The following is a 60,948-nucleotide window of genomic DNA, read 5'->3' on the forward strand; positions in this document are numbered from 1 at the left end:
GGTGTGCAATCTGCGTGAAAATCAAAACCTCTCTGACACTTTGAGACTGTGTACACTTCTTATAGCAAGTATATTTATGGTTGCTAACTGTATTTAAAGTGAAAATTTAAGTCTGTGAGAGAATGTTGCTCATTTGGAACTGAAACAGTGATAAGTTAGAAATTAGAGTTGTTTCCTTTCATTTTTTAACTATTGTTCAGCTGTTAAGAATTAAATTCCTTCCTTTGTTAGAGTTATATTTAAACTGTTATGAAATAAAGTTTGTTTTGCTATTAAAAAATCCCAAAATTGTCAGTGGAATTACTCCAGGAGTGAAGCATCCTATCCTCACACTTATGCAAAAATAGAAAAATTGTTAGGGTCTAGTCTGGCTTCATGGTATACCTTGGGATTGGATCCAGGACCCTAACACTATGTCCTTTTGAAGCTCTATGCTATCCTCCTCACAGTTCACAATGCTTCCAAGTTTTGTATCATTTGCAAATTTTGAAATAGTGCCCTGTATGTAATGATCTAGGTCAGGGGTCTCCAAACTACGGCCCGCGGGCCACATCCGGCCCGCAGTTTGAAGACCGCTGAATTACGTCATTGCGTTTACCGTGTTCTGAATTCCAACCCACAATTATTGTTGGACGACATTTATCATAAAGATGCCGGGATTCTCACTGAGCAGGAATACTTTGTTGGGATACAGACAGCTAACCTAAATGACCAACACGGATAGAGACAAGTAACATTTCGCACTAACGATTACTGTTGTTTAACAAAAGACGTTGGAGCGGTCTCCAAACTGCGGGCCGGATCTGGCCCACTGCGGGCCGGATCTGGCCCGCGGGCCGTAGTTTGGAGACCCCTGGTCTAGGTCATTAGCATATATCAGGAAAAGCAAGGTTCCAAAAGCCAACAATTGAAGAACTCCACTACAAACCTTCGTCCAGAACAAAAAAATGTCCATTAACCAATATTCTCTGTTTTCTGTCATACAACCAATTTCATATCCATGCTGCTACTATCATTTTTATTCCATGAGCAACAAACAAAAGAGTTGTTCACTGAAAACAATACTGAAGAGACCTATTTGTGGTGTTGGTTTGCCCAACATACTAAAGAAAACTCCCCTCATCTTAAATACTGTCAGGTGATCTAAAAGAGAAGTTGGGACCTCAGTTTATTGTCTCATTTGAAAGATGGCACCTCTGGCATTTATAGAACTCCCTTAGCACTAGAACATCCGACACCAGGATCCCTCACGTAGCAATTGAAACAAATTATTGATTGATTATTCAATTAATAGTGAAGGAAGAGCATTTGGCACAATACTATGTAATTTACTACTCTTTAATTCTACCTGAGTAGAGATACACGGCCTAGTTTCATCCAAAAGACAGAAATTCTAGAGCTACAGTCCTCTCTCAATATTGCATTGATGTCAATTTAGATTATATGCTCTCGAGCTTGAATGGGGCTTGAACTACAACCAATTGTCTCTGAAGAGAGAGAGATGCAAACCAAACGAGGCTGATGGTTAAAATGATAGTAGGGGACAGTCAGCCGAGATTGCTGTTCATCTACTCTTTCCCTTATCCAAAATGCAGGTGAGATGGTGTTGTCATGGTAATGTTGCTATACTAGCAATCCAAAGATTCAGGCTTATGCTCTCTGGGCATAGATTCAAATCACAACTTGGCAGCTGGTGGAATTTGAATTCAGTTAATAAATTTGGAATATAAGGACAGTCTCAGTAATGTGACCATGAGGCTATTCATCAATTGTCGCAAAAAGTCAATTGGTTTTGGAAATTTGCTATCCTTACTGGGTCTAGTCTACATGTGACTCCAGCCCCACAGCAATATGGCTGTGGGTCTGGAGTCACATGTGTCCACTGAAATGTTTAGTTCAAGGGCAATTAGAGATGGGCAAAAAAATGGTGGCTTTGCCAGCAACACCCACATCCCATGAAATAGAAAATGCAGCCAGTATCTACCTGAACAGAGATGGAAGCATTTTCCCCTATTTCTAGGCTGAGATTGCTTGTTTGGGTAGATTACTCTGCCCTCAAAGAACAAAGAACAAAGAAAATTACAGCACAGGAACAGGCCCTTCGGCCCTCCAAGCCTGCACCGACCATGCTGCCTGACATAACTAAAACCCCCAACCCTTCTGGAGACCATATCCCTCTATTCCCATCTCATTCATGTACTTGTCAAGACGCCTTTTAAAAGTCACTACCGTATCCGCTTCCATTACCTCCCCCGGCAATGAGTTCCATTCAGCTCTCTGTGTAAAAAATCTGCCTTGTACATCTCTTTTAAAACTTGCCCCTCGCACCTTAAACCTATGCCCCCTAGTAGTTGACTCTTCCACTCTGGGAAAAAGCTTCTGACTATCCACTCTGTCCATGCCTCTCCATAATCTTGTAGACTTCTATCAGGTCTCCCCTCAACCTCCGTAGCTCCAGTGAGAACAAACCAAGTTTCTCCAACCTCTCCTCAAAGATAATGCCCTCGATACCAGGCAACATCTTGGTAAACCTTTTCTGTACCCTCTCCAAAGCCTCCACATCCTTCCGGTAGCGTGGCAACCAGAATTGAACACTATATTCCAAGTGCAGCTTCACTAAGGTTCTATAAAGCGTCAACATGACTCGCCAATTTTTAAACTCAATACCCCGGCCGATGAAGGCAAGCATGCCGTATGCTTTCTTGACTACCTACTCCACCTGCATTGCCACTTTCAGTGACCTGTGTACCTGTACACCCAGATCCCTTTGCCTATCAATACTCCTAAGGATTCTGCCATTTACTGTATATTTCCTATCTGTATTAGACCTTCCAAAATGCATTACTTCACATTTGTCCGGATTAAACTCCATCTGCCATCTCTCTGCCCAAGTCTCCAACTGATCTATATCCTGCTGTATCCTCTGATGGTCCCCATCGCTATCTGCAAATCCACCAACCTTTCTGTCGTCCGCAAACTTACTAATCAATCCAGTTACATTTTCCTCCAAATCATTTATGTATATTACAAACAGCAAAGGTCCCAGCACTGATCCCTGAGGAACACCACTTGTCCAACGCCAGCATCTCCGCATCATGAACACCACTTGTCACAGCCCTCCATTCAGAAACGCACCCTTCCACTGCTACCCTCTGTCTTCTTTGACCGAGCCAGTTTTGTATCCACCTTGCCAGCTCACCTCGGATCCCATGCGACTTCACCTTCTGCACCAGTCTGCCATGAGGGACCTTGTCGATACAACTCCTACTGTATATAACATTTGTTTTCCAAAATATCTCCTAATGACAAGTTTTGTGTGGCTGGACAGCTGCTTCGTTGAATGTGTCTCAACTGGCTTTGGAAATCTACGTAGTGAGAGATCTTGGAAAACCTGTTGTTCAATTCTGCATGTTGACGTTGTGCATTCCTACATCATGTTCAGACAAGACCTGAATTCTTGCTTACTAAAATTTGTCTTGAACTAGCAATAGATAGGGTATAAGGTCTTAGATTAGAATTGTTAATTTTACTGTTCATTATTAAAATCTATTTGGTCAGTGAGTACTTTCTTCATTATTTAAACAATTCCTGCCGCATTGAATTTCCTGATTTGGATTTTAATATATCAATGAGGAACTAAAGCACCAAGATAACTGACCATTAGAGAGTGAATCACATTTACATTAGTTAGCAAAGGTGCAGTTAACCGGTCTGTACGTCAATCCTAACAGCTTCCACTGAAAGATAAAGGTGTGCTAAAAGGAGAAGTTAGGCTGATGAGGGACCAAAAATGTGGTTTATGGAGGCAGGGAGTGTACCTGAGAAATTAAATGCATACTTTGCATTTCACTTGACCAAGGAAGAAGATACTGTGCAAGCCATGGTGAAAGAAGAGGCATTTCAGATGCTTTAAGGATTTAAATTGATGCAGAGGTATCGGATAAGCTGTCTGTACTTAAAGATGACAACAAACCAAGAATGCTGAGACACATCCAAAGACACCAAGGGAAGTGAGAGTGGAAATTGCAGTGGCACTGGCCATAATTTTCCAATCTTCCTTAGAGTCAGGTTATGACACAAGGGCTGGAGAATTGCAAACATTGCTACCTTGTTCAAAAAAGGCCAGTCAGTTTAACTTCGCAGATGGAAAGGCTTCTAGAAACAACACTTCAGCACAAAATTCATAGCCCATGGGAAAATGCAGGTTAATTAAGAAAAGCTAATATGGATTTGTTAAGGACAAACTTGTTGGAATGTTTTGATGAGGTAACAGAGAGGGCTGATGAGGGTAATACTGTTGATGTCATGTTCATGGGATTCCAAAAGGCATTTAATAAAGAGTTTCACAAGAGACTTGTGTGTTAAGTTAAAGCTCATGAAATAAAAGTGGCAACATGGGTATGAAATTGGTTGAGTGACAGGAAATAGAGAGTAGCAGTTAATGGATAGTTTTTGGAATGGAAGAAGGTTTGTAGTGGAGTTCCCCAGGGTTTGTATTTGGACCCCTGCTTTTCCTGATATATATGTAAAAACCTAGACCTTGGTGTATAGGGCACAATTTCAAAATTTGCACATGATATGAAATTTGTAAATACTGTGAACTGTGAGGAGGACAGTGTAGAGCTCGAAAAGGACATAAGGTTGGTTGGATGGATGGACAAGTGGTAGATGAAATTCAATGCAGAGAAATGTGAAGTGAATCATTATGGTCGGAAAAACACAGAGAAAATGTAAAATAATGGGTATAATTCTAAACAGGGTGCAGTAGGAACCTGGGGGTTGTGTGCATAAATCATTAAATCAGGACAGATTGAGAGCACGATTAATAAAACATTCAGCAACGTAGGCTTTATTAATGGAGACATTGAGTACAAAAGCAAGGAAGTTACATAAAACTTGTAAAGACCACTGGTCAGTCTCAGATGAAGTATTACATCCAGTTCTGGACACCACACTTTAGGAAAATGTGAAGGCATTGGAGAGAGTGAAGTAAAGATTCACGAGAGTGGTTCCAGGGATGAGGAACCTCAGTTACATAGATAGATTGGAGCTTTCATTGGAGAAAATAGAGAGATTTCAGAGAGTATTTAAAATCATGAGGGCTCTAGAATATACAGGGAAAAACTGTTCCATTGTTGGAAAGATTGAGAACAAGAAGACACAGATTTAAGGTAACAGGCAAAATAAACAATGGAGCCATGAAGGAGAAATGTTTTCCTGCAGCAAGAGTTAGGATCTTGAGACAGTGGGGAGGCAGATTCAAGAGGACATTGGAATATTATTATCTGAAAAGGAAGAATGTACAGGGCTACAGAGAGAAGGCATGAGTGGCATGAGGTGAATTGCTGCTTTGGTGAGCTGGTGCAGACATGATGAGCTGAATGGCTTCCTTCTGAATTGTAAGGATTCTATGGGGTAGATGACACAATTCTGATAAAACAACATCCATATAGATTAAATCTAGCAAAGTTATCATAAGCACAGTAGGAAATTGAATATATGCTCCAGAATAATATCATTGAATTAAAATCTAGTGATTGGAGCCTTCCTACTGTAATGGTACCAAAGTGAATGCAACACAAAGGGTGGAATTTTCTTATCCTGCCCACCACGGGAATTGTAGCAGGCAGGACATGGACCTTAACCTCGGACGGGATTTTCCAACCTTGGGGTGAGCGTGGCCAAAAAATCCCGCCCAAAGACTTTGTGTGGACTCCAGTAGAGTGAATGCTGTCAGCAAAAGGGATTTGTTTTCTATTCCATTTGGAAGATTGCATTGAAAGATTTAGACAGTCTAAATTCATCACGAAAATAGACTTTCTGAAAGGCTATCGGCAAGTACCTTTGACCAAGAGGGCAAAAGAGATCTCTGCATTCGTGACACCAAGTGGACTTTATCAATTCAAAGTTATGCCGTTTGGGATGAAGAACTCACCTATAACTTTTCAGAAACTCACAAATAAAGTTATTCAAGGACTGAGTCACGTTGTGGTATCCATTGATAATTTGGTGGTGTTCACCCAAAGCTGGGAAGAACATTGCTGCTTTGGAGAGCCAGTGCGGACCTAATGGGCTGAATGGCCTCCTTTGGTGCTATAGCAATTCTGTGACTCTGTGATCAACCTTGCTCACCTTGTGTTTGTCCATCTCTACATTCCTCATGCATCATTATGTTTGCTCATCCCTCTGTGTTCCCCATGTAGCTTGTGTTTGTCCATCCCTCTGTGTCCCTCCTAAATCATTGTGGTTGTCCACTGCTCTGTGTTCCCCACATATACCATGCAACATGAGACAACGAATATTTCACAGCTGAAAGTAAATGTGTCAACCTCCTTAACAAGGTCCCTCAAGGAGCAAATAAAATGAAAGACCAGTTAGCCTGTGTTTTTATTTATGTTGGGTAAGTGAGCATCATTGATTGGGACACCGGAAGAACTTTTACTTGTTCTTCTTCAAATCCACTAACGTCAAAGTAAATTTCCTTTTGTTGCCCCTAATCTACATCAACAATCATTTTATTATTAAAGATTTTTGATGTCCCTTTTATATTACTCACTAATCTTTTTTCACACCTTCTCTGTGTCCTTCTTGTACTCTTTTGAATTTCCTCCTGCACTCTTTGTATTCTACTTGGTTTTCCATTGTATTTTGTACCTGATATTTGTCATAAATGTACTTTTCTGTTTTACTTAATCTCTATTTCCTTTGTCATCCAGGGCATTTTAGTTCCATCCTTCATCCTTATGGGAATATGCTTAGTTTGTTGGCTTGTCATTGCTCATTTACTATTTTCCTACCCAATCTCCTTCTCGTCAGCTTGTGCTGGACCCCTCTACAAATCACTGAAATTTACTCTCTTCCAGTTGGCTAATTTCACTTTTGACTTTTCTTTGCCACTTTCTGTCACTATTTTAAACCTAATTATGTTATTATCACTATCATCCATATGCATCCCAGGTGGGGGTGGAGATAGTGGAAGAGGTTGCTATAAACTTCCCTCAATATGGGGAGGTGCTAGAGGAAAGGCAGGTGGAAAATGTGACATCCTTGTGAGGACATGCCTAGGCCAGTTGGTTTAACATTAGCGGTGGGTGACGTTTTGGACTAATCTAATTTTTTTTTGATGAAGTACCAGAGAGGCTTGATGAAGAGAATGCAATGGGTGTTATGCATATGGATTTTAAGAGTGTTTGACAAAGTACTACATAAAAAGACTGGTTAACAAAATTGAGACTGATGGAATAATATGGTCAACGTTAGCTTGGATGTATGCAAGATGCATTGCAGAAATTGACCAAGGCTCCTTCCACAGCAACTTCCAAACCCACAACGTCTACTACCTAGCAGCTCAAGGGTAACAAATGCATAGGAACACCACCACCTGCAAACCCCGCCTCCCCCAAGCCACACACTATCCTGGATTGGAACCAAATTATTGCTCTTTCGCTGTCATTAGATCATAAGCCTGGGATTCCCTTTTTAACAGCACTGTGGGTGTACCTTCACCACATGGACTGCAGCAGTTTAAGAAGGTGGCTTACCACCACCTACTCAAGAGCAATTAGGAATGGGCAATAAATGCTGATCTTGCTGGTGACATCCACATCCCATGAAAAAATAAAACAAACACAACCTCTTCCTCTATGCTCGGCATGACTCCAACCAGTGGAGAGTTCCCTCTGTAATTCCCATTGACTTCAATTTGACTAGGGTTCCTTGATGCCACACTTGGTCAAATGCTGCCTTGATGAAAAAGGCAACCACTCTCACCTCACCTCTGCAACTCAGTTATTTTGTCCTCTTTTGTTTGGACCAAGGCTGTAATGAGGTCTGGAGCTGAATGGCTCTGACTGAACCCAAACTGAGCATCAGTGGACAGGTTATTGATTTTATTCTCATTTCGCCCCTTCAAGTATAAACCTTGTTGGGGTTGCCCAGTTTTCTCTGGCAGCAGCACAGTCTAGATGTTGGGCAAGATCCCACCCCGGGCTATGGTGACCCTCCTAGAGCTCCTCGTCATTGTAGAAGGCATGCTTCAGGTGGTGGGGGATAATGCACGTCTTCTTGTTGCTCTGGGCCACGTTGCCGGTTGGATTAAGGGTCTTGGTGGTCAGATACTCAAGGACAGCGATCAGGTAGATGGGGGCTGTGGCCCTGACATGCTTGGCATAGTGACTCTTGCGCAGCAGCCGGTGGATGTGGCTAACAGGAACTGGAGACCTACTCTGGACTGTGGCGCACCCTTTTTCAGGGTTAACTCTCAAGTGCTCCTTGATAGCACTGTTGACGACACTTGGCATCAATCTCCTGATGATTAAGAGAATGCTGATGCAGTGGTAATTGACCAGATTGAATTTATCTTTCTTTATTCCTGACAGGACTGAGTTCGACAACTTTCCACATTATCTTATACCACAAGGGGAGTTTAATGTGTTCTTTTTAAAAATTAACTTTGAACAATTTGCATATATATGGTGTATAAATTTTTTGAATCTGTTGTACATTGTGATTATTTATTGTTTGTAGAAATACATTGACAAATTAAGGTCACTTGTCATAGTTGTAGTTGCATTGGGAAAAGTTCAAGGTCAAGGATTGAAGTTATAAATAGTTAAGCAAGACTGAAGAAGACTGCAGTCATTAGGTTGGTGACAAAAACTAATAATCAATTTCAAACAATCTTCTTCCTTGTCTCCCTGACCACTCTATTCCACACATTCGTCACCTCTTGCAGTATCTAAATCTAAAACGTCCGCCTTCTCTATTCTCAGCTCATGTGCCCCAATTCTATAGTTTGTGCCAACCTTAAATATATTATCAGTGGTCAACAGACCTTTCAGGCTATTGGTTATTTTTCAGAGATTGTGGTGGCTATGTGAGCCTTACCTACTAATAGACATATTGACTGGATACATTGGTTTTTAGCACCCTATATTTAGTGATCTCCATTCTTAGTCTGACAGCATGTTGGCTGGTAAGGGGATGGGCGGCACGGTAGCACGGTGGTTAGCACTGTTGCTTCACAGCTCCAGGGACCTGGGTTTGATTCCCTGCTTGGGTCACTGTCTGTGTGGAGTTTGCACATTCTCCTCATGTCTACATGGGTTTCCTCTGGGTGTTCCGGTTTCCTCCCACCGTCCAAAGATGTGCGGGTTAGGTTGATTGGCTATGCTAAAAATTGCCCCTTAAGAGTCCTGAGATGCGTAGGTTAGAGGGATTAGCGGGTAAATATGTAGGGATATGGGGGTAGGGCCTGGGTGGGATTGTGGTCAGTGCAGACTTGATGGGCCAAATTACCTCTTTCTGCACTATAGGGTTTTTATGATTCTATGATGATTCACTGAGATGGTGCTCAAGAACTGTAACATTAACCCCGTTTGTCTCTCCACAGATGCTGCTTGAACTGTTGAGTGCTTCCAGCAACTTGCGTTGGATTCATGAACTGAGAAAGCTCTGTTTATGGGGTCTTTGTAGCAGAAAATTATTTGACTTCAAAGCAAATTGATGGGTGATGCCTACCCGAACTTCTTTTATAGACTCATAAAATGGTTACAGTGAAGAAAGAGGCCATTCAGCCCATCATATGCATGCCGGCTCTGATAACCATTCTGGCAAATCTTTTCCGCACCCTCTCTGATAATTTCACGTCCTTCTTAAAGTGTTGTGCCTGGAACTGGCCGTTATGCTCTAAGGTGTTGTTTGAATTAGAAAATGACTACAGCACAGAAAGAGTCCATTCAGCCCATTCTTTCCATGCCAGCTCGGATGACCATTTTTGCAAATCTTTTCCACATGCTGTCCAAGGACTTTAGGTGTTTTCGAGAGCCAGCCAGTGAGGAGGCGCCAGTTTCCTTTTATTGTCAGACAGTCATAAATTACTTGTTGCTCTTTGGAAGAGATGCCCCCTCGTGTTATTGGGGTTGTTGCGTCTTAGGTCGGTCGTATGAGGAGAGAGACCAAGTCAATTAGGATTATGTTCACTGAAGCTTAGAAGAGTGAGAGGGGATCTCATAGAAACTTATAAAATTCTAATAGGATCGATTCAGAAAGAATGTTCCCGATGGTGGGGGAGTCCAGAACTAAGGGTCATAGTTTGAGGATAAAGGATAAACCTTTCAGGACTGAGATGAGGAGAAATTTCTTCATCCAGAGAGTGGTGAACGTGTGGAATTCACCACGATGTGGAGATGCCGGCGTTGGACTGGGGTAAACACAGTAAGAAGTTTAACAACACCAGGTTAAAGTCCAACAGGTTTATTTGGTAGCATGTTCACCACCCACAGCAAGTAGTTGAGGCCAAAACGTCTGATTTCAAGAAGAAATGAGATATAGTTCTCGGGGCTAAAGAGATCAAGGGATATGGAGGGAAGGGGGCATCAGGAAATTGAATTTGATGATCAGTCATGATCAAAATGAACGGCGGAGCAGGCTCTAAGGGCCGAATGGCCTCCTCCTGCTTCCATGTTTCCAGCGGCGGTCTGCAGTGAGCGGCTGAACCGCCCGCTCCGGTGACCATGGAAACCAGCCCGCGCCCTTCAACTGTCTCCGCCCCTTCCGCGAGCGCCCCGGAATCGGAAGTGCCGTTACGTCGGCCAGCCGTTGGGTGTCATGGCGACAGCCTGAGAGAGGAGGGGGTTGAGGTGTTGTAGCGTGAGGCCGGCATCATGAAGACAGTGCTAATGGTGGCCGAGAAACCGTCTCTGGCTCAGTCTATCGCCAAGATCCTGTCGCGGGGTAAGCAAGCCCAGCCCAGCGGTAACCGGGGCCGGGGTTCCCGTTGAGCGGCGGGCACGGTGGCAGCGGCTGCTGCTGGTGAGCGAGAAGGCGACGCTTTCCCATCGTTTATAAAGCGGCTCATTGCATCGTGCGGATAAGTCAAAGCGCGTTAGAGCCAACTTAGAGAGCTTTGTGAAGTTTGCCCCCTGTCGTGATTTTGGCTGATGTGGCTGTTTAGATTACAGGAACAGCGTTTGAGACGAGTAACCAGAAAATCTGCTTTTTGTTGGTTGAGGATAAATTTTAGTCTGGACGCTGATAATTCTCCTGAACTTCACTGAATAATGACATGGGAGTTTTTATGCCGGATTTGAGCAAGCAGATGGGCCTCGGTTTAGTGTCTCATCTTGAATATGGTGTTTCTCACAGTGCAGCACTCTCTCAGTTATTATGGTGAAGTGACAGGATTGGGGTTTGAATCCATGATGATCTAATTTGGGTGAAAGTCTTACCACTGGAACAAGCTATCACTTCCTTGCTTTTTTACTGTGTCCCTTTTTATAAAGCCCAGTGTCTCAAACTTTTTAAATCATTTTCTCAATCTGCCCTGTTACCATTAATGTTTTGCACACAGATGCTCCCATGTTTCTCTGTTTTAGAAATGTACTCTTAAGTTTATATTACCTTTCCTTATTATTCCTACCAAAATGTATCACTTCACACTTCTCTGCATTAAACTTTGTCTCCTATATATCCACCCAGCTGCCAACCTATCTGTCTTCAAGTCTATCACTATCCTCTGCATCAGTTTTCTGGTCAAATGAAATTTTGCCATGTACATCAAGTCTAGGTCATTTAATATAGATTTTTAAAAAACAGTGGTTTCAGTAAATATCTTTGGAACACCACTGTATATCTTAAGTCCAAAAAGCAATCGTTTACCACTATTCTCTACTTCCTGTCACTCAGCTAACTTTGTGTTCATACCACTTCTAAATGTTTTATTCCATGAGACCCAGCCTTGCTGACAAGTCTATTATGTAGAACTCTTGTCAAACACCTTTTGAAAGTCAATGTATGCCATATCAACCGTGACACCTTCATTAACTCAAAGAAATCAGTTTAGTTAAATACAATTTACTTTCATGGGCATTCCTTAATTAATGTTGTTCAAGTTATTGTTAGTCCTGGATTATTATTTAAAACCTTTCCCATCACTTATGTTAAACTGACTGCCTTAGTAAATACAGATGTAAAGTATACATTTAGTATTCCAGCTATGACCTCTGTCTCCATGCATAGATCCCTTTTTTGGTCTGCAATTGGCCTCACACCACCTCTTACTATTCTTATTATTTCTTTGCCGATTGAAAACTTTTGGATTTCCCTTTGTTAGTTACCAGTCACTTCCTATATTCTCTCCCTCCCTCTTTTATTTCCTTTATCACTGACCCTCTGAACTTTCATTGTTCAGCTTGGTTTTCATTTGTGTTATCAATCTGACATCTGTCTTTTTTTTGCTTCATCTTATTTTCTTGTCACCCATAAGGCTCTGACTTTGTTTGCCCTTCCTTACCCCTTCTGGCAATGCACCTTATCTATTCCCAAACCATCTCTTTAAAGGTAGCCCAATGTTCTGTTACAGCTTTGCCTGCCAATCTTTGCTTCCAGTTTATTTCGTACAGATCCATCCTCAACAAATTGAATAGTTGGCCATTTTCCAATTACTTATTTTTACTCTAGATTGCTCCTTGTCCTTTTTCATTGTTACTCTAATGTTATGGTATATGATCACTGTTCCCTAAATACCCCTCAAATGACACTTGACCCACCTCATTTATCATTCAAATTTCTGTGTCAAAAACGTACTGCTCAAGAAAATTCCTTTGGACACTTCAGAAACTTTCTTTGCCTCTCCCTATTCGCTATTGCTTTTTAAAGTTTATATTATGATAATTAACGTTGCCCACGATCACTATATAGTTCTTACACCTCCCTCTAATTTCCTTAGAAAATTGCTCCTCTGTATCTTTCCATTAGTGGGTAACCCATAAAGTACATCCAGTAGTGTAATGACACTCCTGTTGTTTCTTAACCCTAACCAGAGGATTTCTGTCCTTGATTCCTTCAGGACATCCTCTCTCCAACACTAACATTCATCTTGAATAGTACTGCCACCCTCTTCTTTCCTTCCCTATCTTTACTGAACATCTTCTATTCGGAGATGTTTAGTATGTAGTCCTGCCCTTTTTGAACCAGGCCTTTACAGCAACATATTTGCATGCGGCTACCTGTGCTTGCAGCTTACCAACCTTATTTGCTACACTGTGTATTTACATATAGTGACAGAGTTGATCATCAGTACCTGCACTAATGATGGGGTGATTAAAATTGGGGATGTTCAAGAGGCCAGAATTGAAGGAGCTCGCATATCTGGGAGGGTTGAAGGGCTAGAGAAGTAACAGATAGGGAGGGGGGAATGGGCTTGGAGAGATTTGAAAAGAAGGTTAAGAATTTTAAAACCAGGCTTTGCTTAACTGGGAACCAGTGTAGGTGAGTGAGCAATGTAGATGAATGACACTTGGTACAAGTTAGGATATAGATGGCAGAGTTTTGGATGAGTTTAGGTTTATGAGGCATGGGAGACAGGAGACTGGCAAGAAATACCTTGGAATTGTCAAAGAACAGTTAATAGTCATAGGGCTCTAAATTAACTTTCTCAAAACCCAGAGTTATAATTGGGCCCATACAATTGGAATAGAATAAGACCCTTTGACCCATCAAATCTACCCGAGTTATGATGAAAAGCAGTGCAGTTATCCTACTCCCCCTTTCCCTGAACGTTCATCATTCCTTTTGAAAGTTGCTATTAAATGTGTTTCTACCTACCAGCCAATCAGGGAGTGCATTCCAAATTTCAACCACTTGTGTAAAGAAAGTTTTTCCATGTTTGGCCTATGATTTTTTTGCCAGGTGCTGCTTAAGTTTGCATGCTCAAGTTATCAATTTGCAGATATTGGAAACTGACAAATAAAAATAAACTATATAAACCCTTCATGATATTAAACACTTCTGCTTTAAGGAGAACATTCCCTACCCCAGTTTCTTCAGCCTGTTCACATAATTGCAATCCCTCGTCTCTAGAACCATCCCAGTTAATGTCTTCAGTACCCTATCCACGGCTTTCAATGCTTTCCTAAAGCCACATTGGACAAAATATTCCAGCTGGAGTTGCAGTACTCTTTTGTATAGTTCAGCATAACTTCCTGGCATTTGAGCCCCCTAGTTCTATATACGAAGCCCAGGATCTTGTATGCTTTCATTGATTGCTTTGTTAATCCATCCTACCATCTTCAAAAATTTGTCCACAACGCACCCAGGTCTCCCTATTCTTACACACACTTTAAAATTGTATGATTTAGTTTGTACTGTTTCTCATTCTTCCTATCAAAATGTATCACCTCAATCTCTTCTGCGTTGCATTTCATCTGCCCATTCCACCGACCTGTGTTTTTGAAATCTATTACGCCTTTCTACACCACTTACTACATTTCGAATTTTAGCGTCATCTGCATCTGAAATCATGTCCTGCATCTCCATGTGTAAATAATTAACATCTATCAACCAAAGCGACGATCCTAATGCTGAACTTTGAGGAGTTCCACTCTATACCTCCCTACAGTTGGAAAAAATAGCCATTCAACACAACTGTTTTCTATTCCTCAGTCAGTTTTCAATCCGTGTAAAATGGGCTTCAATTTTGCTAACAAACCTATTTATGGTGCTTTATCAAATGCCTTTTGAAAGTCCATGTATACATCAACTGAACTGCTCTCATCCACCCTCTCTTGTCACCTTATCAAAAAACTTATCAAGTTAGTCAAACCAGGATCACTGCTTTTGAGAGAGGAATAACAAAAAAAACTGTTTAAGATAGGAAAGAAGAACAGCTTGAATGCCTGGTACCAGGTTACTAACATAAAAGGTGCTTTGTAGGTGGCTTCTGTAGCAACACCGGAGTAAATGCCTTTGAAATCTAACAACGGCATGATGGGCCAAATGGCCGCCTTCTGCACTCTAACATGTTATGAGGCGACAAAGGAACCACCCTCGGAACAGAAAACTGCATGCAACAGTGAAATTCTTACCTTAAGAAAATACATGGTTATCCTCACAGTACAGACTCTGTAGATTCCAGAGAAGTTGATGGATTTGGAAAACGTTCTGGTGAATTTGCTGTTATTCTTCGTATTTTTATATAAAGGAAAACCACTTGTGTATTAGATCAGTGATGGGCTAATTTTCCATTTGGGTACATTTTATTTTAGTTACTACGTACACTATTTAGGTAATGGATAGCTCCTGGATAATAATTGCAATTCATAATAGTTGATGGGTGCTGTTGAGATAACAGTGAGCTTTTGAGACCACTGCCAAGTTAGTCATGCTTCCTCAAGTGAAGAATAATTTACAAAATTTGAATTTGTTATGGTGATTTACCTGTCCAGTGAGACTACACAAGAAATAGTTGGTCCTATGAAACATATTAATTTTTCAAAAGGTAAGCAAGAGGAAAAAGAATGCTTTCCTACCTAGGAACCACAGGATGTTTTCTGATGCTGTTGTTGTTTAGGGAATATAGAATCCCTACAGTGCAGAAGGAGATTGTTCAGCCGATTGAGCTTTCACTAACAACAATCCCACCCAGGCCCTATCCCTGTAACCCATATATTTACCTCTGCTAATGCTTCTCACAATGGTCAATTTAGCATAGCCAATCAACCTAACCTGCACATCTTTGGAGTGTGGGAGGAAACCGAAGCATGCAGAGGAAGCCCATGCAGACACAAGGAGAATGTGCAAACCCCACACAGTCACCGAAGGCTAAAATTTCAACTTAGGTCCCTGGCACTGTGAGGCAGCAATGCTAGCCACCGTGCTACCTCATCATAAGGGGCATGAGATTTCAGTGCATTATCGATCTTCTCTCAAATATTGCGTTGTTTCTGCACTGTAGGGTTTCTATGATTCTGAATACTTCAATGCTCCTATCCCAGAAAATGAAGTATCATCCAGAAGTCCATCCCTATGCCCCTAATGAATCTTTGAGCCATCAAAACTACAAGATTCCAGGTTTGATTCCCATTCTGTGGTCAATTAGTGTATCCCAGTGAAGCAGTTGTGAAGCCACCACAATATACATTCTTGAGATAGATATATTTCTAATTAAAAAAATATGGGGAACAGGTGGGGAGGCAGATTTGAGACCAGGGAACGTTCAGCCATGATCTGAATGAATGGCCATGCAGGCTCGAGGGGCTGAATTTGCCTACTTCTGCTCCTAATTCCTATGTTCCTATATTAAATTGGGAGTGGAAAATTGCGGTTTGTATAAAAACTATAGTAATTATGTGAGACCTTGATTTCTCTTGTCTGTTCTGTGTGGCGTAATTTAATCTGCATTTTGATAGGTTCCAAAAGTCAATGAACAATTTCAAATTGGTTAAAAGAAGGACAGGACTGGCAGCTGAATATTCCGGGGTATAAGTGTTTTAGGCGAGACAGAGGAGGGGCTAAAAAAGGTGGGGGAGTAGCGATATTAGTTAAGGAGCATATTACCACGGTGCAGAGGGTAGACAACTTAGAGGGGTCATGTACTGAGTCGCTGTGGGTGGAACTCAGAAACAGGAAGGGTGCAGTCACTATGCTGGGGGTGTACTACAGACCACCCAACAGCCCACGGGATGTGGACGAAAGGATATGTCAGGAGATTCTGGATAGGTGCAGAAAAAATAGGGTTGTTGTAGTGGGGGACTTTAATTTCCCTGGCACAGACTGGAAAGTGCTTAGAGCTGGGGGTCCGGACGGGGAGGAATTTGTAAAATGCGTACTGGAAGGTTCTTTGGAACAGTATGTAGATAGCCCGACTAGAGAGGGGGCTATACTGGACCTAGTTCTGGGAAATGAGCCCGGTCAGGTCGTCAAAGTTTCGGTAGGGGAACATGTGGCAAATAGTGACCACAACTCTGTTAACTTTAGGATAGTAATGGACAAGGATGAGTGCTGTCCTACGGGCAGGGTGCTAAATTGGGGGAAGGCTGACTATAGCCGAATTAGGCAGGAATTGGTGGATGTTGATTGGGAGAGGATGTTCGAGGGTAAGTCCGCGTCTGGCATGTGGGAGTCTTTTAAGGAACTATTGATAAGGCTGCAGGATAGGCATGTGCCTGTAAAAAGGAAAGATAGGAAAGGTAGGATTCGAGAGCTGTGGATAACCAGGGAAATTGAGGATCTGATTAAAATGAAAAGGGAGGTGTACGTTAAGTCCAGGCAACTGAAAACAGATGGAGCTCTGGAGGAATACAGAGAGAGTAGGAAAGAACTCAAACGGGGAGTTAGAAGGGCAAAAAGAGGTCACGAGATGTTCTTGGCAGGCAGGATTAAGGAGAATCCTAAGGCATTCTATTCATACGTTAGGAACAAAAGAGTTGTCAGGGAGAAAATCGGACCTCTCAGGGACAAAGGAGGGGAATTATGCTTAGAACCCAAGGGAATAGGGGAGATCCTAAATGAATACTTTGCATCGGTATTCACGAAGGAGAGGGGCGTGTTAACCGGGAGTGTCTCGGAGGGAGGTGTTGACCCGTTAGAGAAAATCTCCATTACAAGAGAGGAAGTGTTAGGTTTTTTAGGGAACATTAAAACTGACAAAGCCCCAGGGCCTGATGGCATCTATCCTCGACTGCTCAGGGAGACGAGAGATGAAATTGCTGGGCCTCTGACGGAAATCTTTGTCGCTTCTTTGGACACGGGTGAGGTCCCTGAGGATTGGAGGATAGCGAATGTGGTCCCGTTGTTTAAGAAGGGTAGCAGGGATAACCCAGGAAATTATAGGCCAGTGAGCTTGACGTCCGTGGTAGGGAAGTTGTTGGAGAGGATTCTTAGAGACAGGATGTATGTGCATTTAGAACGGAACAATCTCATTAATGACAGACAGCATGGTTTTGTAAGAGGGAGGTCGTGCCTTACAAATTTGGTGGAGTTTTTTGAGGAAGTGACAAAAACGGTTGATGAAGGAAGGGCTGTGGATGTCGTCTATATGGATTTCAGTAAGGCATTTGACAAAGTCCCACATGGCAGCTTGGTTAAGAAGGTTAAGGCTCATGGGATACAAGGAGAAGCGGCTAGATGGGTGGAGAACTGGCTTGGCCATAGGAGACAGAGGGTAGTGGTCGAAGGGTCTTTTTCCGGCTGGAGGTCTGTGACCAGTGGTGTTCCGCAGGGCTCTGTACTGGGACCTCTGCTATTTGTGATATATATAAATGATTTGGAAGAAGGTGTAACTGGTGTAATCAGCAAGTTTGCGGATGACACGAAGATGGCTGGACTTGCGGATAGCGAAGAGCATTGTCGGGCAATACAGCAGGATATAGATAGGCTGGAAAATTGGGCGGAGAGGTGGCAGATGGAGTTTAATCCGGATAAATGCAAAGTGATGCATTTTGGAAGAAATAATGTAGGGAGGAGTTATACAATAAATGGCAGAGTCATCAGGAGTATAGAAACACAGAGGGACCTAGGTGTGCAAGTCCACAAATCCTTGAAGGTGGCAACACAGGTGGAGAAGGTGGTGAAGAAGGCATATGGTATGCTTGCCTTTATAGGACGGGGTATAGAGTATAAAAGCTGGAGTCTGATGATGCAGCTGTATAGAACGCTGGTTAGGCCACATTTGGAGTACTGCGTCCAGTTCTGGTCGCCGCACTACCAGAAGGACGTGGAGGCGTTAGAGAGAGTGCAGAGAAGGTTTTCCAGGATGTTGCCTGGTATGGAGGGTCTTAGCTATGAGGAGAGATTGGGTAGACTGGGGTTGTTCTCCTTGGAAAGACGGAGAATGAGGGGAGATCTAATAGAGGTATACAAAATTATGAAGGGTATAGATAGGGTGAACAGTGGGAAGCTTTTTCCCAGGTCGGAGGTGACGATCACGAGGGGTCACGGGCTCAAGCTGAGAGGGACGAAGTATAACTCAGACATCAGAGGGACGTTTTTTACACAGAGGGTGGTGGGGGCCTGGAATGCGCTGCCAAGTAGGGTGGTGGAGACAGGCACGCTGACATCGTTTAAGACTTACCTGGATAGTCACATGAGCAGCCTGGGAATGGAGGGATACAAACGATTGGTCTAGTTGGACCAAGGAGCGGCACAGGTTTGGAGGGCCGAAGGGCCTGTTTCCTGTGCTGTACTGTTCTTTGTTCTTTGTTTGAGTTTTAGTTTTGGACATCACTCAGTATTGTAACTGAACTGTTTTCAAAATAAAATGAAAGAGAGATGAATCTTTACATGTATACAGGGCCTTGAATCATCAAAAAGATTAGAAGCTCAGCAATGTGAATTACTCTTAGAGTGCCATAACTAGACAGATGTAGTGACCATTTTGTGCAAACAACAACCTGCAAACAAAATTGAGATGAATGGCTCTGTTGTATTTATTGAGCGAAAAGTGATGACCAGGACAACCAAAAGAACTATTTGCTTTTCTTCAAATTAGAGCCACACGATCTTTAATATACCAGACAGGTATTTTTATGTAGAATGCAGTTACTGGTCTGAGTCTGATGCAATTTGGGTATCAACTGGGTTGGACTTCGTATAAGCTATTTGGCTCATGCCTGGATATCCTCCTGCCCATGTGAGAACTTTGCACACGCACTCTTATACATCAGCCTTCAGACTGGGGTTTCAGATTGGAGCTGTCCTTAAAGAAAAGAGCGTTGAAAATGATTGAATTTGAATGTGGAGTTTGTAAAGGAACAATCAGCTTGTGAATTTGGTCTCAACAGTTCCTCTGAAATTCGCTGTGCACTAAGCTTGTTTTTCATTTGCCTTCGAATCAGGTAACTTCAACTCCCGGAAGGGATTAAATGGCGTATGCTCTGTACACGAGTACACTGGGACTTTCCTGGGTCAGAGTGTTCGGTTCAAGGTGACATCGGTCTGTGGTCATGTGATGACCTTGGATTTCATAGGTAATGTGGATCCTGGTGTGGTTTTCTTCTACTTGGGAAGGGTAAAAATTGTTGTCTGATGTTGAGGATAATGACTACAGCAGTGGCTGCTTGTAAGTGTATTCCTCAAATGGGTATTCCTCAGTCTGCTTGTTTTTAAAACTTAGATTTTGAGGATGTGCTTGTTATTATGTTTAATGAGACTTTGGTGGGGAAGGGACTGGTGCATTAACTGATCATAGATGTGCAGAAAAAAATTAAGTTTGTACTGTTGGTTTGCGTGACTCTATCAACACTAAGGTTATCAATTGCTTAGATGTGTTCCTGAAGGTTTCAGCACATGACCTCCAGTCGTCCCATTCCAACAACCCTTTTCCTCCCATCTCCAATATTTTTCAGACAAAAATGCTAAAGAAAATGAATTAGAAAAATGGTCGTTTTAATGCCCCTCTGATTTTTCTCCTGGGTTGCCTGCAGCTGCGACCAGGAGATGGGTCTTTAATTCCTGGAAAATCTAGGACTGTTCTGGAAGGTTTGCATCCCAAACTGCTTGCCCTCCTTTGCATGTTCACCTAAGAGTCTGAAGGTAAAGTTACAGAGCTGAAGTCTTTCAACCTGATTGTATTATTTTGTATGACACCTTTTTATATTAGTGACTGGCTCCAGTTTTTGATACCTGTATGCAATTTAGCAAGGAAACAAATTCCATTTTGCTGGTAAAAATGTACATTGGCACTATCACCAGGTTTTGAATCAAAAAATACAGTTCCAGTTCAATCTTCATATTACTAGATGTAAACTATTGCTTTCCATATCCTATTAAATCAGGTTTTCTGTTAGTGGAAAAGAGAATAGGGTGGCTGCGCTGGTATTTAGTTTATCACTGGGTCGTGGTGAACTCACAAAGGTCGTCGTCTTTGGTATTCACTTGCTTACGTGAATGATTGTCCACCTAAGAAACGCCATGTCATTGGTCATGGGTTCTGTGGGTCCTTGCTTGGCTGATGAGCCTGATCCAAGAACCACATCTATGACTGCACACTTGGCAAGTGTTTTTGGGAGGTGGGATTGGTCTTTGGACTTGAGATCACTGGTATTCATTTCTCAGGCTCCTTTTCTGGACTTGTGCCCCCTCCATCAGGAGGTTCCTTCAAGTGGGTCTCTTCTGAGCAAGGGCCTCCCGGGCGTTGAAGTCTGTGTTGCTTTCTAGAGGTTCATGGTGTCTTTGAAGCACATCCTTTATCCTCCTTTTGTTCAGGAGCAAATCTTCAAATCGCGATGCTCAGTTGCTGCATGAATGAAGTGTCCAGTGGCTTAGTGAAATATGTGAACTATTGTAATGTCTTTAAAATTATATTGCCTAGTCATTAATTATATACGCAGATAAATAGGATTAAGAATAGCAGATCTGTGATTGGATTTGAATTGTGGTAAAACGATACCTTTGTTCCAATGTGATTTATTCTGGACTGTTGACTGGCACTCGCAGCATGATCTGTCCATATTTTAATCACTCATTAGCATCAGCAAAAATGTTTGCACAGCTTCATCATTGGTCCAGTCCATATTGAACTTTTTATTAGCTTTTAAAGTGGGTAAGCTCTCAGATCAGGTTCTGAAACAGGATATGGATAACATGAATGGGCTTTCCTTGTTCTGTTGTTGTTCCTGCATTTAGTGCTACAATATAATGGGATTACTTGACATTGATCTTTATAGGTGAAGCAATCCTGGCCGTGTCTTTTTATTTTCAGGTAAATATAACAACTGGGATAAAGTTGATCCAGCAGAACTTTTCAGCAAAGCACCAACAGAAAAGAAAGAAGCCAACCCTAAACTCAACATGGTGAAGTTCTTACAGGTACAAAAAATAAGAGTCGTCAATTCAAAATGTTCTTATCAGTACTGTATATTCTGCTTCCAAACTCAACTTGGCCAAATATAGGTAAGTACCTTGGAGCATGCATTAATTTGGTCCATTTTCATTGGGTTCCAGTACTATGTAATTGAACACAGTTCTTTTTATTTTGTTGGATAAGGTTTTGCTCACTGAGTTACTACTTATTCAGGAACTATTTACTCATTACCAATTGGTTGAATCTTATAGCACTATGATCTTGGGTGAGAGTCAAGTCTTTGTCCAACAAAGTAAATCAAATACTGCTCAGTTAATTGTTTGAACACTTAATGACACTCATTCACTAGTTTGTCTGTTTTGAACAGGTAGAAGGGCGAGGCATTGATTACATTGTGCTATGGCTGGATTGTGACAAAGAAGGGGAAAACATCTGCTTTGAGGTAAGGTATTTTATTCTGGGACTCGATAATACATATTCATTTAACAGTCCCCGAAACAGAAACTTTCATTTTGGTTACAAAGGTGAGAACTGAGTAAGGATGGACAATTATGACAACTTCTCAACAGGGACAATCTTGTTCTTCAGTTGTCTATGCCCCGAGCTCTGGCGTTCCCTCCCTATGCCCTTCCACCTCTGCACCTCACTTTTCTTCTTTAAGTTCTTAAAACATACCTCTTCAACCAAACTTTTGATCATCTGACCTAATATTTCCGTATGTGGTTGTTTGTCATATTTTGTTTTAATGCTCTGAGAAGACACTTGGGATTTACATTATGCTAAAGGTGTTATATAAATGCAAGTTGTTAGCTGTGCTGTGTGATATTTCTTTACTATCGAAATCTGATGCCACCCTTTGCATGCATTGAGATAAGTGGCTAGAATGCTGTCCATACCAATGCACAATTTAGGGCAATTACTGCTCTCATTTGGATTTGTCAATTCTCATTAAAATTCTGAAAATCACCTTGATTTTAACCAAAATATGTAATTGTTGAGAAGCTATATAATTTTGGGCTTTATTTTCAAATTGTAATTCTTGGTGTAGGAGTGCAACTATGTTCATGATCCTGAGTGGCCGAGAGGCATTGACAATCTAGCTCAAAGGCTTGACAATTCCGATTTGTTCCCCAGGACATTTTTATGAGAAAAAAACAAATAGATAATACTCAGTAACTGGAGGGAAAAAAGAAAGAAAGCTTTTGCATTTTGGTTTTATGCCAACACCATCAGCCAATTATATGATCCCTGGACTGCCATGATGTATATTACCTGCTTTCAAACAAACTATAACTCCATAATTGGACCAGAATTGCTGGACGAATATCAACCAAAAGCTCCAGATGTTGTTCTTTCTATATGTTTGCTTACATTCACGACAGTTGCATAAAATGCTTGTCCTCAAAGCATGGCCCTACAACGTGCCACATTTACCTTGGATTCACAAATGTACCTGTAAAGTCTAGTTGTATCCCTTTGCTCACATTATTCACAGTGTAATGGTTGGGTGTGAAACCTGAAAGGTTCAATTGGCTTTTCAAGTGGGGGGTGATATCCAATCTAATCTTTTGAAGAAATGGTGGCACTTGCCAGCATCATTGCTGGTGTAGATTGACATTGAGGATTTATGAAATGGAAATCCTGTTTCTCAAACCTATTGGAGTTTGTTTTTTGAGGACGTAACTAGCAGAATAGATAAGGGAGAACCAGTGGGTGTGGTGCATTTGGATTTTCAGAAAGCTTTTGATACAGTCCCACATAAGATTTTTGTGGACAAAAATTAAAGCACATGGGATTGGGGTAATATATTGGCACAGATGGAGAATTGGTTAGCAGACAAGAAACCGAGAGTAGGAATTAATGGGTCTTTTTCAAAGTGGCAGGCATTTGGGAATAAGGAAGAATAATGTTGCAGAATGTACTGTCTGTCGGGTATGTGAAGAACTCAATTACAGACTTGATTAGGTTCACTTTCCTACAATAGGTAAACTTTGCATTCAGAATATTGTACTGTAGTGTGTTTCTGTTTATCCAGGTACTTGATGCTATTCGACCTGTTATGAACATTCCTCGTGGAAATGAGAGAGTGATTTATCGTGCAAAGTTCAGTGCTATAACAGATGCTGACATTAACAATGCTATGAACCAATTGGGAGAACCAAATCGAAATGAGGCACTATCAGTGGATGCACGTCAAGAGCTGGACCTGAGAGTGGGATGTGCTTTTACCAGGTACAGCAAAGTTTATATGTACAATCTCTAGATTTCATAGTTGAATCCACAAGGCTGGATGCCCTTCAAGCTCCTTCATTAATAGAACTTAATTACAAAGCACTTGTTTCTATTCAATTAATGATGTATATCTAATGTTCCAGTCTTCAAACAGAAAGGTTTAACATTATCACTAGCAAGTAAGGTTTAAGTTTTTAGTTTATTTATTAGTGTCACAAGTAGGCTTACATTAACACTGCAATGAAGTTATGAAAATCCCCTAGTTGCCACACTTCAGGTACACTGAGAGAGCATTTAGCAGGGCCAATCTTTTGGATTGTGGGAGGAAGCTGGAGTACCCAGAGGAAACCCATGCAGACGGGTAGAATGTGCAAACTCCACACACAGTGACCCAAACTGGGAATCAAACCTGTGAGGCAGCAGTGCTAACCACTGTGCTACACTTTTACTGCTAACCAATGAAAAATTCTTCAAGGGATGTTGGCGCTAATTATTAGCCATGTTTTGACCACACTCAGCAATGTTAATTTAAAAACCTATCTGGAAGCTGTCACTTGGAGCAATCCTATTAACTTTACTACATGCTGGCCATTTCTTTTAATGAGATATTGTATTCTTGGTAGTTTGTAGGGAGTATAGTGGGGTGACCTCACATTTTATCTAATGGTGGGTGAAATTATAAAGTGATGTTTGCTTTATATTAATATTTCAGTTTGAAGTTAAAATGAGTTTGCATCCCTTGAGTATTTTGTCTATTCTGAAAGTCCACTTCCCCCTCACTGGAAGAATTAATAAGATAATTTCCTGTCTAAAGTCCTCATTTTTCTAATGGAAACACCATATGCAGACTGTGCATGTGTCTTCTGGCCACACATTGTCCCGCTTGGAAAAATAGTGCTGTTAATTGCTATAACTATTCCCCAGTGTGTACAATGCACAAATTGTTTATTTAGCTTTTCCATGTAAGAAGTAAACTGCTGGAATTTGGGAGGAGATTTGATTTGTGTTCCTGAAGGGAAGCTTTTATAAAACAGTGGTATAAATTACACGAAGAAAAAAGTATAAAGGGCATTGCTTGTATGGAGTCTCTTGTTGGGGATGTGCCTTACTGTTTGTGTGTACTGTGCTCTCCATTGAATAATAAGTTCCCGTAAGATCAGAAAGTTACCATTTCTCAGTTTAGAGTGACCAATGCTTTTGTTACTGTGGTTTTTTCAGATTTCAGACCAAGTACTTCCAGGGCAAATATGGGAATTTGGACAGTTCCCTCATCTCATTTGGACCCTGCCAGACACCCACTCTTGGCTTCTGTGTCGAGCGGCATGACAAGATCCAGTCTTTCAAGCCTGAGGCTTACTGGGTCCTGCAGGCAAAGGTTTGTGTTGAAATTCCATGAAGTCTGAATAATCCTGGTGTATTCAAGGAACAGTTAGCTAAAGTTAATTTTGGAATTTGAGAATAAACATGTTTGCAGAGCTCCAAGAAGCCAAGATGTTTTTTCATTCATTCTGGGAGATGAGCTTTTGTGTGTGTGGCATATCATTGATTATAGCACAGTGGCATAGTGGTTAGCGCTGCTGCCTCACAGCGCCAGGACATGGGTTCAATTCCAGTCTTGGGTGACTGTGTGGAATCTGCACGTTTTCCCTTAAACTGCGTGGGTTTTCCCCGGGTGCTCTGGTTTCCTCCCACACTCCAAAGATGTGCAGGTTAGGTAGATTGGCCATGGTAAATTGAACCTTAGTGTCAGGGTAAATACGTGGGGTTACGGGGACAGGGCCTGGGCAGGATTGTTGTCGATGCAGGCTCGATGGGCCAAATGGCCTCCTTCTGCACTGTGTAGATTCTATGATTATCTTTTGATATGTTAACAGAATAGGTGGGTTTTATCTTCAGCAATTTACCATTCATGGTGCTGACCCACAGAATTATCTTCTTTAAAAGATAAGAGCTAGCAAGAGCCTAGGTGTGACACATTGGATTCAGCCTGCTTTCATACCTTTTGTGAGGTATTCTTTAACTGACTACTAGGTGCAATGTATTGGAGTGTATTGATTTCACTGGCCACTGTGTGCAAAAGGTCAGAGCACTATCCTTCCATTGGTGTTGCATATTGGAGCAACCTCATTCTATTAGATAAAAGTAAGTTAATGCGAATGTTAAAGTCTGAAACAAAAACAGAAAATGCTAGAAAATCTCAGCCGATTTGACTCGAGTCATCCAGATTTGAAATGCTAGCTCTTTCTCTCTCTCCACAGATGCTGTCAGATCAGCTGAGATTTTCCAGCATTTTCTGCTTTTCACTCTACTAGCTGTTGGGTGCAGCATCAAAATATTGTTCTGTTGCTGGGCACAATGCCTTGAAGCACCCTTCTGTGGTGGCAGTATTTTTGGAACACCATCTTCCTGCTAGCTAATTGGTGAGGAATTTTAAAACCCCTTCTGATTAATAGCTGGTGGCTATGTGATGTTGCAGCGAATTAGCTTTCACTGCTAGGAACTGGATTAAAACCAAAACCGTTGTTTTTGATTTCCTTTTCCCTTGCATGTGCCTGATTGACAGATTAATTGAGGGGGACGTAAAAAGCTAGTTAAGAAACTGAAATGAATGTGCAATGCAACTAAGTGGGACTGAGAACTGTACGAGTCCAAGAGTTGGGTACAAGATGGAGTGAGCCAGCTTTTAATCATAACTATACTGCATCTTGGTAGTTCAGGATTAAAATTAGTGTCTACTGATGGTCTTATCAATTGGTATTTCATTCCAGATGTGACATTTGAGGGGGGGGGAAAGGCAAGTCACTATTTTCTTAAACTGATAGCCATAAGTGAAGAGCAACACTGTTTTGTTATGGTACAAGACTGGAAAGGGTTGATAAAGAAGATGAGCTATTCGGGAAACAGCGACTAACTGATGCCAAGCAATGGTTTTAAAAGCCCGATGATTGTATGAAGCAATATTGAGGGGAGATGGACATTCATACTTTGGAGGGCTTAGACAAGCTGAAATTTGATTAGGACGGAGTGATTGGTTTTGAATTAAACACTATGTAGATGTAGGGTGGACGGAGAGTGTGTAGGACAGAGTTTTGATGCACAGAGTCATTTATGGGACAAGGTTGCCATTCTAGGGGGTGGCACGGTAGCACAGTGGTTAGCACTGCTGCTTCACAGCTCCAGGGACCTGGGTTCGATTCCCGGCTTAGGTCACTGTGTGGAGTTTGCACATTCTCCTCGTGTCTGCGTGGGTTTCCTCCGGGTGCTCAGGTTTTCTCCCACATTCCAAAGATGTGCAGGTTAGGTTGATTGGCCATGCTTAAATTGCCCCTTAGTGTCCTGAGATGTGTAGGTTAGAGGGATTAGTGGGTAAAATATGTAGGGATATGGGGGTAGGGCCTGGGTGGGATTGTGGTCGGTGCAGACTCGATGGGCCGAATGGCCTCTTTCTGTACTGTAGGGTTTCTATGATTTCTATGATGGTCTATGCCGTCTCTCTGTGGAGCAATCCAGTCAGTCCCCCGCTCTATCCCTGTAGGCCTGCAAGTTTACTTATTTTAAATGCTCATCCAATTTCCCTTTGAAACCATTGATCATCCCACCATCTTCGTGGGCAGCAAGTTCCGGGTCACTGCCACTCACGGTGTTAAAAATGTTCTTCCTTAAATTTCCCCTGCATCTCTTGTCCAAAACCCTCATTATATATCTCAACCTTGTGCCATTAGCTAATGGGAGCAGTTTTTCCGTGACTACCTTATTCCAAACTGTCTTAATTCTGTACACCGTTATCAAATCTCTCCTCAGTTTGCTCTGTTCCAAGGAGAATAATCTCCAATCTAACGTCCCCCATCCCTGGAACCATTCTGGTAAATCACCCGCTCACAGCCCTTGCATTCTCCTTGAAATGTAATGACCAGAGCTGAACACACTACCTTAGTTGTGACCTAACCAGAGCTTTAAGGAAAAGCATATTTTATTTGTTTGTGGTTCTAAAGCATTTCACCATTTTCTAATCATATATATATATCACACACTTTTTCTGTTACTGTGTTTGGTGTGATATGTGAATATGAAAGGAATGTTGTGAATAAAATTAAACTATAGAATCATCAATGATTCCTCACTCATTCCCACCAGCTGCACAATACTTTAGAAACTCTATACTGCAGATATGCACTAATTCACAAACTTGCTACTACCAGTTTGCTCCTACTTTGCTAACATGCTTTCTCGGTTCTCAGGCTTTCCTGTTAACCAATTGGCATCCGAATTATTTGTCCAGAATTATTTGAGAAGAAAATGTCCATGTTTTAACCTGTTCAGTACTGACCTTTGCACTAACTGATCCCTTCTTGGGCCGCTGTTGGTGCTAGGGGATTTTCACAGTAACGCCATTGCAGTGTTAATGTTAGCCTACTTGTGACACTAACAAATAAACTTTAAAATGTTATCATTGTAATGCCTGTCACAGTATTGAAAGTAATGAGTTTCTAGAGGATGAATAGATCTACAGCTTCTTCCTCGCTGCCATCAGACTTGTGAAGAATGGACCTACCATATATTAAATTGGATCGTTCTCTACACCCTAGCTATGATTGTAACACTACATTCTGCACCCTCTCCTTTCCTTCTCCCCTATGTATTCTATGAATGGTATGCTTTGACTGTATTAAGAAACAATACTTTTCACTGTATACCCATACATGTGACATAAGTAAATCAAATCAAATTTGCAAACCAACAATATGATGATTGTTCTCGATCTGTTTGTTCACACCAGATCAGTAATTGTGCTGGGGATTCCATGGTTCTGGACTGGGATAGAGTTAGAGTATTTGACCGGGAAGTTGCACAGATGTATCTGAATATGACAAAATCCACAACAGAAACAAAGGTAAGCAAGAGCAAAAGTATAGATCTTTAGTCACTCTGAATCTCTTGGGAGGGGGGGGGGGGGGGGCCAAGAGGGACTAAGAGAGCATATGGATACTGATGCATGGTAAGACAGTGGTCGGGTTACTGGGAAATTAGAAACTGCTATCAATAAAAGTGACCGTGAAGCAGATGGCTTGTTGTAAAAACCCAACGGTTTCACTTAAAGCCCTTTTGAGAAAGCAGCCTGCCAATCTAATCTGCTGTGATTTATATGTGACTCCAGCCTCCTTACTTGACTTGTAGCTGCCTTCTGAAGTGCCCTAAAAAGCCACTCAGTTACACCAAAACTACTATAATTATTGCTGTGCTTAAAGAGCAAGACACACCACCTTCTCAGCAGCTAAGGATAGCCAATAAATGCTCACCTTGCCAGTGATGCACACATCCTGAGAATGAAAAATAGATCAGTATGCAGAAAGAAAATAATTCCCTAAGTGCACATCTGGGTAATCACCAGAGTAGGAAGAGAGTCTGTAAACGCTCAGAGTGGAATCTGTAATCTCTGGAGCAAGCAAGATGTGGTGGGTGGGGAGAAAGAGGAAATTGGAAAGCTGCAGATGGGAGGGAAAGAAAGAGGATTTCAGTTCCAAACTAGAAATCATAAGCATTAAATTCTACAACTTGCCTTTGTACCAACTGAAAGACCAGAGTTTAAATGTAGTGCCTGAGAGAACCATTGCACAAATAGCAAGGCCTCCAGCACTATACTTCAAGGTTATTCTAAACAAGGCAGATTATTCTCCATGGTCAACTCCTGGACTTCTATTTCACATATATGAATGTCATCTCCTGTGACATGTGATGACTTATGAAAGAAAACTGCTAACTGAAGACCTGGGCTCTTTTTCTTAACTGTAGAAGTACCTTGTAGCTGAATTTGTATGTTAATTTTTGTTGCAGGTAGAATCTGTGAGTAAAAAAGAGAAGGTGAAACAGCGACCGCAGGCTCTGAACACTGTGGAGATGTTGCGTGTAGCCAGCTCTGCCCTAGGTATGCTGCGTATTACATGCAACTCTCTCTAATCATTACTGGGGATAAATTTGATTTCTTAGCTATGTGAAGGGTCTGGATGCTATAAATGAATATTTAATATATATTTTTTCTTTCCTTTTATCTTTTTATCTGATTTGTCAAGGTGACATTTTAGTGTTGGGGTATGGTTCATTATCCATTTAGAGCAGCAATGTCAGATGGAAGACTCCCAGATCAACTTACTCTGATTTCTGAACAGCAAGCCTTTCTGCATTAGCATGACATTTTACCATGTTCTCACTGAGTGAGAACTTTACCCACTGAACAATGAGCAGTTATGTGGGTCTATGCCTACTTAGGTTGAGACTGACTAAACTTGTTTCAGAGAGGACCTTGACGGTCAGCAGATAGGGGCACAGCAGAGAAGTGATTTAACATATACTGTGACCAACAAATGGATTATGGTTCATAATTCACATGGTGAATTTTGATGCTGGTTGCAAACTATTTGACTGGCTTTTGGGCACAAACTGTATGTGTGTGTTCATTGTTGCCACTGTGCGGCTGTATTGCCGTGGCAGTATGGCAATATGATATTGGGGACTGAGATGTTGCTAGTTTCAGTAATTATATGAGTAAATAAAATAAAAATTTCTGAAAGTCCTCGCAAATTCAATGCAAGCCCCAGGACATCTGTGTATTTCTGCAAGCTACAGGTAACTCCGTTCTGACCAGCTGCTTTCCATTTAAAATGGTCAGGATTTTCCAATGAATTTACATCTATTTTTGGGACATTGTGTGAATGGTAGTAGGAAATGCGGCAGGGAGGTTTCTGTCGTATCTGGGATTTTCCACAGAAAGTGGCATGACTGTTGAAATCGAGGTGGGCATGTTGAATTGGTGGGGGTGTGTCCTCCGACATCTTTCCCATTGTTACCCTTGGTCATCTGAGTGTCAGAAGTGCCATTGATTGACTAAGACGATCTGTTAAATCAGTTCACTTGTAATTCCTTTGTATTTTTGGTTTATGTTAATTAATTTCCCCCCACCCACCATAGTTGCCTCTTATTTCCAGTTCTGCAAAAGGGTCATCACTTGACTGTGAACCTCTTTGTCCTCTCCATAGATGCTGACTATTTTCAGCACTGTGTTTTGTTTCAGATTTCACTGCTGCTGTTAAGTGATGGTAAATAAAGTAGCAGGGTGGAGCTACACCCATTAACTAACAGATACCAAGTTCATTGCATTTCAGATTGTAGAAGGCAAAAATAATTTCTCAAAAAAAAGGTGTTCTGTGACAATATCACATTTTTGTTTGCTAGATTGTAAAATGGCAACATCTATTCTTACTCCACCTTCTCAAACTAGCAGATTGCTATATAGATACAAAAATTAATACCTCGAATTATTTTTTTCAAAAATTGCCTCAGGGCACCACAGTTATGCAAAGTGAATAAAGTGATTGATTGCTCCTGCCTCTCAAGGATATACATTGATGGTTGACTTTCTGCTTAATTTGTTTGAACAGGGATGGGCCCACAGCATACCATGCAAATAGCTGAGAAGCTGTACACCCAGGGCTACATCAGCTACCCTCGAACAGAGACCACCCAATATCCAGAAAACTTTGACCTCAAGGGAACCCTCCGACAGCAAGCAAACAACCCCTACTGGAGTGAAACGGTTGGTAAATGAGTGGCCTTTGATTGAAGGATGTAGGAGTTGCTTCCCTTTTTGACATACTAATTTCCAGCTGGGGTATTGATGGCACTGATTTTTTCAGTATTGTTACTTGTTGATTTGAAAATATAGTTGTTAATATAAAAAGAGACGTTCAGTCTCAAATTGTTCAGGAAGACATAGAGGAGCTGAATAATCCAAGATTGCGAACTGAGAGGGGTACCGTGTGTCAAGTTGATGGAGCTGGAGGAGGGGGTCATGTGTCTGTGACTCACCAGCCAAAATTAAATTAAGGCCTCAATGAAGGAGAACTCTTCACCGATGGAATGGACAATCGCCTAGTTCACTCCCCCAGCTTGTCCCCCAGAAGTGCAAGTAGCTATTTGTTTATTCACTACCCCCTTGAACAATGGGAGCAGCAAATAAACAATGGCACAGTGGGTTAGCACTGCTGCCTCTGAGCGCCAGGGACCCAGGTTCGATTCCCAGCTTGGGTCACTGTCTGTGCGGAGTCTGCACGTTCTCCTTGTGACTGCGTGGGTTTCCTCCCACAGTCCGAAAGACGTGCTGGTTAGGTGCATTGCCACATTAAATTCTCCCTCGGTGTACCGAACAGGCACTGGAGTGTGGTGACTAGGCGATTTTCACAGTAACTTCAGTGTGAATGTAAGCCTACCTGTAACTAATAAATAAACTTTTAACTTTTCTTTCTCCCACTACACTCTTCTCTGCTAGTTCACCATGACAACCACACACCAATTTATAGTTAGCTGTGCCATTTGTTCTCTAACTAAATCAGAATTTTTTTACTCTGTCAAACAAAATTGGCTGGGGAATAATTGTGGAAGGAGGAGGAATATTTTATCTGGCAATGATGTTGGGGTAAATATTTTTTTGTAGGTAAAGACACTACTGGCTGAAGGCATCAATCGTCCTCGGAAGGGTCAGGATGTTGGCGACCATCCTCCCATTACCCCGATGCGATCTGCCACAGAAACTGAATTAGGTACAAGTTTAACGGCTTTATCCTCAGCAGAATTATCCACACTGTAAGCCTAGGATGGCTCTCAAAGCCCTGACAATATTGGTGCTTATTCATGAAATTTTTGTGGATCGATCTTATTCACAAAATTCTCAGAGTTTAATTTCATGGACCTGCAGGTTTGGAAAGGATTTTTCTTAATGCTGTTGCCTCATTGGTGGATAAATCCTAGTTTGGAGCACTGGGTTGAAAATAATTAATCAAAACATGAATTTATGGCCTCTGAGGATCTGTGGTTTTTGGCTAAGTGACTCATGATTTTAAAAAAGCATGGGCACTCCTAGATGAAGTTAATGAACTGAGTTGCTGTTCTGTAGGGAATGACATACCAAGTTATACTATTTTTTTTCAGAATTTGGTTAGAAGAAGTACTATTAGAACTGCTATATCCCTGCGTATAGCTGAAGGTCTTTTACAGTCTGTTACAGATATAAAGTCATCAAAATGACCCTCTTTCCCAACCCTTCCCCAACATACACAATGAGTAGTCTTATTTTGTTGACATCTCAGAAGTCTGCACACATTGAAACGTGCTTGGTTCCTTGCTGTCAGCATCTTTTTTGTTCTGCATCAGCTATTGCAAAATCATGACAGTCAGATAGCAACAGGAAATGCAAATATGTATGACTGAAAAATCAGCTTAGTTAGCTGGTCTCAGCTCAAGTGATGGTAGCCTGTAACAGTGGTCAAGTTTGGAGGAGAAATTTGCTGCATTTCCTTCTCCTGATTTGTCTATTAATCTGTTAATTCTTTCATGGGATGTTGGCAAGGCCGGCATTTGTTCTTACAGAAGGGCCTCCTTCTGTACTGTAGGGACTTTATGATTCCTTATCCCGAATAGCCTGTGCGGCTGACTCAGGCCATTTCAGAGGGCAGTTAAGAGTCAACTGTATGTGGACCTGGAGTCATATGTAGAGCAGGTAAGGAAGACCAATTTCCTTTCCTAAAGCATATTAGTGAACCAGATGGTTTTTACAACAATCAATGATAGTTTTATGGATAATTGTTTAATATTCCAGAATTATTAATTGAATTTGAATTCCATTAGCTGCTGTATTGGCATTTTAACCCTTATCCCCAGAACATTAGCCTGGGCTTCTGGATTACTGGTCTAGTGACATTACCACTACTCCACTGTCTCCCTAATAGTTACTGGGGTCACCCTGTTGGAAATAGGGTGAAATGTGTATTGATAAGGTCAAAATCTTCGAACTGTGGGAAGAAAATGGAAGAAGTCCAAAGATGTGCGGGTTAGGTTGATTGGTCGTGCTAAAATTGCCCCTTAGTGTCCTGAAATGCGTAGGTTAGAGGGATGAGCAGGTAAATGTGTGGGGATATGGGGGTAGGGCCTGGGTGGGATTGTGGTTGGTGCAGACTCGATGGGCCAGATGGCCTCTTTCTGCACTGTAGGGTTTCTATGATTCTATGATTAAGTAATCTTCAGTCAGATTAGAGAGATGAATGGGTATAGCAAAATTACTTTCTGGGAGATATTGATTATCCACTTAATCAACTAGGGCAGAGAGCAAGCAAGTGGAATCCTGTAAATATGTACAAAACTCCTTCCTCAAGCAGAATGCTAAATGCCTATAAGGTAGGGGGAATTGCATGATCTTGTCATGAATAATGAATAATGTCGCCACACTACCAGAAGGACGTGGAGGCTTTGGAGAGAGTGCAGAGGAGGTTTACCAGGATGTTGCCTGGTATGGAGGGGCTTAGTTATGAGGAGAGATTGGGTAAACTGGGGTTGTTCTGCCTGGAAAGACGGAGGATGAGGGGAGACTTGATAAGAGGTGTATAAAATTATGAAAGGCATAGATAGGGTAAACGGTGGGAAGCTTTTCCCCAGGTCAGTGGTGACGTTCACGAGGGGTCATAGGTTCAAGGTAAAGGGGGGGAGGTTTAACACAGATATCAGAAGGACATATTTTACACAGAGGGTGGTGGGGGCCTGGAATGCGCTGCCAGGCAAGGTGGTGAAGGCGGACACACTGGGAACGTTTAAGACTTATCTAGATAGCCATATGAATGGAGGGATACAAAAGAATGGTCTAGTTTGGACCAGGGAGCGGCACGGGCTTGGAGGGCCGAAGGGCCTGTTCCTGTGCTGTATTGTTCTTTGTTCTTTGAAATGAATTAAGTAGATGAGCTAAATGTGGGTGAGCACCTTGGGCTTGGTAATCGCAATATAGGGTTTGAAATTCAACTAAAAATGGAAAAGTTAGTATGAAAACTAGAAACCAGTTTGGATTAGGGCTGACATGAGAAAAATAAGGAGTGAGCTAGCTGAGGTAAAATGGAAGAAGATATTGGCACAGAGTGTAACCCTTAAAGAGGTTAAAATAAAAATATTCCAGTAAAAAAGTAAGGAAAGTGTTGGTAGCTTTAGCATGTCATGGATAAATAAGGTGGTTTAAAAAAAATTGAAATCTGCCGAGGCACTAAATTTACAAGCGCTAGCAAGTACTAAGGTGGAGATGCAGTCACAAGAAAATGATGGGAAAAGAGGTGTCCAAGATTTTTGTCCTGCTCCTCCTGGTTCCCATAGATTCCGACTGTTAAATAAAGCATCATTCTTAACCAAGCCTCTTCGGCCTACTCTGCTACACCTTGCCAGAATTACTCCCAAGTTGTGTTGAAAGTCACATCACAGCACTAATGGAATTTGAACCAGGCCCTCGTTTATCTGCAGTGCCACATAGTCCTTTTTTTAAGAACTGAATTGACTTCCAAAGCAATGGAAATTTACTGAGCCCAATTCTACACAGATGGAATTATAGAATGCGATCTCTAAAATATCAGTGATAATAATGAAGTAGATATGAAATTTTACTTAGTCAGTTGTAGCTTATTATTCACTAACATAAATATGATTTAATGCCATTCTCAATTTTTTCCTTTTCAAAATAATTTATTAGTAATTTGAAGCTAAGGTTTAAATGCCGAATACTTTTTTCTTAACTAGGCAGCACAGTGGCTAGCACTGCTGCCTCAGTGTCAAGGACCTGGGTTCAATTCCTGCCTTAGGTCACTGTCTGTGTGGAGTTTGCACATTCTCCTCATGTCTGTGTGGGTTTCCTACTCCGGTTTCCTCCCAGGGTCCAAAGATGTGCAGGTTAGGTGGATTGGCCATGGTAAATTGCCCTTTAGTGTCCCAAGGTGTATAGGTTAGGGGTTTAGTGGGGTAAATATGTGGGGTTACAGGGATAGGGCCTGGGTAAGGTGCTCTGACGGAGAGTAGGTGCAGACTAGATGGGCTGAATGGTATCCTCCTGCACTGTAGGGATTCTATTGTGCATGTACCAGATGTGCAGAGTGATTTGGCTGATATATTGGGCAGAGCTGAATGATCTTTATTCAGTATTCCTGTCCACTGGGTTCTCGTTTTTCTCTAACCTGATGTTTTGTTGTCATTGTTTCGCTGTTCCAGGTAGTGACGGCTGGAGGCTATATGAGTACATCACCAGACACTTCATTGCTACAATCAGTCATGATTGCAAATATCTCCAAACCACCATTGCGTTCAATATCAATATGGAACATTTTACGTGTACGGGGAAGACACTGATTTCACCTGGTAAGAGTAAAGTTAATGTTTATACAGTAAATCCACTGAGAGGGAAGGGAGTATATTAAAAAGTGTTTCACAAATTCATCACTGTTATAGCAAGTTCTCAGTAAGCGCTTGGCCTGGATGGGTTACCCGGGCAAGCACTCAGATCCAGCGCAGACCAGCTGGTGGGAATATTTGGAGACATCTTTAACCTCAATCTGAGGTCCCTATCTGCTTCAAGAAGACTGCCATCATCCCAAAGAAAAGCCAGGCAGTGTGCCTTAATGACTATCGTCCGGTGGCTCTGAGATCCACCATTATGAAGTGCTTCAAAAGGTTAGTCATGGCACGAATCAATTCTGGCCTCCCTGATTGCCTGGATCCACTACAGTTCGCCTACCGCCGCAACAGGTCCACAGCAAACGCTATCTCCCTGGCCCTGCACTCAATCCTGGAACACCTAGATAACAATGATAGCTACGTCAGACTCCTATTTATCGACTACAGCTCAGCCTTCAACACCATTATTCCTATGAAACCCATCCCCAAACTCCATGGCCTGGGGCTCAGCTCCTTCCTCTGCAACTGGATCCTGAACTTCCTAACCCACAGACCACAATCAGTAAGGATAGGCAACAACACCACCTCCACGATCATCATCAACACTGGTGTCCCACAAGGCTGTGTCCTCAGCCCCTTACTATACTCCTTATACACCTATGACTGTGGCCAATTCCCCTCCAACTCAAGTTTGCTAATGACACCACGATAGTAGATCAGATCTCAAACAATGACGAGACGTGAGTACAGGAAAGAGATGGAGAATCTGGTGAACTGGTGCGACGACAATAATCTCTCCCTCAATGTCAACAACACGAAGGAGACAGTCATCGACTTTAGGAAGCAGAGTGGAGGACATGCCCCTGTCTACATCAATGGGGGCAAAGTAGAAATGGTCGAGAACTTCAAGCTTTTTGGTGTCCAGATCACCAACAACGTGTTTTGGTCCCTGCAAGCCGATGCGATCGTTAAGAAAGCCCACCAATGCCTCTATTTTCTCAGAAAACTAAGGAAATTTGGCATGTCCACTGCAACTCTCTCCAACTTTTACAGATGGACCATAGAAAGCATTCTTTCTGATTGTACCACAGCTTGGTATGGCTCCTGCTCTGCCCAAGACCACAAGAAACTACAAAGGGTTGTGAAGGAAGCCTAATCCATCACGCAAACCAGCCTCCCATCCATTGACTCTGTCTACACTTCCTGCTGCCTCGGGAAAGCAGCCAGCATAATTAAGGACCCCACGCACCCTGGACATACTTTCTTCCACCCTCTTCCAAAGAACAAAGAAAATTACAGCACAGGAACAGGCCATTCAGCCCTCTAAGCCTGCACCGACCATGTTGCCCGACTTAACTAAAACCCCCTATCCTTCTGGGGACCATATCCCTCTATCCCCATCCCTATTCATGTATTTGACCCCTTAAAAGTCATTGCCGTATCCGCTTCCACTACCTCCCCCGGCAATGAGTTCCAGGCACCCACCACCCTCTGTAAAAAATCTGCCTTGTACATCTCCTTTAAACCTTGCCTCTCGCACCGTAAACCTATGCCCCCTAGTAATTGACTCTTCCACCTTGGAAAAAAGCTTCTGACTATCCACTCTGTCCATGCCTCTCATAATCTTGTAGACTTCTATCAGGTTGCCTCTCAACCTCCGTCGGAAAAAGACAAAAGTCTGAGGACATGTACCAACCTATTCAAGAACAGCTTCTTCCCTGCTGCCATCAGACTTTTGAATGCACCTACCTTGCATTAAGTTGATTTTTCTCTACACCCTAGCTATGACTGTAACACTATATTCTGCACTCTCTCCTTTCCTTCTCTATGAATGGTATGCCTTGTCTGGAAAGTGCACAAGAAACAATACTTTTCACTATAATAATACATGGGACGATAATAAATTAAATTCTGTTGCTAAAAATCACAACTTTAAATGATGTGGAGATACCAGCGTTGGACTGGGGTGGGCACAATAAGAAGTCTCACAACACCAGGTTATAGTCCCAACAGGTTTATTCGGAATCATGAGCTTTTGGAGCGTTGCTCCTTCCTCGGGTGACTCACCTGAGGAAGGAGCAGCGCTCCGAAAGCTCGTGATTCCAAATAAACCTGTTGGACTTTAACCTGGTGTTGTGAGACTTCTAACTTTAAATAAAACATTGGTTTCCATAGGAATGAATTTTAAAACTCTACTTGGGTTCTGTAGGATCAGAAAAAAATGAATATTAAAACATTGCACCCTCTAAGTTGCAATATTTTACATTGCTAAATTCCTACAGTGGCAAATTAAATAACTTGTATATTTTCAAACTTATTTTGTTTTCTACAAGAAAAATTTAACTTTCTAGTTCGAGAACCTCCTGCTCACTGCTGATCCTTAATCCCTAGCCTCCCGGTTCCTAATCCTCATTGCCTCACATCCTACCCTTCCCCAACCCTCAGAGTTGTAGCCTTTCACCTTCGCAACCCTCCGATGTTGTGACCATTTCCCAATCCTCTCTCCAGCCTCCAAGTTGTGGTCTTTCTGCCTCCCTGAACCCCCCACTTCCTGACTCAATCTCTTGCCACTTCCCTATTCCGGACTTGCATTCCCGTTCAAGATCCAAATTCAGTTCAAATCCAGAGCCCTGCCGTTGTGGAAGTGTGAGTCTCATTGGTGCGGAAGTACCAAGCTGGAGCTGCTATCGTCCATGTCTTAAACGCTCCCATTCGACACTTTGCTCTCCTAAACCTTCACTGTGTAAAAGGGCTTGGGAGAAGAGCATTGAGACAGCGGAGTAGCTTTTGACAGTCATGTTTAAAAACAAAACATGGATTGTAGCAGCTAAGTCACATCTGGATCTTGAACCTGAATGCAGGTCCAGATGAGGGAAATGGCACAAGGGTATATCAGGGAAGCCACAACTGCTCCAAAATGGTGTCCATTGGATCCATGGGAAATTATGTCAAAAGGATTTTGTGATGCTCATTGAGATTACAGGCCCCAGTAGCGAAACAATATTAAATGGGGGAATGTTAAATGACTTATTGTATTATACCCTTCTGTCAAAGGTAGAGCTGCTGTAGTTTTACAGATGTGGAGATGCCGGCGTTGGACTGGGGTAAACACAGTAAGAAGTTTAACAACACCAGGTTAAAGTCCAACAGGTTTATTTGGTAGCGAAAGCCACACAAGCTTTCGAAGCTCTAAGCCCCTTCTTCAGGTGAGTGGGAATTCTGTTCACAAACAGAGTTTATAAAGACACAGACTCAATTTACATGAATAATGGTTGGAATGCGAATACTTACAACTAATCAAGTCTTTAAGAAACAAAACAATGGGAGTGGAGAGAGCATCAAGACAGGCTAAAAAGATGTGTATTGTCTCCAGACAAGACAGCCAGTGAAACTCTGAGAGTTTCACTGGCTGTCTTGTCTGGAGACAATACACATCTTTTTAGCCTGTCTTGATGCTCTCTCCACTCCCATTGTTTTGTTTCTTAAAGACTTGATTAGTTGTAAGTATTCGCATTCCAACCATTATTCATGTAAATTGAGTCTGTGTCTTTATAAACTCTGTTTGTGAACAGAATTCCCACTCACCTGAAGAAGGGGCTTAGAGCTTCGAAAGCTTGTGTGGCTTTTGCTACCAAATAAACCTGTTGGACTTTAACCTGGTGTTGTTAAACTTCTTACTGTAGTTTTACAGGGCAGGGTGTGGTTCCAATCCAACTGCTATAGATGTTTTCTACTTGAATGCAGAAATTTGTAATTTATAAACTGGGCACAGAAGAAGATTTTATACATTCTAATTTTAATTTGTATTGTCCTATGGATATCTCTATTCCCATAGGGCCTTAATACTGCAGTAGGAAATCAAAATATTTGCATATGCACTGCCACTGGACTGAGTTTTTTTTTGAAGGGTAAAACTGGCAAAAGCTTTAGAAGTTGTTAATTGCTAAGCTTTTGGGGCATTTTTAAAGCTTGATGGAATTAACTTTGTTAAAACATATTGCTTTTTGGCCAAAATAAATTTTAACTGAGAATGAAACGCAGTGCAACTCAGAAGCCAGTTATTACCGATTTGTTTTGACTGACATTTTCCACAGCATTTGTTTGTGCAGGAGTCCAACATGCCTGATTGTGTCCTGTTGTTGTGCATAACTGTTGATTAAGATGTGTGTGGAAGAAAGGTTGGAGAAGCCAGCTTGTTCAGTATTTCTGGGTGTTTTCCATGTTGTGTATAAGGGACTTTGTTGTTCCTCTCCAGGTTACACTGAGGTGATGCCATGGCAGAGCCTGGCAGAGGAGGAGACCCTTCCGATTTGTGAACGAGGTGACGTTTTTACTGTCGATGAGATTAAGTTGTTAGAGAAACAGACAAATCCACCTGACTACCTGACCGAGGCAGAACTCATCACCTTGATGGAAAAACATGGCATTGGTAAGTCAGTACATATCCAACCATTGGCCGTTCTGGTCTAACTTTAGATTTTAAACAATTTTTAGGGCACTTGTCATGGTTCAGTGTATCATTTAATGCCTGTGTAAACATGCACATTCTGTGTCAGAGATGAAGTACAGTGATGGGCCTGAAAATGGTCATGAATTCACAATGCAACAAGCATAAGGATAGTTGTTTTATTTTTAAAATTTTACCACCAGGGCTTTTAGCCCAGCACCACAGATGTTAATACTGTTTCTCATTATAGTAATAAAACCAAGAAAAATTCTAACACCCATAGCTGCAGTCTCAACTTCAGCCTCTGATCCTGGACTCTCGCCCTCCCAGTTCCAACACTAAATTCAACCTCTGATCTTGAACACTCCCCCTCCAGTTTATGTACTTATTTCAACATCTGATCCTGTCCTTGTCTCAGCACTAATTTCAGCCTCTGATCACCAATCTCCCTCTTCTATTCATTCTCTAATTTCAATCTCTAAAGTTAATCTGATTGGCTTTAGCAGTGCCCGCAACCCCAGAACTCAGTATGTGCACTTTCAGAATTCAAGGAAGCCCTGGGAAGAAGACGACGTGGATCCCAGCGTGGGATAAGTCGGGCTTATTGGATAGGGAGTGACCAGGGAGCCTGGGGAAGGAGGGATTGAGGTGAGTGGGGGCATTGATTTGAGACCGGTCAGGGAGTAACAAAGGTGGGGTAACGTCTTGATAGTGGAGGGTGGGTGCCTTTGTTGGACAGAAGGCTTGGGGTGTGCAGGACGTACCTCCTCCTCTTCCCACCTTTCGAGCAGAATTCTTAAAATAATGACCTACCCACTCCCACCTGCCTCCCCATGCCAACCATTTTATTGCGTGGGCAGTATAATATTTGGGTCACTTGGTTTGGTAATCAGTTTAATTGCCCATTAATGCCTTATTTAAAAATTGGTAGAGGGCTGCTGATTTTGGTCCCAGTCCACCTCTTGTATTATGGGGAATAGGTCAGGGTTGGGTGGGATTATGGAGGGTGAGCCACCCATCATATTTTATGTTTCCCCTCCCTGCCACAAACATGTCCGGCAGTGAGTCCTAAAATCCAGTCCCAGCTGTATTTATTTGCAGCTTTCCTTTTTTTTTCTCCCTTCTCTCATTTGTCAACTCTTCAAACCTCCTTTGACAGCACCTTCTAAACGTGCAACCTCCACCACCTAGAGGAGCAGACACACAGAAACACCCCTACGTGGAATTTCCCCTTCAAGTCACACACCATCCTGTTTTGGAACTATATCGCCGTTCCTTCATTGTCGCTTGTTCAAAATCCAGGAACTCCACTCCTAACAGCACTGTAAGGACTGCAGTGGTTCAAGAAGGTGGCTCACCACCTTCTCGAGGGCAGTTAGGGATGGCCAACAAATGCTGGCATAGCCAGAATGCCCATGTCCCATGAAATAAATTTTAAAACATTCCAGGATTTTCAATTTTCACTTCAGTTTCCATTTTATTTCTGTTATGTTGATTGACAGACTGACAAAACCAAGGGGTCACAAAGTAGTTTTCACTAATTTTCACTTGGGGTACTCAAACCTACCTGTGTGTGGTGGTTGACTTACTTTCAAAGAGTGAGGAACCTATCATTGGTAACTTTGCGTTGTTTGGAGTGTTTTGTAGCTTTCTGTAATACAGCAGTTAAAATCTTTGTTCACTCTATTGTTTCAAGAGACTGCTGACCATTTTCATTTAGACATTTCACCCTTGCAATGTTGAGCCATTTTTTTTATTCAACTCGCATGAAACAACAACTTGTATTTATATCACATGTTTAACATAATAAAACATCCCAAGATACTGCACAGAAACATTACAAAGGATAATTTAGCAATGAGCCAGATTAGCTGATATGACCAAAGACTTAGTCAAAGGGATAGATTTTAAGGACAGTTTATTCATTTATTAGTTACAAGTAGGTTTACATTAACACTGCAATGAAGTTACTGTGAAAATCCCCTAGTCGCCACACTCCGCCTGTTCAGGTACATTGAGGGAGAATTTAGCATGGCCAATGCACCTAACCAGCACGTCTTTCAGACTGTAGGAGGAAACCGGAGCACCTGGAGGAAGCCCATGCAGACACGGGGAGAACGTACAGACTCCGCACAGACAGTGACCCAAGCCGGGAATCGAACCCAGGTCCCTGGTACTGTGAGACAACAGTGCTTACCACTGTACCAACGTGTCGCCCCATTGTCTTAAAGGAGGAAAACAAGGCAGAGAGATGGAGAGGTGTAGGGAGGGAATTCCCAAGCTTTAGGTCTTAAGCAACTGAAAGCATGGCCATCAGTGGTGGGGTAATTTAAGATCTAGGATGCTGAAGAGACCCAAATTAGCCGTTCACAATATCTCGGAAGGTTGTGGGGTTGGAGGAGATTACAAGAAAATCTGAAGGAAGTGTAATTGGGGAAAAAAGGATGTGAATTTTAAAGTCAAGACATTGACCTAGAGCCAAAATAAATCAGTGAGTACAGGGATAATAGGTGAGCAGGACTCGGTGCAAGTTAAAACACGGGTACCAGTGTTTGGTTGACCTCAAGTTTAAGGAGGGTAGAATGTGGAAGACAAGCCAGGCATAGTCAAGTCTAGAGGTCACAAAAGGATAAATGAGGCTTTCAGCAGCAGAGGAGCTGGTCTCTAGTTAAGATAGGTAATGTTAAGGAGATGGAAATAGGCGGTCTTCATGATGGCACAAATATGTGGATGGAATCTCATGTTGGGGTTAAATGAGACACCAAGGTTGTGAACAGACAGGTTTAATCTCAGACTGTTGCCAGGGAAACAAGAGTCTGTAGTTAAGGAATGGAGTTTGTGATAAGGATCAAAAACAATGGCTTTGGTATTCCCACTATTTATTGAAGAAATTTCTACTCCTGTTGTAGTGGGTGTCAGAGATTTAACAACAGCAGAGGAGTGGAGAGGTGGTAGTGAAGTGGTACACCTATTCCTGGATCATCTCATTACTAATCCTGAAGCCTAATTAACGCTACGTTATTGGGGCTGATTAACCATTACCAAAATGAATACATCTACATTGACCATTCCATTACTAACCCATTTGTTTTGGATTTAACAGTCTCATTATCAATTTATTTTGCATCCAGATTTACAGTTCCATTACCAATCTGTCCATTTTCATGGCTGATCAGCCGCATCTGCTGACCATCCCATTAATAATCCAGTTTATAGCTGAATTGACTGCCCCTCTACCAATTCTGTGTTTGGGAGGCTAACTGTCCCACAGTTAACCCCTATCCATACCAGCACCAATGGTCACCAGTAATGCACCAATTATAGACTCGTGCCTTATTCAGATGGAACCAAGTAACAATTTTCATACATCACGTTAGCAGTCTAGTTGGATCAAACTTCCATTTGTTTCTAGACTACTTGCCATAGTTTTCAACTTGTAAGATCTCAAATTATAATTGAGATGATTTTAATGCTCATACAGAAATAAAGTTCTAATTTTCTGACGTCATTGTACTCGATATTGAAGTTCCTTTGGGAACTGAAAAATAAGTAAGTTGATTAGTGTTTAATATTCACTGCAGCTAGCATAGCGTTTATTGTAGAAGGTTCACTCCAATTATCTGCTGATGTTATGAGTCACACCTATAAACACACTCCAGTGATATGTTTGTATGGCAGATAGCATCAATACAGTCAAAGCAATTACTCCAATTGGGTATGTTGCTTTGAAAATATGAAATAAAAACAGAACATCAAAAACGTAATTCTTTTTTGCAAGAGACAAATATGCATTACTTTATGAAGAGTGTCCAACAATACAAGTTTTTTCTTTACGCTGTGTTTTAAAGAATGGAGTTAGAATTAATTTCAATTCGACTTGGGTTCAAATTTCCAAACAAACTTTTGGGTTTGAAGCCCCAAACCTCAGCTCTCAGAGCTTGAGTTTAAATATATTTCTGAAGTAAAAGAAAAACAAAACTTGTGATAACTATCTGAACAGAGAAGACTACAAAGGAAATTTTGTAACAAAAATACCATTTATAATTGCCCATTGTAATGCCCACAACCAGTTTGTTGGGTTTATCTCTGGTGAATTGGGTTCTCCCCTGATAATCAGGTCGGCCTATCATTCTCTGCGAACCATTCTAGAAATGAAGAAACGAGAAGCAGGAGTAGGCCATTCAGCCCTTCAAGCCTGCTCCGTCATTCATTTTGATCATGGCTGATCATCAAATTCAATATTCTGATGCCGCCTTTCCCCCCATATTAAGTCTCTACAGATATTGCTCAATTGAACTGCATTTTCTACCACTACCTCACGCACAATTAGTTTAGTCTCATGGATATAGACGGTGATGTGTGTGAATGGGAAGTAAAGCTATTTGTCGCTTGTCAGGCATTTTATGTCCCACTTTTCCTGAGTTTGGAAAAGATTGAATGAAATGATACCTCTGACTTCTTCTCTTACCAAAGCCAAAACCTAAGGCTGCTGGTTTATCCCAGTGGCGAAACAGTTATGGCTCTGAGAGACTGCACATGATGCTTTATCTGAGACTTGGTAATGTTAAACAGAATTGTATCTCTTCTTGACTTTCAGGAACGGATGCCAGTATCCCTGTCCACATCAACAACATCTGTCAACGCAACTATGTCACTGTTGAGAGTGGCCGCAGATTGAAACCCACCAACCTTGGGATTGTTCTCGTTCATGGATATTACAAAATTGGTAAAGTGCAACTGAGGGAAATTTCCTCCAGCTCTGAAACTAGGAGCTTACTTAAATTTTCAACAGTGCTGATCTGCCTTGTGTGTTTTAGATGATTTGTAAATATGATCTAATTGTTGCTCTTCGGAGTTCCTTTATACAAACTCACCAGTCACACATACACAGAAAATGCTGGAAAGTTGGCAGATTCTCTCCACAGAATTAATATTAACAAAAATAGCTCTTCCCATCCATTTTAGATCAGTGAACTCAATGTGGGCTGGGAGAATCATAGAACCCCTACAGTGCAGAGGAGGCCATTCGACCCATCAAGCCTACACCGACAACAATCTCACCCAGGCCCTATCCCCGTAGCCCCACTTATTTACCCTGCTAATTCCCCCTAACCTACACATCTTGGGACACTAAAGGGCAATTTAGCATGGCCTATCCACCCAACCTGCACATCTTTGGACCTTGGGAGGAAACCGGAGCACCCAAAGGAAACCCACACAGACATGGGGAGAATGCGCAAATGCCACGCAGTCACCCGAGGCCGGAATTTAACCTGGGTCCCTGGCATTGAAGCAGCAGTGCTAACCACTGTGCCACCGTGCCGAGGTGGCAGTATTGTTGGGAGTGGGCGCTGGGTGGTGGTGACGGTGGATATTATCAAGCAGATTCCATCAGTTGGGTGCTGTATTCTTGTCTCTACTTAGTAATTTGTATGATCTTTTTGTATTTTACCAGACCAGGAGCTTGTCCTTCCCACCATCCGCAGTGCAGTCGAGAAGCAACTCGGCCTCATTGCTGCAGGCAAAGCTGACTTCCCACCAGTTCTGGAGCATGCCCTCAATATCTTCAAGAGGAAGTTCCATTATTTTGTAGACTCCATATCTGGTACAACTAAATGTTATGATGTTTTGTATTGTAACAAATTCTATGACTAATTGTTAAACTATTCAATAGTCAGTCACAAGAGCATGTTTTGTAAGGCTCCTCTCGGACACAGAACTTTGATTCTCCATTCTGCGCTGTCATCAATTCTCTGCTGGGAACAGAGCCTTGCACAATTTTTCCCACGGTCTGAACAGTTACCCACATGTTCATCTGTAGATTTATCTGAGTAGGAATCTTTCACCTGTCACGGCTCATAGGCCATGTTTAGATAGCGTGGAAGAATTGCAAAAGTTTCATCAAAACTTCTGCATCAAGGACTTAGAAGACAGGCATCAATCTCAGCCCCAACAGTACATATATTTTGAACTCTCCTAAGACTGTGTATGTTCCACAGTGCTCAGTGTTGGGTTGGTGGAGTGGGCAAGAAAATAGAAGATGGAGTTCAACTCTGATAAGTGAGAGGTAATGTATTTCAGGTCAAACAGTAAATGGGAATATACTGGGAAAGGTAGATGAAGTGAGAGATCTTGGCATGCAAGTGCACAGATCCCTGAAGGTAGCAGTACAAGTAGCTATGGTTGTAAAGAAGACATTTACAATGCTCTCCTTCATTGGCAGAGGTATAGAATATAAGAGTAGGGATATAATGAAGGAACTGTATAAGACACTGGTGAGGTCACACTGGAGTATTGTGTGCAGTTCTGCTCACCACATTACAGGAAGGACATAATTGCTCTGGAGAGAATGCAGAGAAGATTTACTAGAAGGTTGTCAGGGCTGGAAAATTGTAGCTACGAGGAACGATTAGAGAGGTTGAGGTTGTTTTCCTTGGAACAGAGAAGATTGAGAGGTAATATGATTGAGGTATACAAAATTGTGAGGGGTGCAGACAGAATAGACAGGAGTAATCCGTTTCCCTTGGCAGAGAGTTCAAAATGTGGAGTTGCCGGCATTGGACTGGGGTGAACACAGTAAGAGTTTTAACAACACCAGGTTAAAGTCCAACAGGTTTATTTGGTAGCAAATAGCATAAGCTTTCGGAGCGCTGCTCCTTCGTCAGATGGAGTGGAAATGTGCTCTCAAACAGTGCACAGAGACACAAAATCAACTGGCTGGCTGTAGGGATTCGCATTCTAATCAGTATTCTGTAACTTGATTTCTGTGTCTGTGCACTGTTTGAGAGCACATTTCCACTCCATCTGACGAAGGAGCAGCGCTCCGAAAGCCTATGGTATTTGCTACCAAATAAACCTGTTGGACTTAAACCTGGTGTTGTTAAAACTCTTAGAGAGTTCAAAAACCAGGGGTCAAAGGTTTAAGCTAAGTGGCAGAAGGATTAGAGGGTGGTGGGTGTCTGGAATTCGCTGCCTGAGTTGATGGTGGAGACAGACCCGAAATTCTTTTAAAAAGTACCTGGATCTGCAAGTGGGTGCTGTAAGCTGCAAGGCAATAGGTTGTCTGCAGGTGGATGAGATTGGAAAGGGCACCTGGGTGTCTTTGGGTTGGAATGGACAAGATGGGCCAAACATCCCCCTTCTGTGTTGTACCATTTCTATGATTCTATTAATTGATTCAATAATGAGAAAATTCCATCAATCCCATCTCCGCCTGTGGCTTGTAAACTGCAAGGAAATTCACTCCTACATAAGTGTGATTATCCCACTGCACATGTTTGAGGTCAAAAGCGGAGGAAAGTGAGCTGTCAGTAGAAAGCATCCGAGTCAGCCTGACAGCAACACCCACTCAACTACTGGCTGCCATACTTTTACATACCTGTGCTTAGAGAATTAATTCATCTGCCCTCCATGCAAACTTGCAAAAGGATGGGACCATCAGATTATGAATACACTTGGGAAATTGCGATTATTTCTCCTCAATTGAGGTGAATACAGTTTGAGCCAGTGCACAACTTTTGCGCTCTTGCTGCTCACGAACCATCCCTGCAGGATTTAGACATTGCAGTGGCACTTCTCTCTATGATACTTAGACATAGACATAGAACAGTACAGCACAGAACAGGCCCTTCGGCCCACGATGTTGTGCCGAGCTTTATCTGAAACCAAGATCAAGCTATCCCACTTCCTATCATCCTGGTGTGCTCCATGTGCCTATCCAATAACCGCTTAAATGTTCCTAAAGTGTCTGACTCCACTATCACTGCAGGCAGTCCATTCCACACCCCAACCACTCTCTGCGTAAAGAACCTACCTCTGATATCCTTCCTGTATCTCCCACCACGAACCCTATAGTTATGCCCCCTTGTAATAGCTCCATCCACCCGAGGAAATAGTCTTTGAACGTTCACTCTATCTATCCCCTTCATCATTTTATAAACCTCTATTAAGTCTCCCCTCAGCCTCCTCCGCTCCAGAGAGAACAGCCCTAGCTCCCGCAACCTTTCCTCATAAGACCTACCCTCCAAACCAGGCAGCATCCTGGTAAATCTCCTCTGCACTCTTTCCAGCGCTTCCACATCCTTCTTATAGTGAGGTGACCAGAACTGCACACAATATTCCAAATGTGGTCTCACCAAGGTCCTGTACAGTTGCAGCATAACCCCACGGCTCTTAAACTCCAACCCCCTGTTAATAAAAGCTAACACACTATAGGCCTTCTTCACAGCTCTATCCACTTGAGTGGCAACCTTTAGAGATCTGTGGATATGAACCCCAAGATCTCTCTGTTCCTCCACAGTCTTCAGAACCCTACCTTTGACCCTGTAATCCACATTTAAATTTGTCCTACCAAAATGAATCACCTCACATTTATCAGGGTTAAACTCCATTTGCCATTTTTCAGCCCAGCTTTGCATCCTATCTATGTCTCTTTGCAGCCTACAACAGCCCTCCACCTCATCCACTACTCCACCAATCTTGGTGTCATCAGCAAATTTACTGATCCACCCTTCAGCCCCCTCCTCCAAGTCATTAATAAAAATCACAAAGAGCAGAGGACCAAGCACTGATCCCTGTGGCACTCCGCTAGCAACCTGCCTCCAATCCGAAAATTTTCCATCGACCACCACCCTCTGTCTTCGATCAGACAGCCAGTTACCTATCCAATCGGCCAACTTTCCCTCTATCCCACACCTCCTCACTTTCATCATAAGCCGACCATGGGGGACCTTATCAAACGCCTTACTAAAATCCATGTATATGACATCAACTGCCCTACCTTCATCAACACACTTAGTTACCTCCTCAAAAAATTCAATCAAATTTGTGAGGCACGACTTGCCCTTCACGAATCCGTGCTGACTATCCCGGATTAATCCGCATCTTTCTAAATGGTCGTAAATCCCATCTCTAAGGACCTTTTCCATCAATTTACCAACCACCGAAGTAAGACTAACTGGTCTATAATTACCAGGGTCATTTCTATTCCCTTTCTTAAACAGAGGAACAACATTCGCCATTCTCCAGTCCTCTGGCACCATCCCCATGGACAGCGAGGACCCAAAGATCAAAGCCAAAGGCTCTGCAATCTCATCCCTTGCCTCCCCTTGGTTCAAAATTGTTCATAAAATTGTGCAACTTTTGTGGTGTTAGCTCTGGCTCAGTTGCTAGCACTCTTGCTTTTGAAAGAGAATATTTTGGGACTAATTTCCCCATTCGAGACTTGGGCACAAAAATCTAAACTGACACTCCTGTGCAGTACTGAAGGAGTGATGCACTGTCAGAAATGCTGTCTTTCAGGTAAGACATTAAACTGAGGCTCTGCCTGCACTCTGAGGTGTAAGAATAAGATCCCAGTTCATGATTTGAAGAAGGGCAGGGAAGTTCTTACAGGTTTTTTGGCCAATATTTATCCTTCCAACAGTGTCACTAAATAAATGATCTGATCATTTTTGCTGTTTGTCAGACTTGCTGTGCACAACTTGGCTGCGGTATTTTCCTAATTAGTGACTACACTTCAAAGAACACTTCATTGGCTGTAATGTTCTTTGGGGCACCCTGAGCTCCAGTGCCCTGGAGGTTGTCAGGGCTGGAAAACAGATACCCTGAGTGGGGACAGACTGCACCTTCCCACATAGATCTTACTACTTGGGATATTCCACATGACATTAAAGCAAATGCAAATATTTGGAGACTGTTTTTGTGGCAGCCTACCAGGATGAATTAGCTGCAGGGGTCAAAATGCCTACTGCTCTTTATCAGTGGTGCACTGCTAGTGGTTCTGTTTCAGTTATTCTTCTGGGAGGGAATATTTTTGTGTATTTCCTCTTTATTTGCTTATTCTGCAATCTATTAATCTGGCATTAACCAAATGGGAGAATCATGCATGCAATATCGGAAATGTTCAGCATTGTTCCTTTGATTCTCACTTAAGAGCTGTGTTGAAGAGGTGCAATTCCTGGGCATTACCAACACTGTTCCTCACTACTAGCTCAGAAAGGTGAAGCCTGTCTGACTATTTTCTTCCAAAGAGGGATTGAAAGCAATTGTCATGTCCCACTATTGCCTTAGGTGAGATGAGTTGCCTCAGCACAGACTTGGGTCTATCAGTACTCAATCAGACACTGTGTTTACACATTAGGCCATTATTCAGAGTACTTTGTGTTCAATTTTTTTAACAAGAGTTTTGATTTGTAGAGGTGTAATTGATGTTCCTGGCTGACAGGCATCTTTTTCAGATAATAATTGTCTTATTAGATTGTAACACTGTCTGCAACCAAAGGCTGGAACTGTCCTGCCTGCATCCTGCGGTAATACATTCTTTGTCACTAGGGTTATACATTATATGTCAGAAAAGTATTTGCCATTGGCCAAATTGCTGAAATGATTGCATTTGGGTGAAGTTTGAACTGCAGTGGAGGTCTGGAAGAGGTTTGCTCTTTGAAAGTCAGTGGAGAATTGGTGGCTGCTTACCCTTCAACCTTTAATGCTCTTTTGTGGCTACTTTTGCTCAGTCTGCTCTCTGTTGCTTGACAGGTATGGATGAATTAATGGAGGTGTCATTTTCTCCAATTGCTGAGACAGGGAAGCCTCTGTCCCGCTGTGGCAAGTGTCATCGATTCATGAAGTACATTCAGGTTGGTAAAGTGAATCTATAGCTGCAGGGAGGGAGTTTGGAGGGGGCCAGGGATTGATTCACTTTCAATAATCCCAAGCATGGTCTCTTGAAATTGCATTAATATCTGTTATCGATACAGTGTTCATGTGTGCAACAAATAGTTAAGAATTGGAACGCACTGCCTGGCAGGATGGTGTATATGGATTCAGTTGTAAACTTCAAAAGGTAATCGGATTAAATTCTTGAAAGAGAAAATAATTTGTATGGGGAAAGGCTGGCGTAGTGAGAATAACTGGATTGATGTTTGAAAGTGCCCGCTTTTATTTGATGACCTGAATGGTTTCATTCTGTGTTGTACTGTATGATTCTGTAAATCCCACTCATCAATATGCCGTCTTCAGGAATCAAGGAACCCAGTGGTTATACTAAGTTACTTAAAGAAGAGATAGATTCTTGTAGCAGTAAATTCAGGGACAGTTATGAGTCTTATGATGAGAAAAGTATAACAGTGATAGTAAGCTGCAGCCAATTTGAACATGAGATACCAAACAGAAGTAAGGTAAACAACATTTACTTTGCTTTGGTGGCGGATAAACGCAAGTGGGGCACTGAGAACTTGCCTGTCCTTTTAAAAAGTATTAAGGGCTTTTTTTTTAACATAGAGAGCAAACAGGGCCTCCATTTAACATTGTATTTGAAATTGACACCTTTGACAATGCAGCACTCCATATCTGTATAAGTGCCCAATGTTGTATCCCAGAGACCCATTGCTGAAAGATAGAACTGGAGCCAATCTTTACATACTTTAATTATTTACAGTATTACATATTACAAGTCTAACAATCTTCCTAACCCAACAACAATTTTAGTCTGTTTATTTCTACAGGGGCTCAAGTAAATCCTCAATTAATACTCACCATCTTCATACTATTCAGCACAATTCATAATTAATACCCAAGTCCTTCAACGGAGCTTGACCAAAAGATACATTTCAGGCATAGCTGGTTTAAGGAAAGTGCCAGACATCAATCAAAACCCCTGCTGGTGTGAATCTAGATTTCCATTCATGAGGAAGTGTCATGCACCTGAAACATTAACTTGTAGTTTTACAGATTTTTATTACTTACTGTGCGTTTCTGCAATTTTCTGTTTTTGACTCCGATTTCCAGCATTTCAATTTTTATTTCTATAAATCCACAATCTATATATGTTCTTTAGTTTGTGTATACTTACTAGGCCAGTAAATATAAGACTAGTACCACAAAACCATAGAATTCCTACAGAGCAGAAAGAGGCCTTTCGGCCCAGTGAGTGTGTATCGACTCTCCAAAAGAGCATCCCACCCAGGCCCTCCCCTGTAACCCCATGCATTTATCTTGGCTTATCCGTCTAACCATGACATCTTTGGACACTAAGGGGCAATTTAACATGGCCAATCCACTCAACCTGCACATCTTTCGATATACCCTCACACTGGGAAGTGAATGGGAGTCCAGCAAACGCTCACACTATGGTTATCGGCAATTAATGGGAGTTCAGGGCTTTCATTCTTTAGTTACTAAGTCTGTGAATGGGTTTCCAGGGCTCTTGTAGTGAATGGAAGTCCAAAGCTCTCTATGGGATATGGCAATTGACCCAACCAGTCCATGCTGGTGCTTATGCTGTCTCATGTCTACTCCCATGTTTCTTCATCTAAACGTACCATCATAACCATCAAGTACTTGTCCATTTTCTCCTCAAACGCATCTAATATTATTTGCTTCAGTCTCTCCCTGTAATAGCAAGTTCCGGATCCTTACCACTCTTTGAAGGAAGTTGTTTTTTTCTCAATTCCCTATTGGATTTCTTTGTGACCATTTTGTTTTGATGGTTTCTAGTTGTGCTGTTTCCTGCAAGAGAGAACATTCTCTCTGGATCCACTCTGTCAAAACTTTTCATGATTTTAAATATCTCTATTAGATTACCCCTCAGTTGTCTTTTCAGGAAAAAAGGGCACCGGCCTGTCAATCCTTTTACTGATATGTATACCCATGCATTTCTGATATCATCTTTGTTAATCTTCTCTGCATCCTCTCCAGTGCCTCTATATCTCTTTCATAATATAGTGACCAGAACTGCAAACAGTACAAGCAGAACTGCAAGCAGCAATTGTTCCCAATTTACATAGATGATTTGGAGTTGGGGACCAAGTGTAGTGTGTCAAAATTGGCAGATGACACTAAGATGGGTGGAAGAGCAAAGTGTGCAGAGGACACTGAAAGTCTGCAAAGGGATATAGATAATCTAAGTGAGTGGGCGAGGATCTGGCAGATGGAGTACAATGTTGGTAAATGTGAGGTCATCCATTTTGGTAGGAATAACAGCAAGATGGACTATTATTTAAATGGTAAAAAATTGCAACCTGCTGCTGTGCAGAGGGACTTGGGTGTCCTTGTGCAGGAATCTCGAGGAGTTGGTTTGCAGGCGCAGCTAGTAATTAAGAAGGCAAATGAAATTTTGTCCTTCATTGCTAGAGAGATGGAGTTTAAAAACAGCGAGGTTATGTTGCAGCTGTATAAGGTGCTGGTGAGGCCACATCTGGAGTGCTGTGTACAGTTTTGGTCTCCTTACTTGAGAAAGGATATACTGGCACTGGAGGGGGTGCAGAGGAGATTCACTAGGTTGATTCCAGAGTTGAGGGTTGGCTTATGAGGAGAGACTGAGTAGACTGGGGCTATGCTCATTGGAATTCAGAAGAATGAGGGGAGATCTTCTAGAAACATATAAGATTATGAAGGGAATAGATAAGATAGAAGCAGGGAAATTGTTTCCACTGGCGGGTGAAACTAGAACTAGGGGACATAGGCTCAAAATAAGGGGAAGCAGATTTAGGACTGAGTTGAGGAGGAACTTCTTCACCCAAAGGGTTGTGAATTTCCCTGCCCAGTGAAGCAGTTGAGGCTATCTCATTAAATGTTTTTAAGGCAAGGATAGATAAATTTTTGAACAGTAAAGGAATTAAGGGTTATGGTGAGCGGGCGGGTAAATGGAGCTGAGTCCACAAAAAGATCAGCCATAATCTTACTGAATGGCGGAGCAGGTTCGAGGGGCCAGATGGCCTACCCCTGCTCCTAGTTCTTATGTTTTTTGTGTTGTCTAGCCGAAGTGCAATACAGGGTTAGCGTAACCCTCCTACATTTTAATTCTATCCCTCTAGAAATGAAGGCTAGTGTTTCATAGAAATCATAGAAACCCTACAGTGCAGAAGGAGGCCATTCGGCCCATCGAGTCTGCACCGACCACAATCCCACCCAGGCCCTACCCCCATATATTTTACCCGCTAATCCCTCTAACCTACGCATCTCAGGACTCTAAGGGGCAATTTTTAACCTGGCCAATCAACCTAACCCGCACATCTTTGGTTTGCATTTTTTATGGCCTTGCTAACCTGGAGCGCAACATTTTAATGGTGGATGTATTTGTACTCCATGATCCCTTTGTTCTGTGGTTCTGTAGTTAACAAAGAACAATACAGCACAGGAACAGGTCCTTCGGCCCTCCAAGCCTACGCCGCTCCCTGGTCCAAACTAGACTATTCTTTTATATCCCTCCATTCCCACTCCGTTCATGTGGCTCTCTAGATAAGTCTTAAACGTTCCCAGTGTGCCCGCCTCCACCACCTTGCCTGGCAGCGCATTCCAGGCCCCCACCACCCTCTGTGTAAAATATGTCCTTCTGATATCCGTGTTAAACCTCTCCGCCCCCCCCCCCCCCCAACCTTGAACCTATAACCCCTCGTGAACGTCACCACCGACCTGGGAAAAAGCTTCCCAATGTTCACCCTATCTATGCCTTTCATAATTTTATACACCTCTATTAGGTCTTCCCTCATCCTCCGTCTTTCCAGTGAGAACAACCCCAGTTTACCCAATCTCTCCTCATAACTAAGCCCCTCCATACCAGGCAACATCCTGGTAAACCTCCTCTGTACTCTCTCTAAAGCCTCCATGTCCTTCTGGTAGTGTGGCGACCAGAACTGGATGCAGTATTCCAAATGCGGCCGAACCAACGTTCTATACATCTGCAACATCAGACCCCAACTTTTATACTCTATGCCCTATCCTATAAAGTCAAGCATGCCAGATCTGTGATGGTGTCCAGGATTGTATTTCTACAGCTACCAGATCTGTGGATGTTGTCCAGAGTTTAATTCTCCATTGAAAGGTCTTTGAATGGGTATCCAGGGTTCTAGTTCTGTAGTTACCAGGTCTGCAAATGGAGTCCAGGCACTAACACAGTGGTTGGTGAGAATGTCAATGAAAGTTCAGAGCTCCAACACTAATTGCTGAGTATGTATAAAATAGTACTGGACCTAATGCCTGGAAAATGTTAAACCCACATTGCACTATTAACCTTATTACATTATTAGTAGTACTAATATTTGATTGTTATCTCCCAGGCCAAACCCAGCCGGATGCATTGTTCGCATTGTGATGATACCTACAGCTTGCCCCAGAATGGAACCATCAAACTGTACAAAGAGCTCCGCTGTCCTCTGGATGAGTTCGAACTGGTTCTCTGGTCATCTGGTTCCAGAGGGAAGAGCTACCCGCTATGTCCATATTGCTACAACCATCCACCGTTCCGTGATATGAGGAAAGGTGAGAGAGCTGCCAAAACCAATGCTGACTCCACTCACTGGTTCATTTTCTTTGTGAATTTCTCACAAATAGAAAATAATTCTGATCCTCCTAGTTTGTTTGTTTTTATTTAGTGTTTCTCCCATCCTGAGCATGCTGACTCTTGCTGTTGTGTAGGTATCATCAGGACCCAACCTTGTGGCCATTCTTAATTTGAGAGTGTAAACGGTGACTACTGGCAGACTGTTTGACTGTAGTGAATGTCACAGTCTTCATCCACAAAAACTAACCTGTAGGAGTTATTGGATAGCATTTCACCCCATCCTGGAACAGGGCTTCTGAAGCTAAGTATATCATCCAATTTCAGCACAGATAAGAGATCGATCCTGATACCTCCTGATTTGAATGGCTCAGTATCACACAATAGTGTTATCCCACTGGGGAAGGTATATCCACCCTCACAAAAAGGAGTATCTATTATGCACACCTCCCCCCATCCCAATACATGACCATACCCATAGCTCAATGTCCATAATCCAGAATGTAGGCACCAGCAAACTGAAAAGTGTAGGCGCTGTGAGAAATCAGGAAATAGTGATTGATTAGAAGCACAGGCTTTCAAGAACAGAAAATTGCTTGTGGAAAGGACACCCGTGGGGGCGTGTGGTAAGGAGTTATGAGAATTCTACTCGAATAACCAAGTTACAGTGTGCTATTTGAATTTGGCTGCAGTATGTAAATTGTGTATAATTTGTGACTTATTTCTACAGTATAATACTTTCCCACGTTACACTAATGCAGCCTTTTGGCTTTCAGCATTTAAAAGTTTACATTCTCCCCCGCCCACCACAGCCTCCTGTGTCCCATCTGTTTCCAATACATCCCCAAACTCCTCTTCAGCTGTCATACTTTGTCATTGTGCATCATTCTGTTTAATGGACAGAGTTTGAATCCTAGCAGTTCAGTGCTCAGGACTGGATGAAAAATAGCTAGAAATGTTACTGTGATATATAGAAGATGTACCTCATGACAGAATTGCTCTTTTTTTCCTCAGGAATGGGGTGTAATGAATGCACCCATCCAACATGTCAGCATTCACTAAGCCTGCTGGGGATTGTCCAGTGTGTGGAATGTGAGAGTGGTGTGCTAGTCTTTGACCCCACTTCGGGCCCCAAGTGGAAGATGGCTTGTAACAAATGCAATGTAGTGGTGCACTTCTTTGAAAATGCCCACAGAGTGAAGGTGTCATCTGAAACTTGCGATGTATGCGAGGCTGCAATTGTTGACGTGGACTTCAACAAGGCAAAGTCACCGCTGCCTGGCGAAGCGACACAGCATTCAGGCTGCGTCTTCTGCGATCCGGTGTTTCAGAACCTCGTTGAGCTGCAGTATGCCAAAATGAAGCACCCAATGCACAGGGGCGGTGGGGGGCAGAGCCGAAGACGAGGGCGGGGGCGGGGCAGAGGCCGGAGACCCCCAGGCAGGAACAATCCAAAGAAACCCAAAGACAAAATGGCTGCATTAGCTGCTTATTTTGTGTAGGAGTTAATAGGGTCTTGAACAGCCCGTTGATGTTAGTTGAGGAATTTGTGCTTTGTCTCTTGTTCCACTTTGTTTCTTTATTGATTTTAAACGAGTTGGACGAGCTTCCCTAGCGGCTGAGCCGGAAAGTGCATGGCCAGTGCAGAAGTGAGCTGATCATTTTTCAGTGCTGGTGTAGCTGTTACCAGCCAGGGCAGGAATGGGGCATGAGAGTTTTCTTTAGTCCATCTGAGTTGGGAAGAAAATGGTCAAGGGTTCTTCTTATTCATTACAGTCCAGGAGTCACTGCATAATAGTACACCTTGTGAGTATCAGACAAGGACAGGATTGACCTTGGCTGTGACACCCTGCACACTTGAATATACTACCAACATTGACCATCTTGGCTCATGAGTGAAGAAGAACCACACAGACTATTTAAGACAAAAATTGTTTTAATAGTGTGCTGAAATTGGCATATTAAATGATAAATTTTTACAATGCACAGGAAATAATTCAGCCAGGAAAAATATTTTATAATGCCCGCAGTGAAAACCATGAGAAACCAACTCGGTCAACTTTGCTGATTCACTGCAGAATTGATATCTATCCTGGATGCCAGACACAGTAAGTTGGCATCATTTACAACAGGTGAACACTGTGGAGAAGAGGCACTTCTGCAATCAATTTACAAACTAGAACACAAAATGAAATAGTTTAAACTTTTTTTTAGAAATATTAAAAAGTAAAGAAACACTTGTATTTATTTAGTGCCTTATCACATCTCTCAGAAACATTCAAAGTATTTCACACACAATTACTTGAAGTGCAGGAATTCTGGAAATCTGAAATCAAAAGAAAAAATGTACAGCAAATCAATTAGTATCCAAAGGAAAGGTTAAAAGATTTCAATGAATGTTCACATGCCTATTGTTCTTCCACATTGATTAAGCTGCTATGAATTTCCAGCACTTTCTGGTTTTATGAATATTCAGTCTGTGTTTGTTTTCCTAATGGTTGTTTCATTCAAATGTTGGGATATGGTAGAAGATTTGAAGTTTCTCTGGCTTTGAATTGTCTGTAAGATCCACAGCATCTTTGAAATCTCTCCATTTTTGGGAGAGTGTCCTGATGATGGTTGTGCAGTCAGTCAGAAGGAAACCTCTGACAGATCACTTTATTCTGCAGCTCTGAATAAACTGGAAATGTTTTACATTTACATTAGACTTTTACTCTTTTTAGTCTTCCAGTTACAAACATGTGAAAAGGACAGTGTGCGATGTCCAAGTTCATTTCATTTTTGGTGTTACCTTCCAGTTTTTTAAATGCAAAATATTGTATTTAATATAACACTGCCTTTAGAAACATGGAGAACAGCCCAAGAGAAGGATGATGTGGAGATGCCGGCGTTGGACTGGGGTAAGCACAGTAAGAAGTCTCACAACACCAGGTTAAAGTCCAACAGGTTTATTTGGTAGCAAATACCATAAGCTTTCGGAGCACTGCTCCTTCGTCAGATGGAGTGGATATCTGCTCATCTTCTTGGAGATCCTTACCAGCTTTCCGTATAATGAAACAACTAAAATTAAACAGAGTATAGAATGTCAGTGTTGTAGAAGAGGTGATATCTACAAAGGAACCATTCTGTTAGTAAATCTGAGGCATAGTACAAACAGGCACTGATTACTGTAAGTACATGTGTACATCTGGACAGTTACAATACAAATTGTTATCCCCTTCAGTTGTTCAAATAAACACATCTGTATTCACGTGTATTTGCAAAATTCTCTTTTTAATCCTTATCTTGTCTTTATCACTGTTTTCCCTGAGAAAGGTGAGCTGGATTGATCGATTTTCCTCAACTGTGGACACCTTTTAGCTGTTAGGTTGAGCTGTGAAGCCCTATTGTATCGTTATGCAGCTCCTCTGACAATTTGTTTTGAGCTGGCTGGTGACTGTGAGGTTTGCTGCTGGACCAGCACTCCTAATTGACTGCCATTGAAATCATTTGTGATCAGCAGGTTCAGATGGCTGTTCGCCCAGTCATTTTATTCTGAGATAATATAGTCTGATGTTCACTAAATTTTGCCAGTGGTCATGGTAACAAACTGGTTTGCTCAAGGGCAACTTTCAGTGCTGTAATACATGAATACCAGAACCCCAAGGTATATTATAAAGCCAAACTAGACTCCAACAATTTTTATATTTTGGCATAAATGTGAGGATAGGCTGTTTTGCTCCAGGAATAATTCCACTGATAAATTTAGGGATCTTTTATAGTACAACAAACTTATGTTTAAACTGTGTTATTAAATGAAGTCTAACAAATTAAGCGACTTAACTATTAACAGTTGAACAACATTTAAACATGAAAAGGAAACAACTTTAATTTCTAACTTATCACTGTTTCAGTTCCACATAAGCAACATCCCTCTTACAGACTTAAATGCCACTTTAAATACAGTTAACAATAAATATACTTGCTATGAGTGTAGACAGTCTTGAAGCTTTAAGAGAAAATAAGTTTGAGCAGCTTTCAGAAGCATCTGTCTTCAAACAATTTTCAGCTGGAAATAACTGCTTTCTGCAAGAGCTTTTTGCTTTCTGCTACAGATCCACTCTGCTCATAAACCACATCATCATATGACCCTGTCGACCACTAATCCGAAATCCCAAGAGAACTGAAGTAAACAAAAGTCCATTAGCTCTACTTAAAATAAACACTTGCAAGGTTGAAATTAGTAATTATCCTGCTCAGCCAAAATCTGAGCTGTGTTCCTACCAAACATACTGACTGCCAGTAACATATAGCTTAATTTTTATACATTCCCTATTGCACTAACATCACAATAGCCTACCTTTCTGTTGTCTTATTTTTATGCCTGCAGTGGCTGTTTTTGATGCATATCCCATGTCCTCAATGCGACAGTCACGCAAGACTTTGTATCTGAATAGTGCTTTTAATGTAGAAAAAGTGCCATGATGCTTCAGAGAGGCATAAGGGAAAAAATGGGGAATGGGCCTGTTGTGCGATAATTCTATTACCACCAGAAGAGACTCGGAAACAGGTTTCAAGCTTTATTCCAATCATACGAAGGAAGAGACAGTCTGAGGCAATCCAAGACTGACTCTGAAGATTTACAAAAAGTAATCTATTTATACACAGTTAGTCACGTAGTTACCATTAATCTTGTTGCTTATAATCATGTGCAAAACATATGTCTCAGACTCTGGTTACTTGTTTCCTGTGAGTTTACCCATTAGGCATTGTTTTCGCAAGTGGGCGCCCCATATTTGCAGGCCCTGGCCTCGTTCTCCTGCATCCTGTAGTTTGACTCTTATCTTGCAAGGCACATCTGCTACCTGCCAGTTCTGCCTTTCCCAGCTTGGTGGTTTATTTTGCTAAAAGATACTTTTCAGCTCATTTCTTATCCTGATTGGAACAGCATATCTGCTATTCATCAATCTTGCTTTCCCTGCTTGTGATTTTTAATATCCTGCTTTTCTCTGCTTGGGGTTTTATTATCCTCTCTCGCCCTGCTTGGGGTTTTATTATCTTGCTTTTCCCTGCTTGGGGTTTTATTTTGCTAAAGGATATTTTTCAACTAAATTTGTTTAACCCTTTCAAGCCAAAGAGAGCATTGGGAGGAATAACTAGAAACTTGGTCAATGAGATGGGTTTTCAGGA

The 60,948-nt window shown here is 42.0% G+C and overlaps 1 protein-coding gene across 1 annotated transcript; it reads left to right on the top strand.

Moving 5' to 3' along the window:
- Positions 1–10,567: 10,567 nt before the first annotated feature.
- Positions 10,568–58,479, top strand: top3b (DNA topoisomerase III beta). The gene is made up of 17 exons (XM_078226839.1): positions 10,568–10,734; positions 19,614–19,745; positions 21,479–21,585; positions 21,948–22,022; positions 23,616–23,812; positions 25,031–25,187; positions 28,590–28,703; positions 29,645–29,735; positions 31,246–31,400; positions 32,298–32,403; positions 35,873–36,019; positions 40,311–40,484; positions 45,100–45,228; positions 45,958–46,107; positions 51,039–51,139; positions 55,559–55,760; positions 56,794–58,479. The coding sequence occupies exons 1-17, from the start codon at positions 10,665–10,667 to the stop codon at positions 57,279–57,281; spliced, it is 2,595 nt and encodes an 864-aa protein (XP_078082965.1). The 5' UTR covers positions 10,568–10,664; the 3' UTR covers positions 57,282–58,479.
- The last annotated feature ends 2,469 nt before the right edge of the window (positions 58,480–60,948 follow it).

The sequence above is a fragment of the Mustelus asterias genome, chromosome 13, assembly GCF_964213995.1.
Source record: "Mustelus asterias chromosome 13, sMusAst1.hap1.1, whole genome shotgun sequence".
In the NCBI taxonomy this organism is placed as follows: Eukaryota; Metazoa; Chordata; class Chondrichthyes; order Carcharhiniformes; family Triakidae; genus Mustelus; species Mustelus asterias.

Coding starts and splice junctions, on each gene's coding strand:
- top3b (XM_078226839.1), top strand. CDS start 10,665: ATGAAGACAGTGCTAATGGTGGCCGAGAAACCGTCTCTGGCTCAGTCT. Junction 32,404..35,872: donor TGCCACAGAAACTGAATTAG/GTACAAGTTTAA, acceptor TCGCTGTTCCAG/GTAGTGACGGCTGGAGGCTA. Junction 40,485..45,099: donor GATGGAAAAACATGGCATTG/GTAAGTCAGTAC, acceptor CTTGACTTTCAG/GAACGGATGCCAGTATCCCT.